Below are 72089 nucleotides of genomic sequence, written 5' to 3'. Positions count from 1 at the left end.
TAGCCCTAGTGTTAGTAGGAATAAGTTTGGCTGCTAACAGAAAAGCTAGCAGTTCAAACCCACAAGCAATTCCATGAGAGTCAGAATCAATTTAGTGGTAATATGTTTGTTTGATGGTTTGGTCTTAGTTTGGCCAACAGAATATATTTTACAGGGGAGTGATATTTATAAAACAAGTTGGTAAATAAATATTAACATTCAACCAAAACGAAATTCACGGCCTTTAAGTCAATTCCAACTCTCAGTCATCCCGTGGAACAGGTAGAAATGCCCTTGTGTGTTTCCAAAACGGTGAACCTTCATGAGCGTAGAAAGCCTTAATTGTCTCCCACAGAGGGGCTGGTGGTTTCAAACTGCAGACTTTGAAATTAGCAACCCAACTCATAACTACGACGCCACCAGAACACCATTAAAATTAATGTAGTCACTATACTGGTATGTTTAAAGTTATATGTATTAGAAGACTGAGCCAGGTTTTCCTACCACTCCAATAGCTGGAAAATCTTTAGCAGAAACTATCATCTATGCATTATTATTTTTTCTTCTCCCCAAACCTCTGTCGTGTAAATATTCAGAAAATATGTTGAGAAAGCTAAAAATGAACAAGAAGTAGTTAGTTTGTCCACTTTCATCCCCATGAGAACGTTTATGTGATTGCAAACCCAATATACTAATTACACGGGGGCAGTACATAGAATATCTTAGTTTGCTACTGGAATATTTAGAATTGAATCTATTTATCACTGTTAAATTTCCAGATTTTCATCAACAACATATTACAGTTGCATTTTGGTGTTAATACTGACTGCTTCCCCCCCCCCAAAAGCATTTATATGTTGTTGCTTTTTAAAAAAAGGTCAGACTCAAACTGACTGCCATAAAGTCAATTCTGACTCACAGCAGCCCCGGCGGAGGAAGTAGACCTCTTCCCACGATTTTGGAGACTCTCACTCTTTCCAAGAGTGGATTATGCACCATTAATGATTATTTGTGTGGATATTCCATAACTTTGAAAGTGTAAGAATGTTTAAATAGTTAAACAATATTAAGTGTTTCAGATGACGATGACAAGTTGGAAAAACATTTTTTAAGGCTGCTCTGGACTATCATCAGTTTTGTTTTAAAGTAAATGTCATGGCATCTCAGGGATACATTTTATGTCTGGTTTGAGTAATCATTGCTTCATTGTATGCCTACCGATTCACAATCAGATTGACACATCGCTATTTGTAGAAAATAGTATTAGAACAAAAAATTAATGTACTAGTGAACTGATGGATAAGCAAATATAAGTAAGATAAAACATGTATATATTTATGTCTAACATGTATATTTTTCTCTTGATTACCAACTTTATTAAATTGGAACATGTAGGTGTGACAGCTTCAGGACCCACCTTATATATTGCACTTTGGGTTCAATTTTTTAAAAAAATTATTGAATGTATAGTCCTGAAAAATGTAAAAAAATGTAACTTTAAAAAATATTTTGTATATTTGAATAGCTCTAAAGAATGCTATTTAATTTTAGCTTAAATGTTAGGTCCTTGATTTAAGCAATACTCTTTTTCAGTTTCACTAGTCAATTAAATAATATGCGAAAGGCAATAAAATCACCCACAACTAAATATACTAAAGTGATGATATATATTTTATGCACATGGGCATGTACACATACAAATATATATGGAAAAGTGAACATATATATGTATGTGTGTGTGTTTGGGTATAAAAAGAAATTCAAATGATCAGTATAAACTTATACAGAAAGAAAAAAAAGAACCTTATATTGCAAAGTTTTTGAAGTCCGACCTTTGTAATAAAACTATTTTCAATTTTTGATTCAGTAAATGAATTAGATGAAATGTATACTATATTATGTAGTATATCTTACTTTAAAAATAATAATCATGAAACACATTTCAATCACTGTACTCCATCACCTTTATGGACTTTATCTCAACTTACATAATTAATCTTGCATAATTAATCTTGCATAATTAATCTTGCCTTGAATGGACTCATAAGTCTTTAGACTTTTTTCTCTCAATGACTACTATTTATGTAAGGATCTCTGTCAATTGTCAATCTTTGATGATTTTTTCAATTCCAGGAAATGCAGAAATCCATGGAATATTGCTTGGAAAGTGCTTGAGACTTTGAGGCTGGAAAAGCATGGGTTGTAACAGTTCTGAGTCATTCATTTACAGGCTGTGACAGTGATTATGTTGACTTCTTTGAGTTTTATTTTCCTCATTTTCAAATTAATATGTAATGTATGTATCATATAGTTGTCATCATAACCATATGATGCCTCATCAAGATAGGCATTTAATACATGCTAGTTGCATGTTTGCTCAGTGCCATCAAATTGGTTCCAACCCATACTGACCGCCTGCACAACAGGATGAAGCACTGTTTGGTCCTGCGCCCCCTCAAAATTGTTCTTATGTCTGAGCCCATTGTGGCAGCTACTGTGTCAGTCACTCGAAGGGAGAAAGAGGGCTTCCTACTTCTCTAAAGATTTCCTGTCTTGCAGACTCACAGGGGCAGTTCTACCCTGACCTGTAACATGGCTGTGAGTTGGCATTGATTTGATGGCCATAGTTAATTGTAGTTGGAAGAAGAAGTAGAATTAAGGAAGGAAAAAGAAAAAGAGAGCGAAGAGAATAAATGAAAAAGAGAAAAGAGTAAGAAGAAAATATGGGCACAAGAAGAGAAAGGAGAAGTCAACTGTGTGACGATGTAGACAGAGGGAAAGCAGAACAGGGGCATGCCTTTGTTGCCCCGGAAGCATGAGCATGGGCAGGCCTGCGCCGTCAGATGAGAAGAAAGAAACAAATCCAGGTTGACAACCAACCAACAAAAAATCTGATGTGGGTGGTGTGCTGTCTACTTGTGTGCCTGTGCGGGCTGGGAGGTGTGTCTATCCAGAAGGTGGTTTGCGGTCACACAGGAAAAGGAATTATGAGAGAGAAAGGGGGAAAGAAACAATAAAATAGTTTTAAAAATTACAAAGCTCAAAGGAAAAATATATAGTAAAAAATAAAACTTTGGGTTGTGATTCCTGTTCCTTTGGCAGTGATTTTGTGTGTGCATATCCACTGCATTGGGAGGGAGGTCGTGGAGGGTTGGGCACCAGAAATGAAAGAAAGAAAAAATATATAGATATAAGAGAAGGTGGTGTTGGATATTGAGCATGTCTGCACGAAGTTGCCCACGTGGTCTGATATCCACCCAGGGTTCCCAGAGGCCAGAGAAGCAAGGGACGTGGCTGGGTGGGTTGGATCAGAGGCACGGAAGGGTCACCTTTTGCAGAAGAGTGAACTTTCACAGAAGGGACTCAAGCCAGTGGTCCAGGGTTAAGGCAGTTAGCAACAGTCAGCAGCCATGCTGACCTACAACTTTAAGAAACTTAGATGTACAGTATTTAGCTTTTAAGGTGTTTTTGCACCTTCCAGGGTGCATGTGACCCCGCTCTCCATGGCACCTTGTCAGTGGTTGTGAGGAGATCATCCTATGTTTGTTACCTCATGGCCTTATCCCCATGTCCCCAATAGTTGTATTAACTGAACTTATTTGTAGATGTATAGATATTATCCTATCAGAAACATCATTGCACTTCTTGAAATATTCTTTCTGATAATGAACATTACACCATTCCTCCTGTTAGCTGACTATATCATCTGATTAATAATGACCAATACCAGTTCATTTTAGGTCATCATTGGCTTAGATAGTGATATATATGTATTGCATTTCATTTTTGATAACTTTTCATTCTCATAAATCCATACTTCATTCATTCCAGGTTCTGATTATTAGTGGAATTTTACAGCTTTACCTCCTTATTTGAATCTTGCCCCATTAGTAAATGAAGCCCCAAAGCTTTATTCATCCACATCATTAAAGTCACATCTACTCTGAGGAGGCAGCTCTTTGTCAGTTTCATTTTTCAGCACCCTGCAACCTGTGCGTGGGGCTTATCTTCCAGGACTATTGAGGACCAATATGTTATTGGTAAGGTTTTCAGTGGCTAATCCCTCGTAGCTGGACAGTATATTTCTTCTTCAGTCTGTTCTTAGTGTGGTGCTCTGCTGAAACCTCTTCAACATGGGTGACCCTGCTGGTATTTGAAATACTGGTGGCATTGCTTCCAGTGTCACAGCAGCATGTAAGCCACCATAGTATGTCAAATAGACAGATGAGTGGTGAATTTTGCCCCCAAAATCCTAAAATATTGCAACTAGAGATGTACTTTTTTTTTTAATCTATTAGCTTGGGACATACTAAGCAATGTCTTCCTATAGTGTGTCCTCAAAACTCATTGTTGAAGGTATAATTATAGTTGCCAAAGTTCTGTGGCAAGAGAGAGAAAAATATGATATTTTTGGTAATAGGAAACTAAATGATTCACTCTATCAATGAATTATGATTAAATTAATAAAGTCAAAGTAAAGGAGGTATCTCAAAAACTGCCATCAAATCAATTCTGACTCATACCAATATTATGTAGGGTTTCTAAGACTAAATCTTTATAGGAATAGACAGCCTAATCTTCCTCCCACAAAGATTCATGGGTTTAAACTTCTGACCTTGAGATCCAAAGTCCAATGGTTAATAAGCTGAGAATTCAAATACATCCATATGTAAGGCATTCAAAAATATATTGTTCCCTATGGGAATATTTGGCTGAAAAACATAAATAGAGATTACAAAATATATGTGAAATAAAGGCTTCTTTAATCTAACATTTGAGGTGCAAGATTATATTTGAATTATATCCCTCTTAGTAGATATATTTTTATATTGTTCCATATTGCACTTTAATAGTAAATGTGTTTTAAAAATATTGCTGTTGATCCAAGGGAAATATTTTTATAGACATAACCCACCCACTGCAATTGAATTGATATTGACGCATATCAACTCTTTTGGAGAGAGTAGAACTGGCTGAAATTTTTCTGAGATTATAAATCTTCATGAGAGCAAGCAGTTTCAACCTTCTCCCACAGAATGACTGGAAGATGTGGATCCTGACCTTTAGTTAGTGTCCCACATTTAACCCACTGTCCATTAGGGCTCTTATAGATCACGGCCATCCTCAATGCCATCGAGTCAGTTCTGACTTAGAGAGATCAGCTAAGAATAATTAACAGGAACATTTGCATGTCTTGCTTGCTCTTTATGTTTTCATTTAAAGCAGTGGCTCTCAACCTTCCTAATGCCATGACCCTTCAGTACAGTTCCTCATGTGGTGGTGACCCCCAACCATACAATTATTTTCGCTGCTACTTCATAACTGTAATTTTGCTACTGTGATGAATCGTCATGTAAATATCTGACATGCAGGATGTATTTTCATTGTTACAAATTGAACATAATTAAAGCATAGTGATTAATCACAAAATAATATGTAATTACATATTGTGAAATATTTATTTCTAATGACATATTAATGAAACTTTGTCTCGAAGTGTGGTGTAGCATGGGAACAGTCTTTAAGCCGGATACTTGTCTGTGGGGGTATCTGCATGTGGACGGACCCACCTGGAGCTGGATAGAGGAGCGGTGTCTCGGTTCCTAAGACCATCAGAAATATGTGTTTTGCAATGGTCTTAGACGGCCCCTGTGAAAGGGTCATTCAACCCCCAAAGTGGTCGTGACTCACAGGTTGAGAACCGCGGCGTTAAAATTATTTTGCTTTCCCCTCTTAACTTTATTTGATTAACTTATTTTACTACAAATATATAAATTAAACATGCCCAGGCTTGCCTTCTAGTATTCTCCTGGTCTAAATAAAACGTGTGAGGGATGATGGAGGGTATCAATATACAACATGCGACACATCCTTAATTCTGAAGTGGAGTGTATGTGGGGAACCTGACTATTCATGTAGGTAATATGAGTTGACTAAGATCTTGCTCTAAATTTCATTATCCATAATTGATGAGGCTCATAGTACCTATATTCTAAGAAAGTGTTGGTAGCAATGTTTATCACACTCCCTTGATGGCTTAATACTGTTTATATTTTATATCTGTTCAACTGGAATTTATAGCATGCTATCTATCTATCTGGACATGTGGTATAAAGACAAATATTGTACAGTTTTTGATCTCAAGTGTAAAGCCAAAACATTGTAGTGGTCAAAACAGTTCTAAACACAAGAAGGTTGAAAATGCAATGGGAAGCTTCATAGCAAAGATAGCATTTGTGAATACCTGTCAAGCCACACACACATTTCTAACATTTGTACAGATATAATATTTGGAAATACATGCAAAAATACATTCCTACAATGTTAAATTGTATACTTAAAAATCTGTTTTAAATTTATATTCCACATTTGAGTACCACTCTCTCTCATGTTGGCTGTTGTTAAAAAACTGCATTGTCGTTGAGTTGATTCCAAGTCATTGCAACTGGATGAGACAGGGTAGAGCTGCTGCTGCTGGTCTCCAGACTGCGTCTCCTGAGCAGCAGCTTGTGGGACTGAACAGCCCACACTTCAGCAAGCGGTCCAGTGCCACCAGGACTTCTTTGGGCAGTCTTGCAGTGTGCTTGTTGTTGGAGGGTGCTTGAAGTAGTTCTGAGGATCAGACACTTTGTCCAGCAGAAGGAAGCATGACTGGATCCTGTCCCACTTTATATATATATATATATATATATATATATATATATATACACACTTTTTATACTAAAGTCCATTGTTGCAGCCAGTGGCTTAATCCATCTTGTTGAAGGTCTTCCTCATTTTCATTGATCTCCTACTTTCTCAGCCATAATATCCTTCTCTGGAGACTGGTCTCTCCCAATGATATGAACAAAGTCCATGAGATGAAGTGTTCACATACTCTAATCTTAGGAGCATATTGGTTGTACTTCTTACAAGTCAGATTTGTTTATTCTTGGTAACCCATGGTATACTGTATATACCCAAGTATAAGCTGACCCGAAATTGAAAATTTTATTTTGAAAATTTTGGGTTGGCTTATACTCGAGTATATATGGTACTTAATATTCTTCACCAACAATATATTTCAAAAGTATCAAATCTTTGATCTTCCTTATTCAATGTTCATCTTTTATATGTATATGAGGTGATTGAAAATACCATGGTTTGGGTTAGGATTACTTCAGTCTTCAAAGTGACTTCGTCGCTTTTTAATGCTTTAAAGAAATATTTTCCTACTGTAAACCATTGGCTGATTTGGGTGTGTGTGTGTTGGGCAGATTTTCGTAACAGAGATTTATATTCTCACAGTTGAAAAGTTAGACATCTGAATTCAGAGTGTAGCTCTAATGAGCAACAAGGGTTCTGTGGGCATGCTCAGGTTGGAAAAGGGTTCTCTACCCAGAGGGTCCTTGAACGGGTAAATTTTACTGTAGTTTACCAGCTGAATTCTTCTTGACCATTCCTTTATTCTTAGGGTTTTTTGTTTGTTTTATGTTTCTCAGTAGAATTTTCCAGAAACCCTATTCTTTGCCTAACATCTGTGAAAACCTTCCCTAAACTTTTTACAATAGTGGTCTCATACAGTATTTGTTCTTTTGTGATTGACTTATTTCACGTAATAAAATGTTCTCCGAGTCCATCCAGGCTATGTTGTGTTTCAAGGGTCATCAGTATCTGTTGACATTGTATTGGATTCCATTGTGTGCATGCATTATGGTTTGTTTATCCATTTGTCCATTTATGGTCATTGAGGTTTTCTTCATCTTTTTGCTTTTGCGATATTTGTGTTGCACTTCCGTGTGCACATACCTCTCCATGTCATGTTTATTTCTCCGAAATATATATCTATTACTGGAATTACTGAATCATAAGGTACTTTGCCCCCAACTTTAAAAAGAAGCGCCATACCTTTTTCCATGGCGGTTGTACCATTTTACAATCCTACCAGCTTTGTATGAGGTTTCTCTGCTCTGCACATCCTTGCCAAAATTTGTTATTTTCTGTTTGTTTGTTTTTTAACTATGCTATTCACGTTGAATGAGATACCATATCATTGTTTGATTTGTATCTCTTTAATAGTAAATGATTGTAACCATTTCTTTGGCTGTTTGTTGGTCACCTAAATGATAGATGTGTGTGTGTGTGTGTGTGTGTGAGATTCAATTTCTTGTTGATTGCTTCCACTGGTATTGATTGTGGACTAAATAAAATAACAACTTCAATCTTTTCTTCATTTATCATGATGTTTCATATTGGTCTACTTGTGAGAATTTGTGTTTTTGTATCTTGAATATGATCCATACTTAAGAGTATAGTCAATGATCTTCATCAGTAAGTGCTTCAAGTATTTTTTGCTATCAGCAAACAGGGATGTATTATTGTTATACTACAGGTTGTGAATGAAGTCTTTTTCCAAACTCGAGGCTGTATTTGTCATATAGTCCGGTTCAGACTCTGATTATCCAAGTACTTGGATCACTCTCGTTATAAATACAACATTTTCTTCTTAGCAGGATATTACCCATAACTATATTGGAATCCACAAAATATTCTTGCATTTTTTAAGAATCAGAGAGATATGTTATAATGCACATAGAGGAAGAGAAAAATTATAAATTCACTGTGATTAAAGCAAACCAAGGTTCAGTACAAGCAATTATGTCTATAGCAGCTTTAATAACATGCATTTTTAAACCTCTTATATATTTTTTCTTCTTCCCAAACAAAGAATGGAATCTTTCATGTTGGTAAAACATTGTCAGTAATTGAGATTGGGTATATAATATTAATTTAAAGTCTTATCCACTGTTCAGAACTTCTTTTCGTGTGTACATTAGGCCGAGCTTACTAGAGAAACAATACCAAAAGTACTCATATATGTAAAAGAAAAATATATATCAAGAACTAATGTTATATGAAGAAAGCAGCCATGCAGAGTCCAGCCCAAGTCCATGGGTCTGATGCAACTGGAGTCCTATTTAAACTCAAGCAGTGCTGGCTAAACAGGAAGGCAACGTGGGGCACTGGAAGGTCACAGGCTGATGGGTTCAGGTTCCCTTGGATCCCAGGTCTGCAAGAACATGGCAGAGTGACAACTCCCAGGGATGGCAAACCACATGGGACACTATCCCAGCCCCAGAGTTAGATGCATACTCCAGCAAGCAGGAAGTAAAGAAGGGGTCGGGGAGAGAGACGTTTTCAGTGTTTCTCATAAAAACGCCACAACTTAAAGGAGATATTATCGGGCTGTGACCTGATTGAAAAGCTGGGCTCCATCCCTACCATCTCACAGGTACCACCAAGTGGATATAAAGTCTAACCACCACAGTGTGTATCCTTGTGATTGCTATTATTGTGAAGGATTTTCTATGTTTTTACAACATTATTCCTCAAATAAAAATCTATATGAAAAAAATAGTCAAAAAAGTATGCAAAATACTTACTCTGTATCCAATACTATCTTTGGATATTCCTTGCTTATAGAACCACATTAAAAACTTTTGTGATGATCACTATTGAAAACCCTTGTGTTTAGTTTAGTCCATTGTTGCCTTATGTTATTTCACCACAAATCTCATTTCTCCTAATAGTTTTGTTCACATTGATGGGAACTATTATTGAGACTGTACAATAGATGAAAGTCCATTTCAAAGATACAGTTTTTCTCAGAGAACTTTTTCCCCTTTGTCATACCATTGCAGCAGCAATCAGGTATATATGGTTATAAATATCCTTTGTTGCTGAGAAAGGAATGCTCACTATAGGGAATATGAGAAGAGAGAATATTTTATTTAAATAGGAAATTACAAGGCAAAAATTAGAATGCAAGTATCTCAAGATATGAACAAATGCCTTAGCATTTTAAACTTTAAAGAAGTTGCATTCACAGGAGAGAGATTCATTTATGGATTATTTTGTCATTCTTTAGTCCTGGTCCAATTATGTCACCTTACTAGAATAAATCAAGTTATTCAAGAAAGTCCCAGGTGTTCCTTTCCTTCAAGGGAAAGCACACAGAAATAATTTCCTACTTCATGTAACTTTGGCTTCTGAGTTCTATTTTCATAACTTTGTAATTGTGCTGTGATTTATTATATAGTTGAAGAACAATTGCTCATGAAATTTGATAATATGTCCATGTGGTATCATTGAACTGAAAATTCCCTGTTCCATTGTCTTTAATGCTTATAATTAAGAAACTTGGTAACCAGCGCAACAAATGCTATCGAATCCTTTTTTTGAATCTATCTAGGCTATTGGCCTTACGAAAGTTAATCATTGAGGGCAGAACAGAATTTATTATGTAATCTAGCTTGTATGGATATATGCATCCTGTAGTAAAATCAGTACAGCATACAACAATAATTGAAAAAATTGTTGAGAGAAAGTTGAAAAAAAATCATTGTTGAGTAGCTAACATTAATCATACTTTGCATTTCTATAGCGGTCTTTAAGCTGGGTTATATAAATGGTTTTTGTTAAATAATTAAAGCAATAAATTAGGCCTTATTACTCCCACTGTGTGAAAGGAAATAACTGGGACAATGATGTGTTAAGTGATTTGCCAAATATTGTGTGGATATCAAGGGACAGAGCTCAGATTAGAAACAGTTTTGTTGTTGTTTTTTGTGTAACCTCTTGTTTGTGCTTTTTCTAAAGTTAGGTTTTCAAGTTGATTTCTAATTTATGCTTTCTTATCTCGGCCTATCTAAAACTTTGACTTAGGAGTGTTTTCTGCTCCTCTCTTATTTTTAACTGACCTTTTTAACTAAATTAATTTATTGACGTATAATGCACAGATACATGGACAGGAATCTCCAAAGTGGCCAAAGAGATTAGGTCTAGACTGCTAGTTGAAAGGCTGGTATTTCCAAGACTCGTCTAGTGACCGGTGCAGTGCTGCTGAGAAGCCACATCCTTGGGAACATTGTCACCGTGTGCTCATCACTCACACTGGATCTCCATGAATCGAGGATGATAACGTAAAACACTAACATACATGTAAAAATAAAACATTCAGATGTTTAACATTCAATTAAATTTTACAAAATAAGCACAGCCATGAATCCCACCAGCCCAACAAAGGATGACCACTTACTCATGTCTTAGAAGCTCCTTGGGGATGCCTTTTCTATTCACTACTCTTCTCTCCTAAAGGTAACTACATCTCTGGCATCTCTAATCAAGGAATAGTTTGCCTGTTTTTGAACTCTCTATAAATGGCTTTATACATGAGATGATCATCTCATTGTGTTCTGGTCCATTTTGTTCAGATTATTTCATTCATGTTGATGAGGGTACTCAGTGCAGGAATATCCATATGTATAAAGACATTTGATTTATGTAAAAAGAAACATGGAAGAGTAGTAGATAATGGATGGAATGTTTAATAAATGGCATTAGGTTAATTGGGTATGCATATGAGAATAATGCATTTTGACTCTTACCTTATTCTGTACCCAAAAGACAGTTGCAGATAGATTGTAAACCTGGATGTGAATGAATAAATAACAAGACTTATCAGAGATAGCTCTTTTAGCCTGGGCCATTCAAGAAGCAGATAGTAGAAGGGATTAGAAGCAAGAAAGTATTAATTAGGAAATACCTTTGAGATAAATTGAAAATGAGCAAGGGAGGCAGAAAGGGCCATCTGTTTGTAATGATGGTCTGACTTCTCCAATGGAGGTAGGGGAAGAAAATATTGGGTGGGAAGGCTTAGACTGCATTATATATTCAGCAAGCTTGAAGTCCTCCAGCCAAACCCACTCACCACAGGAACATTTATTCCTCCCAATAGCAGGCCTGCTTTCCTATCCCTGCCACCCCCAGGCATGGGCTGAGAGCAAACTAAAAAGTGTGGCCTTTTTGAATACAGTGATAGATTTCACAGTGTGCTAGCTGGGCCTGTCAGTTGAAGATTTCTGGTCACTACAATACCATAGTGGGGATAGCATAATTGTGTGTGTGTGTGTGTGTGTGTGTGTGTGTGTGTGTGTGAGGTGGGGGAGGTGTTGATAAAGATTGATTTAAAAGAACAGAAAAGGCACCTCTCAAAGATGTGTCACATTTGATTAAACTATGAATTTCTGTGAATAAAGGAGTACCATTAAGACACTGAGTAAGAAAACTACAGAATGAGAAAAGATATTTTCAATACATGTTCTCCATAAAACACAAATATATAGCAAATGTGAGTATAAAGGTTTTCTATCAATCAATAACAACCTAACTGAAAATGGGCAAATGATTGTATCTGGCATTTTAAGAGAGAATTTCTCATTTTTATCTTTTTGTTTGTTGATTTTAAGTCAGTAGAACAGACTTAGGGGTGGAAAAAATGCAAGGATTTTTGTCCTTTGGGTGTTTGCTATTTATAGGAGAGAAAACATATCAAAATATTTTCATGCCATCTACAAAATATGAGGATTCTCTGGGTTGTACAATGGCTAAATCACTTGGTTGCTAACCAAAAGATTAGAGGTTCAAGACCATGAAAGAAAACTCAGAAGAAAATGTCCAGTGAAAGCCACATGAGGTCCCCAGGAATCTGAATCAACTCGTTAGCAATGGTTTGATAGAATGGGTTCAGTGATCACAGAAAGGCAACACTATTCCTGTGGATATAGGATGTATTTTCATAGGAAGGACACCAAGCAAAGCTTCATGGGGAGTCAGTTGGAGAGCTGGTTCTTGAGTTCAGAGGCCCATTTATATGCCTGAACAATTGCAGAGTTTCTAGAAATGTTCAATAAAAGTCTTGACAAATATCTTGCAACCAGTTACTGTAAGGTCTTTAACATTATCAGCCAAACACTCAATAACTTATGTAAATTGAGGTACTACTCCTGAAGGCCATTATTGAGAACAAACCATTAATATTTGTTTATTACCTGAACATCTATGAATTAAGTTGTGTGTTCTTGCACCTTCTTTCGCTTCCTCTAAGTGATGCTTAGCAGTCTGAGGTTGTGTAAATCTGAGAAATGCACTGATCACCCGGAAGCATTTTCCTCTGATTTATTTCCAGGAAAGCAGCTGCATATTTTCTCAGGCTTTATTTTATGTAGTCTTCCTTTCCTGTTATGTCATACTATTTAGTAATGGAATGGCTGACTTTTTTGTGTGCTTTTCTTCTTTTATGTCCTTGGGTAAATTCCTCTTGGCATACAGAGAGGGGACAGTGGTCAAATCCGATCATCTGCATTACTCTTTTCCTTGCTTTTGGTAAACCATAAAACTCCTTCTAGTTATTTGGGTGGACGATAGTTCCTCAGAAGTTTTTAAAGGACACTTGTGGCCGATATAGAATTATCCCAATCATTGTTGAAAATGTCCTTGGTAGAAATAAAAAATGATAAGGAATATTTAACTTTTCTAAGCTTCTTGTTATGTCCTGATTTGTTTAATCAAGATTAATCAGAGATTATGATAATAAGATCAATCGCCCTCTAAAAGTAATTAATAATCACAGTGTCTGTTACTGATTTGGAAAGGGCTGACTTGTCATGGCTAGAGAGTTTTCAGTTTGTTGTTCTTGTTTTCATCCCACAAATGCTATGATTATTCCTAAGAAATAACTAATAGACATAGCTATACACCATGAGATCTGGAGATTATATATATGTGTATATATATATATATATTTATATATATGTGTATATATATATATACACACCTGATATTTTAGTAAGCATGTTATAAATACACAGCTAAAGACCTCAAAGTAGGACTTGTCTCCCCGCGTTACCCTATGATTTCAATAGCTTAAATATTTGGAGGGATGCTTCATTTTGGAATTGTTTCTAGTTGATGAGTCCAGTAATAAAGTCACTTTTTAATTTTAGGGTATTCACTTAAATTTTGATCAACACTAGTAATGCACTCAACAATTTCTTCATGGACTGTTCAATGTCATTGATTACCATGCATGCTTTGAGTTGTAAAGCCATTTGCCCTCCTCTTTTCTGAGTTGTTCCTTTCTCATTAACATAAACTCACCACCGTCCTATCTAATCTTTGGATTGGCTATTGTCAATTTGATTCCATCTAGACTAATCTTAAAGGAGCCCAAGGCACACATTTTTTTTTATTTGTTAAGCTAAAATATTGTAAGATTTAATAAGACTTTTTTTGGCTTAAGATTTAAAGACTACCTCAAGGCAATGGTTTCAGGGACTGACTCAGCAGCCTCTAGGGCTGTAGGAAGCATAGAGAACAGGAGCATTTGAAATTCTGTTCTGTATCTTCCCCTTTTGATGCCAGGTAATTAGCCACACAATGTGTCTCTTCCTCCTTACCAGGCTTTTCTTTTCCTCTGATTCTCATGGCAAACAGTGATCTATGGTTGGGGTTGCGATGGCCTCTTGTTAGCTTTTAAGATCCCAGGCACTCTGCAAAATATTATAACATAGAATTTAAGCCATATGCTTATTATTATGCCAGTTATTAGAACAACACTTGTCTGTTCATGTGTTGCTGTGATACTGATAATGCCCTTGGTCTTTCAAACATCCAGGGTGGACAGACTTTAGCTGAGTTTACAGACTCAGACTAGGAAGTAAGATCACCAGTGTGTTAGGCTGGATTCTTTATGGAAGCAAACGTATGACCTTGAGGTAAGTAATCCCAAAAGTCATAGGAGCAGGTAAGTCCTGTGTGGTTCAAGTCTATGGGTCAGATGTTAAGGTGTAGACTCTTAGCTGCTGGGGTGAACAGACCTGGATGCAGAAAGACTAAGTTGGAAAAATATTCAGCAGATCAGACCAGTAGTTGGCAGAGTCAGATGAATCCAAGAGTGTCAGGCTCTGGTGGCTCCCAGGGACAGGAGGCAACATGCATGGCCTTCCATTAGCTCAAGAACTGGGGATTGCTGCAAAAGATCCAGGATGCCATCCAGCAACAAGAAGGAAGCCCTCTACAGCTCTCTACTCCAGTATCAAGGAGGCCTCACACCTGAGAAGGTATCATCAAGGCTATGATATAAGTAAATGCTTGACTTAAAACAGATTGTATCACAGAGTCAATGACATTGTGTTAGATCGTATTATGGGAGAGGCCTCAACTGCCAGACCTCTGAGAATCCTGGGCTGCCAAGTTGACCCAACCCTGTCTCAGCCAATGAGCATTTTATAAATAACAGAGTAGCAATATCTGATTGTGTCAGACAATGACCTCTCACTTGAAAAGCATTTAAAATAAATGTGGAGAAGAGTTAGCCCCTCAAGGCGGAGTTCACCAGTTGTTGGATTCAAATAATTAATAACTGGTTTGGTGTCCTAATGACTGTTTAAAGTGTAAAAAAACAATATACCAAAAGATAGTTTATTATTTCTTACAGTTAATACTTAAATGAGAACAAAGCAAAGAGGTACACAAAACTAGATTATGTTATAAGAGTTTTAGAGATATTAATGAAAAATATTATGTGTTTATTGGAATAACAAATGCGAGGGAATGAAAATGCAATGTTTCATCTGAAGGAAAATTAATTTTATGAAATGAATAAATATTACAGTCATCATTTTGTCTAATTTTTTATACCTATGGATGGAATGAGCATTACTATGAGGGCTTAGAATATGCTGCTTTGCAGATGAACATTAAAAAGAGTAAGGAATGTCAGTTTATGGTTTCCACATTGAGTGACTGCCTAACCATTTACCTTAGAGAGATCTCTGATTATAAGTTGCCATTTTAGCAATTAGTTCACCAAATTCAACCACAAATTAGGTATCAGTTCTGCCAAACTGTTGCAAACTGGCTGAATCCCACTACTGGAGTTAACCTTACTGATGAGTACATATTAAAGGATTTGTGACATTAGCTCAGCATAAGAATTAACAATGGTGTGGTCATTACATAATCTTGTGTCAGCTTGAGGGTATTAAGAGTGAAGGGATTGACAGTCTAGCCTGTCAATCAGGTCACAGCCACATGATGCCTCCTTGTGGGCGTGGCCTTTTCAGGAGGATTCTGGTAACTTCCACCCTCTCTCTGCCTTTGTCTTCCATTTGACAAGCCAAGCAGAGACTTGCTGAGACCTGAGTGGAGCCCCTTTCTCTGGTTCATTTTTCTGCTATTGACTCACTCATAGAGCAGCCTGAACCACACTGAGACTTGTGAGAGCCCCAAAGATGCTTCCACTGCCACTGGAGCCACAAGATGTGCACCCACTGGCCCGTGATCTTCCTGCATTTTGTATCATTGCATGTGTTGTGTGGGTCTGAAGAGGAATTTAGGCACTAGTATGGGACTGATGGGCTAATACTGGACTTATGGACTTGATCTGGACTAGGCTAGGATATTTTCTTAATATACATTTGTTCTTTGATATAAAGCACTTTCTTATACATATATGAGTGTCTTTAAATTTGTTTCTCTAGAAAATCTGGTCTAGCACAAGTGGTAAACATTTATTGATTATCAGAATATAATATGTACTAAGTATGACTAGAAAAAGTGGAAGCTGTCAGAAATGAAAGGGAATACGTGAGATTAATATCTTAATAATTAGTGAGTTGAGATTGGTATTAGCCAGTGAATCAGACAATTGTGTGGTCGTATGGTAAGTTGAGTCTGGCATGACAACTAGAGAAGAATGACATTACATGTATCCTCAAAAAGACATTTCCACAACAGTTGTGCTGTTTTATATCCCATCAAGAATGAACAAGTGTTCCAATTTCCCTAAATCCTTTCCAAGATGTTTTACTTTCTATTTTGCTTTATTGTTGGTGTTTTTAATCTTAGATAGATATCCTGGTGGGATTAGACTGATATCTCACTGTGTTTTGATTTGCATCTCTCTAATGAAGCTACTGAAACCAGAGAACACCAGAGAGAGATTTACTTGTGTTTTATTGACTGTGCAAAGGCATTCAATAGTCTGGAGCATAACAAACTATGGATACCTTTGATAGGATTGGGAATAAGCTAGTATGAGATTCAAGAGGCAGTGTGGGAACCGAAAACGAGAATGCTGCATGGTTTAAGAGCAGGAAAGGTGTGTATCAAAGTTGTAGTCTCTTACCATACTTACTCAATATTTTTCCAAGGTATATATTTATATTCCTCAGTTTATTCTGAAAACAATCTTTACTTTCATGTTCAAGTTACAGTGATCCCAAAGCACACAGATATTATCCATATTCTCCTATACATTTATTAAACACAAAAGAAAGAACTGATTAACATATGAATATTTAAGAATTTTCATATAATTGGACTCTCCCAACTTTTTAAAGCATTTCTCCCCTACTCAAAGCCCAGTATCTATTTGATATTTGGGATAAACAAATAGGCATGAAAAAAAATACATGTTTGTCAAAATGACCAAACATGACCATAAGATTAAATGGCATTCAGTGTCCTTTTGATACAATTAAATTTTCTTAGGGAAAGTGATTCAAATAGGAGCAACTAAGCTAGCTTCCTAAGGAAATAAACTAGACAAAAATTAAGAACTATGAAACATGCAAAATGTTATTTCCATAAATCTTTACCTATTCTTTTAACATAAAAGTGTACACTAATTTGTACATGGATCCAGAGACAGTTGTGGGAACATGACAAGGGAATACTACATAGTCTACCATCAGGAAGGTGTGTAATAAGGTTGTATCATCTCACTATACTTATACAATATGTATGCAGAGCAAGTAATCAGAGAAGCTGGCTTTTATGAAGAAGGATGTGGCATCTGGATTGGAGGAAGGCTGATAAACAACTGGCAAAATGTACATGACACGACCTTCCTTGCTGAAAGTGAGGAAGTCTTGAAACCCGTGCTGATGAAGACCAAGGCTTACAGGGTTTAGTATGGATTGGAACTCAATGTAAAGAAGATCCAAATCCTCACAACTGGAGGCAGTTGGTAACATCATGAGAACTGGAGGAAAGGTTGAACTCGTGAAAGATTTAATCTTGCTTGGATCCACAGTCGATGCTCATGGAAGCAGCAATCGAGATATCAAAGGATGTGTTGTGTTGGGTAAATCTGCTGTGCAGGATCTCTCTAGAATGCCACAAAGCAAGGCTGGTACTTTGAGGACTAAGGTGAGGCGTGCCTGACACAAGTCATGGCATTTTCAATGTCTGCATATGCAGGTGAAAGTTGGACACTGAATAAGCAAGGCCGATAAAGAGTTGATGTGTTTGAATTTCCATGCTGGGAAGAATTTTGAAAATACCACGGACTGTCACAAAGAGAAATAAATCGGTCATAGGAGAAGTATGGCTAGAGTGCTCTTTAGAGGCAAGGATGGTGAGGCTTCATTGTCCACACGCTGTGCATGTTGTCGGGAAGCCCCAGTCCCTGGAGAACATCGTGCTTAGTAAAGTAGAAAGGCAGTGAAAAAGAGAAAGACCTTCGACAAGGTGAACTGACACCGCGACTGTAACAAGGACCTCAGACACAACCGTCGGGGTGATGGCATAGGGCCTGGCAGCATTTCCTTCTGTTGGACATAAGGTCGCTAGGAATCAGGGTGGGTTTGATGGCACCTAGCTACAACAACAATAACAACAACAACAACAACAGCTTTACTGTTGCTGCCTTCAACTCTGCTCTGACCTCTCTTGGAGCCTGCCATCTGTTTACTTCTGTATAATCCCTGCTGCCTGAAACGGTTAACATTCCCTTTGTATTCTGTGGGATTAAGTTTGATATTAATGTGAGAATTTGAATGTACATATTCCAAGAAATAATGTCAATAAAAAAAATGATAGAGGCTTGAATGCATGCCTCAAACTCTGGTTTATTAGCAATTAAATACAATAGAGGTCTTTTTCTGCATTCTATTCCAATCTTACATTCCTGATACATATTTAAAATATGAAATATGATTTCATATTAATGGAAGTTTATCCATTTCCATTTGTTAATTCAGTTAATTTAGTCAGCAGTTTCTACTTCCTCAGTACTTTGGCAATGCTTTTTGACGAAAACTGCAATTTTCACTTAATATAATTAACTTATTCTGTGTTAATAAATGTATTTTTCATTTTGAAATGATTTGCAGATACTATATGATTGGCCATCTATAAACTATAAATTTTTGTATTCACTAAGCTCAAAACGCACTCATAGTGAGTCTAGACTCAAAACTCTGTGGGTTTTGAGACTTTTATTCTTGACAGGAGCAGAGAGCCTCATCTCTCTCCCTTGTTGTATTGATTAGATATAGAAAATGACGTCACTGATATATAAAGGCTTTGTTCAACATCCCAATAGTTGTTAAAACTTGGTAGGTCAGTTTTGAATCTCAAATTTAAAATATATTGATTCCTATTTAAATATAATTAAAAATATCCTGCATCTGCAATGATTGATGAAAAATGTCATATAACATTTTAAAAGTTAATTCTTAGTATTTCTGAAATTACAAGGAATTCAGTTGAGATTTAGTATTTCCCTTTGAATAGTTCTGCTTCAGAACAAAATTTATAATGAATTTTCTTAATAAGCAAAACAAAATAATTATTACCTTATTATTAAAACTCTGAAAAGATATTCATTTTTGGAGCAAGTAAGATGCTGTGTTAAATAAAATCTGTTGAGCACACAACCTTATTATATATATAATTAGCTTATCTTTTAAAAAGGCACAAACAAGAAAGAAAACAACACATTCTTTTTGAGCCTGTATTTTCTTTCAAGATTATTAATAGGAAAGCAATATTTAGAACTGTCAGGAAAATCAATACAGAAACACTTATATGCAGAGTAAAATTGTTATACCATTATTGATGATTATTTGATAGGGGAAAATGTAGCTACTGCATGTAAAGAGGTCTCACTCTCAAGTATGCTTAAGTTAAAATATTCCATTTCATTAAGAGTTTTGGCCCCTAATTGTTCATTTGTTTGCGGTTGGAACATAACCATAATTTTCTGAGGAAATCTTGGCCTTACAGTTAATATGTGATATCTATTCAGCATGGTTTTTGATTAAAAGTCTTTAATGTCAACCTCAGAGTTCACTTATTTTATTTTTCATCAATAACATGGAATATTATGTTCTCTCCTTGGAAGATAACTCATAACTGCTCAATGTTTAATTAGGTTAGTTTTTATAATTATATTAAATGAGAATTATCTCATGTGAAGGATATTCAATTTACTAATGATCATAGAGCATTAAAAAATAAAACCCCAAACTAAAAATTTCACAACCTAAAAATTAATCTTATTCATTGCCATCCTAAGGGACAAAGTAGAATTGCCCCTTCGAGTTTCAGAAACATCTTTTTCCTGCATAACACACTATGCCACTGTGGTTTCCATACATTTCCAGGGCTCGTTTAAGCATTTTTCTTTTCTGATATACCTGATAGATGGAGAATTTTTAAACATAGCCCTTTGCTAAAGTGATTGAAAACTTTGAGGGGAACAGGCTAGAGAGCTGGCAGCCTGTCTAGTTCCTGTCACGGGGTCTGTTGCTGCTTCTTGGTGTTATTTGCGCTTCCATCCCAACTCAAAGTTAACTAATTAAGACAGTACTTAGGAAAGTCTAGGCTATGGCACAAAACTGGAGCAAGCTTCCATTTCTTAATCTTGGAAAACATTTTAAGAGTTATAGTGAGGATTAAAGGAAACTAATTTATATGAAGCCCCTAGTGCAATGCCTTTGGTGTAGATTACAACTCACTGTAAAGAACATCAACATTCTCGCCGCTGAACCCATAGGTCGCATCATGATAAATGGAGAATAGGTTGAAGTTGTCAAAGATTTCATCTTGCTTAGATACACAACCAAGGCTCATGGAAGCAACTCATGGATAACTGGATCAAACTACACATGGTGATTCTGGCGCATAAGACCTCTTTCAAGTGTTGCAAAGCAAGGGTGTTCCTTTGAAGAAGGTGAGCCTGACCCAAGCCATGGTCTTTTTCGTTTGCTGCATCTGCATGTGAAAGTTGGACAGTGAATAAGGAAGCCTGGAGAAGAATGGAGGCATTTGAATGATGGCTCTGGTGAAGAATACTGAAAGTATCGTGAACTGTCAGAAGAGCCAACCAACCTGTCTAGGATGAAGTACAGCCAGATGCTCCTTCGAAGCAAAAATGGTGAGATTTCATCTCACATCCTATGGACATGTGATCAGGAAGACTCAGTACCCGGAGAAGGACATCACGCTTGGTCAAGTAGAGGGACAGAGAAACAGAGGAAGACCTTCGACGAGACAGGTGGACCCAGTGGCTGTAACAATGGGCTCACATGTAAGGATAATAGTGAGGGTGGCACAGAACCAGGAAGTGTTTTGTTCTGTTGCCATCAGGTCCCTGTGAGTAGGAACTGATTGAAGCACAGTGCTCGATAGGTAGTAAGCACTCCAATATACTAGCAATTATTATTTTATACCTACATTATTCTAAACTTTAGTTCAAATCAAGCTGTATCTATTTAGAAAGATTATTACAGAACTCTTCGTTCTTCTTATCACGGTGAGAAGTGAAGAGCATAGGCAGTATGAAATGTGCTTGCATAATTAGTATTAAAATGATTAATATTATCATCAAAATCAATTGCTCCGATTAAGTAGGAGAAACTTTGAACAACTGCAACATTTCCTTCCTAATTAACCAGAAAGCTTGAAATCTAATTTAACCTGTACTTGCTGACTCATGCTTGTACTAACTTCGTCATTTGGATTGACGCGGTTGTGACCGGATAGAAATTCGTAGCCCAACAAAGAGATAAGTGAGGCACGATAACTGGACAGGAGTCGAGCGAAGCTTTCCAGTGCACAGGACTCTTAAGAATAGTCAATGGAAAGTGAAGTATGTCGAGATGACCTTCAGGATAACAAATTCTAAAAATATCCAAATTTGATGGTAAGTGTGCATAAATGCCTTTCATGCAAAATACAGCCTGATGGTATAATCATTGGGTTATATGTGAATTATTGGTTGTGGTACCTGTTTAGGGCCACAACAGATGACCAGGCATGGCATATTCAAATAAAAACACGAAATAAGTGACGTGTTAAAGTTGTGAGGGAATATAAACAGCTCTGAATTTAGTCTGTATTGACACATATTCTGGACTTGGATTATGTATTTTACATAGATGACATATATCTGAGAAGGAACAGATTTTTGCTCTAACCATCTAGTGCTGGCTGCAACTGCTTTTCTATAGTATATTTTAATATTAGAATAAAAGCCTAATAATTATACACTATTAGTTGTTATGTAAATGAGAAATGCATGAAAACTATATCCCATGGCTGGTTAAAAGAAGTAATGTAAGTTCACTGTGTGAATGCTGAAAATTAAATGTCTACTCAAACACTGTAGTGATTCATTCCTGTTTGTTAATGTTATCTCAACTCTTACAAAAGTGAGTGAAGTAAAAATTATAGTAAAAATTGTGGATGGGGTAAGTTTAAATCTTTATTATGGGCATGTATGTTTGGGAGACAATATTTTTCCAGTGTGAAAATAATAGTAATAGAGACTTTCATTTGCCATATAAACTATATCTTTTGGCCACTTTCTATTTGGTCAATCTGTTTGTAACAAGCAAGAACTATACCATTGTAAATATTAGTTAAAAAATAATAGTTGTATTTAAATGGAAAATTAATGAAAACCCTAAATTTAAAATGATTAACAAACTTACATGACTTTTTTATACCATTAACATATATCTTTATAAAAATATTAATTGTCTTCTATTACATTTCCAATAACCATTTAACATACGCTACAGAAGATAGCCAGATTGTGGTTAACTGAGTCGTTTCATTATATGACACTATATAAATCATGGCTGATGTAAAATTTTTAAGAGGGATTTGAGAAGCATTTAGCCTCCTATCAATAAGCAATTAATGCTTTTTAATGACTTCTTTCAAATACTAACATCAACTGATGGTTCCATAAATGTGTTCTTCTTTATTGTGCCCTTTTCCGGTAAGTACTGCATGTCTTTTCAAACGTTTATGCCTATGTGTGTTTTACAGGTGATTCATTCATGTGTCACTGTGGGCAGTTTAATGGCTTGAGCATTTAGTTTCTGATATTTTGGTTGGACGATAATTCTGTTGCGTGCTCTTATCTCTGGCAGGTGCTGTGCTTCTGTGCTTACTGCTTTGTCTCATAATTTAAGGGGAATATTGATTTACTATCTCACTGGGTTGAATGCGTAAGGCATTATACATGCCAAGTGATGCAAATTTTTCAGCTTTCCTGAAGTTACTTGATAGATCACTGGAACCAACCAAGTCCCCCAGGTCTTCATTCTGTCTTTCAAAGTTTAAGAGAGAGGAATTTATAGCATACCAAGCAACGTGTGCCATAATGGAACACCGGGTGCTGAACCACAAGGCTAGCTCGCTATTTTTCATTTTCTAAATATCAGCACCATTCTTCATTTCAAGGTAGACTCTAAACTCAGTCGTGTGGAAATTGTGTCTATGTCTTGAACATTTATTCAGCACTTCCTAGCAGAGTGGGAGAGAAAGAGAAAATGAGACCTGGTGGATCCTCACATAGTGGGCACAGCATTTTTCTAGAATTACTAAGAGACTTATGTAAAAAAATTATGCCCACAGTAGGAAGAAACAAAACACCATTAAAGTATCCTGTAGTTATGAGAGGAAAATCTTGAATTTCAATTTAGACAAAAGTCATTAGGCACAGAGTCAGACCTGCGTTCTGGGTCTAGGTCTATATCTGGTTATGGGTGGACTTTAGGGAAAAGATTCTGCCTCGTTGGGCCTCGGTTTCGTTCTCTCTTCTCCCAGCTCCAACTCCTGCAAGATGATTTCTATGGCTTCTTCTGACTCTGATAGTCTATATTTTTGAGTTAAATTCTACTGGCTTAGATGAAAAGGTGTAAAAATATTTTTTTTATGTCACAGAACTAAATGTTTTAAATTTTTAAAAACTAAACATTTTAATAAAGTGTACATACAGAAAAGCACACAAATCAAAAATATTCAGCTGGGTGAATTTTTTTAGGGTGAAAATTACACCCATACATCTTCCAGTCCTCAGGAAATACGAAATCATCATCAATGCTCCAGACATCTACCCTCTGCCTCATCGATATATATCAACTGACTACTAACATTGTATAGTTTTCTGTCTTTGATTGACTTTTGCAAAAATGGGAACACACAGTATATACTTTTTTGTTATGTGTCTGACATTTCCCTTGAAAATTATATGGGTTACATCTCTCCATATTTCTACTGTGGCAGGAGTCCATTCCATTTGAATAGAGCTGTCCCTCCTGTGCCCGTACAAGCTAAACACAAGAAACAACAGCAAAATCTATTTGTTTGCAACCATTTTATATTTGTCCTACTTGCTCAACCACTCAATCTTCTGTATATATTTCTATAGTTATACTTGAAATTGTCATTAATTCTGTAAAACTGAAGTGTACAATTTGTCGTCACTTTTTCTGGTATCATTAAATTCTGAATTGCAACTTCAATATCTATAAACTCTTATGGATTTCCAAGGTTGAATTAAGCACTCTAATGGGAAGCCGCTCTGCTGCCACAGGAAAAATAATTCTATAGATATGTGAGGATTTAATAAAGAAACAAGGACAGAGCTCATTTTCATAATACAAAATGTAACATGAAACTGCATAGGGAATGAAACCAGTTATTGAAAACACAAGTACAAGTATGTGTTGGCATTTGCAATCATATTCATTTTGTGTTAGACAGTTTTCAATCTTAAAAAGATGTAACTTATGCATATAGTCATTTTTAATGTTTCCTTATGTTTCTTTTATTTGAGAAACGAGTTTTAATAGCTTTAATTAATATGAAGGAAACATGAAAATAACAGTATTCATGTTCATTAATATGTTTGCAATCTCTGCTGTAATATCAAGTGTTATTACTTTTATTACTTCTTAGAATCTTATCATATTCTAGATTCTATTAATTGCACATTATTTCATGTAATCTTAACCATGAGATTATTACCCACTTCAAGGAGTAAATGAAGGTCAGAGATATAAGTGATTTGCTCAGAACTATATTTCAAGGAATCAGTGGCGCAGGTTTGCAAATCTGCAAGTCCCAAGCTCCTTCATGCACAATCTGAACCCTCGCACACACATGTGAACGTGTGTTTAGAAGTAAATGCCAAACAGTAACACACTCATTTGTATTTGGATGCAGTTAGAATAGAAAGCAAAATATCAAGCAAATATCAGATTAAAAGACTGAAAAATAGAATTGGGTAATTAGCATTCTCATTAAATTTTATCTCTGCTGCAATCGTAGATTACTGCCATTTCCATAGCTAAGAGAATGAACCAAAATTATTTCCCACTATTATCTGCAACAAAAGTGAATTGTAGGTATGAAGCACTATCAGATACTTTGATTCATTACTTCTGAAACCACTTTGTCTTTGCTAATTTAAAAATAGTTATTTTCCAACATAAAATTTGTTATAACTTTTAGGAAAGTCAGTTTCTTCCTAGATAATTGTTTTTGAACAATGGCTTAAAATTCATGGCTTCCATTAAAGTATTCTATTTGGATAGAGTAATTTGTTTCTTTAAATATACTAACACAGAAACAGATAATGAATTCAGCCATCTATTGGAATCATTAATGTGGATTAGTAGATAAAAATTTGATTTATCTGCCATTGAATAGTCAGAGCTACTGGTGTCTGTCATAGCTGCTCAACTCTGAAGAATGTCAGAATGAAGAAAATTAAATACAGCTTGTTCTGAAACTTTTGATTCTTTTAGATACATTGTTTGAGTTGTGCTGAGAATGAAAAAGACAACAGGTTTTGTTTTTTGTTTTTTAAAACACAACAATTTTAAACAGTTATCTTCCCTTACTCTTTCTCTGGAATATATTAGTGTCTTTTCCTAGATTTTGCTTTTTCATCTACCTCCTCATGGCTCTCATATTTAATATTTCAAAAGAACCATATCACACTCTTTAACCTAATTTTGTTGTTTGCCTTAAAGATCATCTTGACTTTCCTTCTACAGTGAACTGACCCTTCTGATATCTGCTAATAATAGGCACTCACCCAGTTAATGCTTGTATAACCTCAAAGATATAACTGCTACAAAGCTCTCTGATTTACCTTTAGCAAGAATTTGCCCCTCTCCATACTTACTTGTTGGAGTCATGGTAAATTCATTTTTGCAAAATGAAATTTCTAATTCGATTCTCTGTAGCCAGCATTATCCTAGGCATTAGAAAGACCATGACCAACACAGACCCTGCCTTCCTAGGGTTTATGAGAGACCACAGAAGAAGTGTGTTGGGGACAGAGACAGGAGCGATTTCCCTCTCTAATACATTTCTCCATAGTTGTAGCGTTTCAGAATTCAGGTAGCATGGTCACAGGATGCATTTTAAGGCCAATGAGAAGTTGTTCATTAGCAATATGAAAGGTAAACTATGAAAAAAGAGACAGGGTAGTTAAAAAGTCAATTTACCTCATCTGCTAATCCCCCAATTTCATCTGTTAATGTTGGAAGTTTTATTTATCCCTGAGCCAAAGAAAATATGAGACACTTTCCCAGAAATAAAATATCCACTGAATCATGAGAGATACCAAACTTACTGTCCAGATAACAGGTGGAACCTCCAAGACTATATGTATGGCTCTTACTTCAAGTCAGGGGATGGAATTCACTCACGTGTTAGAGTAATCAACCATGAAAGGTAAAATGGGGAGCATGCACTCACGGACAAGGTCCGTGGGCTATGGGGAAGTAAGGAGTGGAAATCGCAAGCACAAGGAGAAACTATGATGAGTGATGCTACACAGGGGTTGCAACAAAATGGATCTTGATTGTTGAATGTAAAATGAGTGATCTTCTCTGTAAGCTCTCATGTAAAAAGGGAAAAAAAGAATATTGCAAAATACATTTCATGCCACTTCTTCCTACTGCATTTTCTTGGGAAGGAAGACCCCCAAGTAGAGTTGATTGTGATTACTGGCATAGACAGAGTTGAAGCAACCTGGGCCTGCAGACCTCAATGACCGTTTACCAGCCCTACAAAGGTGAGCCACCCTTTCCACAAATGCAAAAAGGAGAACCTAGCATTTCGGACCACATGTGGTCTCTGTGAGTGTCGAATGGGATACCTCCCATGGGGAGCTTAGGGAAGTGCTTGCTACTTACCTCATTAAGTGTTAGCATCTGTGGTACATACTGCTGAAGATAATGGTCACACCCTTTGTCTGAGCCATCTGATATGTACTAATGTACTAATGTACATATCATACATAATGTACTAATGTACACATCATACATAATGTACATGTACATACTAATGTTCACATACACTCTCATCAGACATCTCAATTGATTCACTTCAGCCAGCTGACAACTATGATTCCGTGTTCTTTGGCCTTGTGTGACTGCTGCCACAGGACAACATATATTCCAATGTTTGCTTTTCCTTCTCTCCCACTTTGGGACAAAGACTAAGTGTTTACTATTTTCCCTAAAGTTTTGGAATACTGTATATACTCGAGTATAAGCTGACCTGAATATCAGCCGAGGCACCTAATTTTGCCACAAAAACTGCATAAAAAAGATGCTGAGAAACTGGGCTTCTACACGAGTATATACTGCGTATTTATTTTAAAACAAGACAAAAGACAAATTTAAACTGAAACCCATTAATCAACATTTCCTAAGTATTTATTGCGGACCCTGTAGAGACAACACTTTATTTTAAAGTTTTGAAAATAGAACGGTGAAGAAATCATATAAAATGTGATTTTATATAAATGGGTATAATGTTGTTATTGCTGTTAGGTGCCATCAAGTTGGTGCTGACTCACAGTGACACTGTGTGCTCCAGAATGAAACACTGCCTGGTCCTGTGCCAGCCTCACGATTACCATATATATTCGTGGATAAGCCAAGGTTTTCAGCACATTTTAATGCAGTGTTTTTGTGGCAAAATGAGGTGCCTCGGCTGATATCGAGTTTGGGCCCATCCCTGCAGTGGCCATGTTAATCCATCTTGTCAAAGGTCTTCCTTTTTTCACTGCCCTCTATTTTTTTCCCTCCAGGATAAAAACATGTATTTATTTTTCCTATTGCCACCAACAGATGGCACTGGCAGTCATTCTTAGTCATTTAGGGCATGAGTCTTTTGATAATATTTTTTTATTTTTGTTTTTAAATCGTTGTATTAGGGGCTCATACAACTCTTATCACAATCCATACATATGTCAATTGTGTCAAACACATTTGTACATTCGTTGCCCTCATCATTCTCAAAACATTTGCTCTCCACTTAAGCCCTTGACATCAGCTCATTTTCCCCCTCCCTCCCTGTTCCCCCCTCCCTCATGAACTCTTGATACTTTCTACATTATTATTTTGTCATATCTTACACTGTCCAATGTCTCCCTTCACCCACTTTTCTGTTGTCCGTCCCCCAGGGAGGGGTTATATGTAGATCCTTGTAATCAGTTCTCCCTTTCTACACCACCTGCCCTGCACCCTCCTGGTATTGCCACTCAGCGCTTGTCCTGAAGGGATCATCTGTCCTGGATTCCTTGTGTTTCCAGTTCCTATCTGTACCAGTGTACATCCTCTGGTCTAGCCAGATTTGTAAGGTAGAATTGGGATCATGATAGTTGGGGGAGGGGGGGGGTTTAGGTGGAAGCATTTAGGAACTAGAGGAAAGTTGTATGTTCATTGTTGCTACACTGCACCCTGACTGGCTTGTCTCCTCCCCGCCACCCTTCTGTAAGGGGATGTCTAATTGCCTACAGATGGATCTTGGGTCCCCACTCTGCACCCCCCTCATTCACAATGATTTTTTTTTGTTCTTTGTTGGCTGATAACTGATCCCTTAGACACCTCATGATCACACAGGCTGGTGTGCTTCTTCCATGTGGGCTTTGCTGCTTCTGAGCTGGATGGCCACTTGTTTACCTTCAAGCCTTTAAGACCCCAGACGTTATATCTTTTAATAGCCGTACTGCCCACTACTTTATGAAGCATGATGTCCTTCTCCAGGGACTGATCTCTCCTGACATGTATGGCTGCATCCATGTTAGTGAAAGCAAATGGAGCAGGAAAGGAGCACAGGAGGTGTAAGGAATGCAATTTTATATAAGGTAGCGAAGAGAGGTCTGAGGTCATTTAAACTAAAATAACCAGGTGGTTATTTAGGGGAAATGCATTCCAGGTAGTGAGAGGCAATGGCAAGGGTTCTGTGGTGAAAAAAGGAAGTATAAGAGAATTTGTGAGGAGTTCATCTTGGCCCAAATGGAAGAGTGAGGAAGACCATGGGAAGGAATGAGGTCGTGGAGGTCATGGAGGTCAGCTCAGTATAAGGACTGCTTTCCCTTCAGAACTACAGGGAGATCCACTGTGGTGTTGGGAGCAGAGGAATGGTGTGCATTCTTACAGGTTCACGATGATTGCTCTGTTCATTAGAGGCCCCTTACAGGGTGGTACATCTAGGAAAATGGATTATTTAAAAATAGAAAATAAAAGGAGATGTGTAATTATCCAATATAATACTTAAGCTAACAGCATATTCTCTGCTGGAGGCATTTCAACAACAATCAGCATTCACCTCTTACAGACTTGCTCGATGCAAGACATGCTGCAAGGTGCTGAGGGTGAACAGGTAAATACAAGTATGCTTCCTTCAAGAAGTTCAAAATTTAACTATAACGCTGCCCAGTTTCATGCTAGAATAACTAATTATGGAATAAAAAGACACTTAATTTCAATTTTGAGAATATGAAATAATTTCATACATGTAAATAGATCTGATTTGGATCATGAAGGAATAATGTAACATTGACAGGTTAAAAAGAAAGGTGAAGATATAGGTATTTTAGAGTAAGGCACAAAATGCTTTGTTCTTGTACATATGAAAAACCTGAAAAATATCTGAAATTGAGCTTCTTCCCGGTTTCAAGAGAAAATATGAAATTGGAAATCTTAATTTCCAGAGAAAATAGCTGACTTTTACCAAATACCTTCCCAGTTCTGTGTGGCATACTCTCCCGTCTTTCTACAGACTTTCGGTTATTAAATAGCTTTCACATATATTGTAATTTTCTTTGTTGTAGAAACAGACACAACACAATAAATACTAATTCATTATTTCTACATGATAATTTGTTTTCACACTCCTGAAATATTTGTTGAATAATCAGTAACATATCTACCTCTTTTCTGGACAGAGAGCAGGTGAAGGAAGTGGCAAATAATTGAGATTAAAAATATATAAATGATTTTATATCATTTATCTTTGACTGTAAGTTTAGAATTTGAATTGAGTGGAACTCTGAATTTAAAATTAAAATGAAAAAAATCCTGATTTTAAAAAAAAGAGGGCTTTTTTTAAACCAATAATTTTCCTTTCTTTTCTTATTCATTTCTGAATTCAAAATTTTTCTTCATCCCCATATTTTAACTGAAAATGTATTCTCTCATCTCAGAATTTACTCAGTGTTCTTTGTGAATAAAATAATGTATAATATTTCTAAGGTCTTTTTTTGATGTTATACTTTATTTATAATAATTTATTTTAGGCCAGTTTTAAGCTTACAGAAAAAATTCACAGAAAATATAGGTAGTTCCAATGTATTCTCTAACTTGCCCTGCCCAATAATGTACTTTGACCTATTATTCCTAATCATCTGGCGTTATTGTGATGATAATTGAATAACCAATATGAGGGGTTTCTAAAAGGTCAGGAAGAGTGCACACTATAGAAAAACTATACATGAATTTCAAAAGTGAATGGAAACAACTTTGCATTAGTTATTGAATGTAAAATGCGTACTTTTCTCTGTAAACCTTCACCGAAAGGACAATAACTTTTTTTTAAAAGCAAAACAAACAAAAAGAACCTCGCATTAAGTTGTTATAGCTTATATGAACAGGACCTAGTTTGAGGTAGTTGGAAAGATGAGACATTCATTTGAAATGGGTCCCTAATACCGCAACATGAATTCTGCTAAAATTGAAGCAAGAATAAACATCCGTCTTATAGTGAAGTTTAGGTGGACGAGTGGTGAAATCATTGATGCTTACAAAAAAGTTTATGGAAATAATGCCCCAAAGATATCAGCAGTTTACAAATGAGTAACTCATCTTAGAAATGCAACAATGTTGAAAATGAAGCCTGCAGTGGCAGTTAATCCACATCAATTTGTCAGAGAACAATTAATCGTGTTCCTGCCTAATTGAGGAGATCAAAGATTAACAGCAGAAACAATCATCAACACCCTAAATATACTCAATTCTGACTGAAAAATTAAAGTTGAGCAAACTTTATGTTCAGTGAGTGTCAAAAGTGTTGCGTTAAGATCAGCTGCTGACAAGAGCAGAGATCTCAATGGAGATTTTAAATGAGTAGAATCAAGGTTCTGAAACATTTCCTGGAATAACTAATTGTAGGAGATGAAACAGAAAGAAACATGACTGTAACCGTATGATTCTGAAGACAAAACACCAATATAGGCAGGACTACTAGAGGAGAAAGTGGCTTAGTCAATGCCCAAGTGGAAGCATCAAGAATGCAGATCACAACATTTGGGGGATGCTGCTCAAAGCATTTTGTTTATTGACTTTTTGGAGGGCCAAAGAATGATAACATCTCCTTATTGTGAGAATCTTTTGAGGAAGCTAGACAAAGCTCTGGCAAGAAAACATCTTGGAAAGCTTCCCTAGATAATCTTTCTCCACCTTGAGAGTGTTCCTACTCATTCTTTTTAAACGTATATTCCTTTTTTTTATCAATGCAAACATTTTATTCATCTTCTTTCTTTTCCAGAAAATGGTATTGTTATCATCAATGTTTGTTTCCTGAGTATTGGTTAAGGAGCCCTGGTGCTACAACCTAAAGATTGGTGACCCAAACCCATCAGCCACTTGGCAGGAGAAAGAGGCTACAGTCTGCCCTTGTCAAGATCCACACACTCTATGGGGAACGTCTGCTTCCTCCTGTAGGGCCATTCATACTTTGAATCATCCCTACGGCAGTGGGCGTGGGTTTTGGCAGTTTGGGTGCATTGATTCCCCTGGACAAGAATATGCTTCTTAATTTAGTTGTAGAGGCAATATAGGAGGGTACTCAAGAAGGCTTGCCACAAAAGCACAGAAACGAAATTATATCCAAATGTGAGCCTATTTTTGTATGGACCTGTCTTCCACCCAAGTCTATGTACTTCTTTTTTTAATTTTTTAAACATTTTATTAGGGGCTCATACAATTCTTATCACAATCCATACACACATCAATTGTGTAAAGCGCATTTGTACTTCATTCTCAAAACATTTTCTCTCTACTTAAACCCCCGACATTAGGTCCTCATTTTCCCCCTTCGTCCCCGCTCCTCTTTCCCTCATGCGCCCTTGATAGTTTATAAATTGGTATTTTGTCATATCTTGCCCTGTCCGACGTCTCCCCTCACCCACTTTCTGTTGTCAGTCCCCCAGGGAGGAGGTCACATATAGTCTCTTGTAAACGTTCCCTCCTTCCTACCCACTCTCCCTCCACCCTTCCTGTTTCGCCACTCACACCACTGGTCCTGTGGGGCTCATCCGCCCTGGATTCCCTGTATTTTCAGTTCCTATCTGTACCAGTGTACATCCTCTGGTCTAGCCAGACTTGCAAGTTCGAATTCGAGTCATGGTAGTGGGAGCGGGGAGGAAACATTTAGGAACTAGAGGAAAGGTGTATTTCTCATCGTTGTTACATCGCACCCTGACTGGCTCATCTCCTCCCCGAGACCCCTCTCACGGGGATCTTCAGAGGCCTACTAATCGGCTTTGGATCTCCACTCAGCACTCCCCCCTGAACGCGCCCGATCTCGTCTATATACTTCTAAGGCAGTCTTTCCATCTCTCTAACTCTGAAGAATTAAGTGGTTTTTTGGCTGACCGTGGTAAAATAGTAGATTTGACACCCCGCAGGACTTAAATCGTGTTCCTTTTGAACGTTCTCTGAGATCGGGGAACAAAAAGAAGTCTGCAGAAAGTCTGCAGGGGTGAGATCAGGCCTGCAGGATAAATGGTAAGATTAGCTGACAGAATTCTCATCGAACGGTCCTTGCTAACCCCCTCAAGGATGAGTAGGTGCATTGTTTAAGTAAAAAACAATTTCTGGGGGCAACTTTGCTGGCCTTTTTCTCAGGAATGCGATTTTCAATTTCATTAAACCATCTTTATAACATTCTCATTGTCCTTCAAGGAAATCTATCAAGATTATTCCTTCGTGATTAAAAAAATAATGTCATAATAATCTTCTGAGTTGACCTCTTTGCCTTGAATTGGAATTTACTCCATTGTGTTCCCTCAGAAGCCACTGTTTTGAATGGATTTTGAAGGCACCCGAAGGAGATTAAGACAGAGTCTTGTGGAAACAGCTGACCTGAGTCATTAACAGACCACAGATATACAGTTTTCTAGGATTAAATCCATGTACCTATGAACTAGAGTGCCCGCTGTCATACTTTTTTACTCACTGTCCTGCCTTTTAAATATTTGTCTGAATGCTGTTGGTTTGCAAGGTGTGGTTTTATGTATGGCTTCCCCCTTCCAAGTTTTAATGCTTTCCGCTTAGGAAAAAAAAAATTAATGCTGTAAATCTGTATCACCTTTCTTCAGCTGGCATTCTTGAGTGTCTAAAATGAACCTCAAGGCATGGTCTGCTTGCGTAGTGACTTTTGGAAAGGTGTAGTGTGTGTCTTAGTTTACCCGTTTTGGAGGGGAGCGGGAAGTAAGGAAGCCGAGATAATTTCTGGTTATGAGAAAAACTCTGTAGCTGACATTTGCACTTCAGAGCTGTTGCCCACATGGGTTCATGTAGTTCACCTTCATTCGAATTGCCATCCTCGACTTATCCTCTGAAACAACTGGTGAAGGAGAAAATGTTAATTAGGACGCTTTTCAAGATTAATTTTTTTCATTTTCAAAGTGAAGTGTTCGCCACTTTCCATGTTAAATCAGGTTCCTCGCTTGACAACATAGGCTCTGCTGCAGTAATTGTGTGCTTGCAGCAAATACTTGATGGTGGAAAAGACAAGTGCAAAAAGCAATTTTTGCAACAGCCAACCAGAACAGCCTGTTCTGTTCCCAATAAATGAGTGGATTTAACCTTGCAGCTGTAGCAGTGTTATTATGCAAATATTCTCTGAGTAGTTTGAAAGCCAACTGATTCTCTATAGAGAAAGTTGTTTCGTTCTTCCTGAGAATTGGAAGTGACTGGATAATTGACACATTGTATAATCATGTTAAGTGAAGGGAAAGATTTTTTTTCAGTAAGTCTACTGAGCTTCATATTGTGTTCCAATGTTTTCAGCAATTTGCTGAGGCTTTTGCTTAGAACAATGCTATTTAGCCCAGTCAATTCTAGACCACAAACAACCTTCTAGGAAAGGGAGGAATGGAAAACTGTCTATGACCCTTTATTTTGTGTGTAATACTTGTGTTAATTCAGGCCAAAAATTGGAAACCCTTTAATTATTCAAGTATAGTGGTGTGGCCATGTTGAATGACTAGAAGCAATACATTTCCATTCTGATTCATGATGGGCTAGGGAATTATGAACTAATTATTTGATCAAGTTGATAACCACTTTGGTTTTTCAAGCTGATTTTAGCTTTACACCACTTATAAAATACGACTGAAGGTTCATTCTTGGTAATTGACCACTTTTGAAGATCACTCAAAGTGCTCTTCACTGGGTTGAAATTCCATGATTCATGAAAACTTGGATGATTTAAACACATTTAACACGAGGAGGGAAGCGTGGAAATACTAGTGGTTTTATTGTAATCAGACTTTTGGTTCATCTATGGTAAAATGATGATCTTGAGAATTAGTTCAGTCAATCTCTGTGGACAATTTACATATATTATTATTTTATTTTGTCATCACCAGTATTCACTTTTACATAAGCTTTCTATTATTAACTCATATAAAATCAGATGTGTTTAAAATGTACCCCAATGGGTATTGTAAATGACTACATATGTACTCAGATATTTGGTATTATTATAATAGCTGCAGCTATATAGTTGAAAGAGCACTAGATTTGGGTTTTGAAATCTTAGATCTTAATACTTTGATTTTTATCAACCTCTTCAAGATTTTCTCTTCATCTATGAATACCAATATCTTAGAATAGATGTAAATAAGAAAGCACAGAGAAGAGGTTTATTAACTTTAATCACATGATTGGTGTATTCGTGGTCTTTAATGCTATTCTTCTATTTTTAGGACCTTTACCTTTTAGTGAAAGTTTTTATAAATGTACATTTCACCCCAGAGTAATCTTTCTCATAGTTGCATTTTAAACAATATGTCAAAATTATTCATTGGACATATTAACATATTTTGGAAAAATCAATATAAATATTTATAGGGATCTGTAATGTATGAAGCTAAGGATGAATCAAATTTAATAAGTATAACCTTCTCAGTACTTTTTGAAAATATCAGATTTACATAATAAAGTTGAGCAAAGCTCTTGATTTGTGACAGTCAACATTGATTACACACACTCTTTATCTAGCAAGATACTCATTCATTTATGCATCAATGCCCATGTATTGGTAATCTCCTGAATACTTCTGTACCCACGAGGCAATTTGTATCTGTCTAAATGCTTTTCCTCTATCCCAGCTTTCTTCTCTAATCTGCTACTGATCTTTGTCGACACATCATTTCCTTCATTGTAGCCCTCATGGCTCAATATACATGTTTGTTTCCTGGGACAATGTCCTTTTGCATGATTTGGGGCTTTAAAATTATCATGCCTAAGTCCCTTTAGTAGGTCCCCCGCACTTCATATTATATTACTAAAGTCACTGATATAATTGATGTCCCAACCAATCCTATTACCATTGAGTCCATGCCAGCTCATATAGTGACCCTTTATTGAGTTTGCAAAGCTGTGAGTCTTCATGGAAGCAGGTAGCCTGAGCTTTCTCCCAAAAGGGGCTGTTGGGTGGGTGTAAAAGGACAACCGTGTAGTTAGTAGCCAGCACTGAGGCTAGATAGCACCATCAGGCAATTGTTCTATATTCCATCATGTGCATACAACTATGAATCCATCACACTCTATCATTGTTGATATAGTTGCCTTCTTGCAGCGCTTAGTTGGTTTGTTCCCATTGTGTACTTCTAATATTGGAAGTCTTTCTGTGGACATTGTTATGTATGCCTCTATGGGCAGGGCTTCTGACACATTAGCTTTTGTGAAAACCCCTGGGAAAACGTGGTATGACTCTGATTTTCCTAGGACCCAGCCCTACTGATTTTGAATCATCTGCCTTAGTAAAATGGGATAAGAAGGCTATAGGTATTGCCTTTCCCTGTAATGGACAGTCAAAAATGTTGCTGGTTTGCTAGGTCATCCCTAGTGGTGCAGTGGTTACAAGTTAGGCTGCTAAACAGAAGGTCAGCAGTTTGAAGCCACCAGCCAGTTCCGAGGGACAAAGACAGGGTTTTTTCCCATAAAGAGTCACGGGGCAGTTCCACCCTGTCCTATAGGGCTACTATGAGTCAGAATTGACTCAAAGGCAGTGAGCTTGAATTGGTTTTTTTTTTTAACATCATGCTGTCTTCAGCTCTACATGTAGGATGCCATTTGTTTCCCCTGAAATGGTTATGCAACTTTAGATTCCACATCAACAGTATTCCAGCTGATCCATATCACACCAATATTTGCTAAAATCAGACGGTCGTTTTTGCCAGTCATTTTGTTTTTATTTGCATTTCTCTGATCACTGAGAAGGTTGAGCACCTGGCCCTGTGGTTTTTTGCCGTCCATGTTTTCTCTTCTATAACGTGTTTTGCCATTGAGTCTGGGGTGGCTGACTGTTAAATTACTAAGTGCATGCAAGTTTAGAATTGGTCTATTTTCTTCCTAAGTTGTACAGTTTGCCATTCATTATGTATTGACCCTTGTCTGTGAGTGACTATCTTTTTCATAGACTTTCAACAGACAGTATTTTCTTTAGCATTTTTCACAGGCGTACTTTTTCCCTCTTGCAAAGTCAGTTATCATTTTTACTGCCATTTATGGAAACGGATCTACATGTTATATCTGGCCTTTTGTAAAAAAAATACCTTCCAATTGTTGCTCTGCAGTTTTAATGTGATCTGTCATGATAGGGATTTCTTTTTCATTTATACTGCTCTGAACCTCATAGAGTTTTGGATTGATATGTTTCACCGGTGCTAAAAAAAAATTCATTCCTTAACTCTTCCATCACAACTTGTTTCTGATTCAACCCCACTTCTCTATCACTCCAATAGAACTGTATTTGATTTTATTTATTTTTCAGTATTTTTACTTTTCTTTCATATTTCCCATCTCCAAGTCTTTCTTTGCGGCACTGTGTATGATTTCTGCTACCTCTTCTCTTGTTCCTTGATTTTCTCCTCAACCTGCCTAAAAGGCTAGTATCACTCAAGGACTAGCGTTTCACTCTCAATTTTAGCATTTCCAATCAGTCCTTTTATTGATATGCTGATTCATAATAGATTATTTCTTACTCGTGTTTTAAATCTCCACTTATATGCCTACAAACATTAAATCTACTTTATATTTAATGTAGAATAATTCCAATTTTACATTACATTCATGACTTACATGTGTGACTCATCTATTTAATGGCAGCGCTTTAGCCATTAAACAAGCACCTTAGACCGTGGGGTGAAAAAACAAGACAGGAGGCAGGAGACCTGACCAAAGACCTGGTCTGAATGAATCCCTTCGATTTCTGTTATTTGACCGTACACCTTCTCTCATATAAAGAAGATCTATAAAAGAGGACATGGACAATAGACTAGTAAATACATTTCCAACTAATATAATGGCAGGGCTTGGTAAATGCTAAGAAAAATAAATCAAGTGAGGTGAAGTTACCTAGACTTGGGAGGGCGGATCAGAATGTATAGTGACATGAGAAAGGGCGCCGGGCTGCGTCCCAGCAGACATCTTTCAGCAGACATCGGAAGGAAGTGCTTTCGCAGGCAGGTGATTGTCCCGAGCACAGGGAAGACGAAGCACATGTGCCACGGAGAAGTGAGGAAAGTGGACGGTCAGAGAGCAGGCTGAAGAGTGAGTTATTAGAACTCTTGAAAAAGCATTTGGGGAGCGTACGTTTTGAAAAGCTATTAAAGTAATAAATGCACAAGCATATGTTCAACAATTCACTTCAGGGACTTGCTGCCATAGGGAAAAGCTATCAATACGTTAATCTGTATTTTATATGGGTAAGGATGTTTGCGGTAGCTGTGGTTTCAGCAGCAAAAGACTTAAAACAGCTGTCTGTCCAAGGAAGTGAGTGGCATCAACACACTAATCCATGGAATATGATTGCAGCCAGGAAAACATGAGTGATAGCCAGACGAAACGGCTGGCACAAGACCTCTTTAAGGTGGTGAAGAGCCAGGATGTCCCTTGGAGGCCGAAGGTGTGCCTCAGCCAAGCCATGGTACTTTCGACGGCCTCATTTGCACTTGAAAGTTGGACATGACATCCCGAAGACGGAGGAAGAATTGATGTGTTTGAACGACAGTGCTGGTGAAGACTAGGGGCGGTGCCAGGGACTGCCACGCCCATCTGTTTTGAAAGAAGTACAGCCACAAGGCTTCTTAGAAGCAAGGACTGCGATCCTTGGTCTCACATATTTGAGACAAGTCCCTGGAAAAGGACATCATCCTTGGTAAAACAGAAGGGGGGCACAAAAGAGGAAGACCCTGGACCAGACGGATGGATGCAATGGCTGCCCATCAAAGGCTGCAACAGAACAAGAATGTGAGGAGGGCGAAGGCCCAAGCAGTGTTTCCTTCTATAGTGCACCAGGGCCCTGTGTGTGGGAATGTCCTTCAGCACCTTCAACGCCATTCTGGTCACCACACATAGATACACAAACTAAATCATATTCAATGCATAGAATAAGGGATTGGATTGGATTTGTAGGTCTCTCGATTGCATGTCGTAAACACTAAACATCTATTAAAACTAGGTGAAAGAAAAAGGTAAATGTCTGATAACAAGATATTTGATAAGTGAAGAGTTAGTGTAGTCAATGGTTATAACTATATATTTAAGGTGATTAGGATGAATATATATATATATATATATTTATGACTATGTACAGCATATCACGTTACACTAAATACTTTGTTATGTTACATAATTATGACAAACACTGGTGGCTTAGTGGGCTACACATTGTGCTGCTAACTCTAAGGTTAGCAGTTCAAAACCACCAGTCAGCCTGCTGGAGAAAGATGAGGCTATGAATCCCACAAAGAGTTAGCCTCTCAGAAACCCACAGGGGCAGTTCTGCTCTGTTCTATAGGATCAATCTCAAAGAGTAGCAATCAACTTGATGACAGGGACTTTGAAACAGATATTAAAAATACTTCGACATCCATAGACTTTCATGTTACTATCATGGACACTTAAGAAATAAAATTAAAAGTAAGCCTCTTATTTTAGATAATAAAAAGTTACAAAACACTTAAATTTTTCACATGAATAACTGGACCTCAAAGTTCACTTGAAAATAGTGCTAGAAAACAGACACTTATTTGAATACCTGCTGGGGGAGGATCAACTAGCTTAAAGAGTTTATTTCTTCATCAGTATTTTCCGCAAGATTGAAGCGGATAAAGATATTTTTATAGAATGCGTCATAGCCTGGGTGGGCCTTTGGGATTATCTACATAATCCAGAGCAAGGTTCGTTCAGAACAGTGGCATCTGAACAGATTTGGTGGGCCACTTACATCCAAGGCAGAGAAATCAGTTTAGAAGAGTATTGCTTCCCCAAAGGTGTAACCTGGGTACATTTTCTTGAAGGTCCTACTTGATGGTCATGGGTGAAGTGAGTATAATTATAACAATCTTTTTTTTTTTTTGGTTTTGTTTCTTTTACTTACCTTCAAAGCTTAACATACACACACTCTTAATAAGTGAAAACCATTTCTCTGGGGAAAAAAGACCCATCCTCTGAGGGAACTTTTTCCCTCAGCCTCGTTATGTTTAGGAACTTCACACCAGGCTGCTGTCATGGAAGGGAAAGGACATTGGTCTTAAATGCGTGGAGCAATGATGTTGATTAGCCTCAATTCAGACTTGTCACAATAGCTGTTGTTTAGTTCATTTTTATTATAGACAGCTTGACAAATTTATATCTGTGACCACTTAGAATATATTGTTAAACCAGTCAAGCTGTCAAAACTGAAATATTGCTATTTCTTGTCTTGCATGAGGTCCTATATATTGTTAGTGCATCCAAATTATATTATATTACTGGTATATGCCTGGAATTTTATTTGGAGTAAAAACATACTCAGAGTCTTCTGGTTGTCGAAAATATGTAGGTGAGATCTGCATCCAGCATCATCATTCTCACTCATCGACAAATACATGTCTGCAGGGGTCTTGGTCTCCAGTAGAGGGCCCCAGGCTGATCATTTGGCGTCATGGATCTCACTGTGTGGTAGCTCCTTACCATAGGATCATTCTTGATGCATACTAGAAATTTCAGAGGTAACCAGTTAATTCCTACCGAGGAATAACACGAAAATCATGATAGAATACAATTTGGGATACTTTTGGGGGATAGTTCTAAAAGAGTTCAATAAAATTTGCTTTTACTTTTCCTCCATGTGATGTAAATGCACCTTTGATGCCATCACCTGTATTATATATTTTGACATAAAGTTAGTTTGGGGGTTTAAAATCAGCTAAACATTTTCCTTTCTAAGCCAGGCTCCGAAATCCCACATAAATGAATGTAAGCCTAGTGGTCTCTGGTAGTTATCACGTGTGGTTCTTCACCCCGTGCTGGCTTGCTTCATTCCTCGGGTATGCCCCAGAGGCTCCATTCACAGTGAAGATGGCAGCTTTAAAAATATTTGCAATTTTTTTATTGCTGTTTGCTGATTTGTTTAGATTGTGTCTGAAAACAAAGATCCTAGGAGGAGCTCTTGATTTTGATAATAGTAGCAGAGTTAAAAATTTTATTTTACTAACATTCTATGAAGAAATATGCCCTATTACAACTTATTGAATGTCTCTCCTTTTATTTTTAATTTGGAAGTTCAAGTTCAACTATCAATCCCTGCTAGTCCATATTGTGTTCAGAATCTCTACCCTGAAAGCCTAAAATGCTCAGAGTGCCGTCCTACATAGAAAATGACATGATATCACATGATTCATGCCCATGAGAACAAAAGAAAAGATATGAGGAACCATGAAACGAGATTATTGGGTTATTGAAGAGTGTTTTTAAAATGCTATAGCTAGGTGCCATGATTACAGTTCACCCCGAACTCACTGCCATGAGTGGATTCTGACTCATAGTGAGCCCACAGGAGAGAGTAGATTTGCCCCAGTGAGTTTCAGAGATGTTCTCTCTGTACTTGAGTAGAATGCCTCATCCTTCTCTGGAAGAGCTACTGCTAGGTTCTAACTATTGAACCTGTGGTTAGTAGCCCACCGCATCACCACTAAGCCGCAGGGGTTCTTTACACTCAGTGATGAAAAAATACAGTTCGAGAATAACTGGGTCTCATAGATCATACATTCTAATGGCGTAGTCTAATTGGTGTATATATATATACATATACATATGTATATATATATATATATATATGCCAGCATATATATACATATATACACATACACCCTGGGGATTAGTAGTTGCACATTGGGCTGCTCACTGCAAGTTCAGCAGTACAACACCACCCACTGCTCAGAGGGAGAAAGAGGCTTTTCTACTTTATAAAGAGTGACAGCCCTGGAAATCCACAGGGCCAGTTCTCGCCTGTCTTATAGTGTGCTATGGGTCAGAATCACCTACTGGCAGGGAGATTATTTTTTGTTTGTTTATGAGTGTGTTAGAGAATAAATATTACAATATCATGGTAGTGTTGGCAGGAATTGGGTGACTGAGGGAATGCTGAGTTAAAGGGAGCTGAGAGACTGAGGTGAAGGACAGAGAGATCATACAGGTAAGCAGGGACAGACTATCTTGCAAAAAATTAAAATTGTGATTCCAACAGAACTAATTGTTCAATCTCTATTCCCAGACATTAACTTGAATGGATTTTGGAAACTCTCGTGGAGGTCTGGGATCTGATTTCCTAATGAAATTCAACATATTTCTACTTCACAGGGTTTAATGGGGTAGAGATAAAATGATACAGTGGATGTTTAATGTATGTGTGTCAAATGAAATAGTATGTGTGCCCCAGTACTTGGGACAAAATCCTCAAATTCCATTTTTCCCCTTTGTCAGCAAACACACAAGATCCATACGCATGTGCATGTGTACACATACAAGATCTTGCAGGAGTAAGGCAAGTATCAAGAAGCTTTGGGGGAAAAAAATCCACTCTTTTAATTAATTCATTTTTTTTCACACTTTTTGCAGGCCCTTGTATATGAAAGTTTTAAAACAAACTTTTAAAATAATGCTGCTACTTAAAACAAGTAGATAACATTTGTTGAGGTGAAAATCTATATGTTATTTAATTCATCCTCTTCTCTCCTTTGGAAACTTAACAAAAATTTCAGCTAGGCAGGTAGAGATAAACTCAACCCGCAATTTTAATATCACAATTTAAACGAGCCCCTCATCATGCAATCAACATGTCTATTGTACTTTGGGTATAGTAGAAGACTAAGTTAATTTATCTCCATTTTAAATGAATGACATTAATTTCTAACTGTTGACCACCACTAATTTTCATGCTCCATAAAGCAGTGCTAGATGATTAACCAACTTGCATTTGAATAAGCTCTCTCCTCTTACCGAGTATGAGAATCACATGCTCGCTGGGAGCAAGAGTTAACAAAGACAGTGGGGTTTCAGAATGCTTTCCATCTACGTGCAATGTTTCCTTGGTTCCTTTTTAAAACAGTTCTTCCCTATTGTTCCCTTGATGATTGGATGTATCCCATGTATAAGATGTTTTCATTCTCAAATTGTAGGCACTTGTTATCTGGATAATTGGCTATACTCCTGTATGAGGGTGTGCATCATTTAATTCTTTCAGCATCTGCTTAACAGTTTTGTTCTGGGTCACAAATAGAAACACCATCTATAATCTCAGGCTAGCAAAATGCTGGGTGTGGAATGAAGTTTCCCTATTGATTTGCTGAGATGAACCTTTCCTGTCAAAGGGGAAGAGCAGTTAATAGGAAAATAAATACCTCTGGTGATACTTCAGTGTATTTCACTAGGAGGCTCATGATATTTACAAGTCATAATTATAACACAGGTTTTCTTTATAATGTGCCAGCATGAGAATCCATCTTCTCTTTTAAATCCTGTATTTTAGTAATTTTCAAAACTAATAAAAAATATAAAATGTCAACTATTTTATCATTCAGATTAGTATACCTACATGGCATTAGACTTAGAAAGAAGGCTACATTTCTACTTAAATGAAAACTTTAACATAAATGGTATATTTGCAAGAGGTAAGAGTCCAAAATTGAACACATTATGCCGCTTTATATTTTTTTCTACTCTTAGTATGCTTTATTGATGATCTACAAGAAAAAAACATTGGGACAAATCAGGAAGGAAAAACTAAAAGTAGTGATTGTTTATCGATGGACAAATAGAGAGCTTCTTAGGTCGGTGTATATATGTTGGGGACACTTCTTTTGAACGTTTCTTTAGCCATTTGGGATTTCTTAAACTTTGTCCTGGTCATATGACAGAAATGGAAGTAATTAAAATAAGGTACTACTACAAACAAAATGCTGCTACAACTTGACAGATTTTAGTCTTGCTTTAACGCTATTGTTATTCGGTGCCTTACAATCAGTTCTGAGTCATAGCAACCTGCTGTCCAATGGAATGAAATACTGCTGGTCCTGTACACCTTCATGACTGGTATGTCTAAATCCACGATCGCAATTGCTGTGTCAGCTTTAACACTAGAAGCTAATCTTGATTACACTGCCTGTGATCCAATGTGAAAATGCAAAAAACGCATTTTGTTTTCAGAACTATGGACTTTACAATATTTGTTCTGTTGAAAAGCAGCTTGTTTTTGTTATTGTTAAAGATTTCCATTGGGCATTTTTATGTTAAAACTCTTGTTTTTCCCATTTTAATTTAATTTTTACCAGGTTTCAATGCACTGTATTTATGGAATTCACACACTTCCAGTTTTGTTATTGTCTCATATATAGGAGGCTTGCTATTTTATTTATTATTTTTACATGCTAAACTCACACGTGTACCTACTTTGTTGTCTATTTCCTTTGTACATATCGGAATCGAATTTTTCTCATAATAAGATCTTGACCTTGAAGCTGTTATTATAAAACATGTGTTATTACACATCATGGCCCCAAACAACAACAACAGCAGTTATACAACCCTGGCATCTGTGTGCGGTCTATGAATCTTCTGCACGGATGCCTCCACATAGCTTATTAGCAGTGTACAATCTGAGGCTTTACCCGACCAGGATGTACAAATGACTGTTAGGAAGGCTGTACGTTAAGAAACGGTGACATAATTAGTCATACAGTCCGTGTAGTATGGATATAAGTCCTTTCTTAATGGCTCCACATATTGGTCTTCTGTAAGGGAATGTTGAATGTAATATTTGGAAGCCAAGAAAATTCCATTTAAGAAAACCCAAATGCTAAGGGGAATGTGTAGCAAAGTTAGAATTAGAAGAAGGCTATTCATTATTGATGCTACTTCCATCAAGTAATCAATATTTCGTGGTCATAAACCAGTACTGTACTTTTTCATGCATAACGTATTAGTATGGATCCTTAATCTTGTAAAAAAAAAAAAAAGAAATCTCCAGCCTCACCTTCACCTTCAAAGGATTCATTTAGATAACTGCATCGAAATGGGGTTGCTTTGTCGTCCTTGTAAAGTATTTAAAATATGGTATTACCCTTGAGAACCGAAGGAGGGCAGTTCTGCTCTGGGATGGGATGCTAGGGGCTGCCACAGTTCGGAGTTGACACAATGACAGCTCTTCTTGTTTTGAGTAGTTTCCCAGAAAAGTGAGGAGCTCCTTTAGCACACACCCGGAGGAGAGAGAGCTCACCTTTCTCCAGATGGAAACCTGAGAGGCAGCAGTGGGCTTTGAAGACAGGCAGGCCGAAAGCAAGGACAAATGCATAGCTCCTGGGTTTCCTACTGGCTCTGTGTGTTGCAGAGTGGAACCGCTCCATTGATTTTCTTGGTTTGAGGGAGGGAGGGACCCATAGTGGCATAGTCATTAGCATTGGGCTGCTACCCAAGTTAGCAGTTCAAAACAACAAACTAGCTCTATGGGAGAAAGCCTCGACTTTCTACTCCCAGAAAGACTTGCTGTCAGAAAGCCACAGAGGCAGTTTCACCCTGTCCTATAGGATCTCTGAGTTAGACTCGGCTTGATGGCAGTCAGTTTGTTTGGGGGAAAATCTCCAGGCCTTTCTTCTGCAGTACTACTGACTGGGTTAGAACAATCTAGGTTGCATCATTTCGGGACCATGGAGTCAGCAGGCATATCTGAGTTTTATTTCTGTCTTAGTCACTGAATAGTATTGAATAAAATAATTCCTTTAATAAAAAAAGTTAAATGTAAAGTTATGAGATGAAAGAACTTTAAGCTATTGTATTTAAAATTTACTTAAAATGAATGGTAAATATCTAGATGTAACTTTATTGAATTATTTAAACAGATGAATTCATTATTTATCACGGTTCTCTAGATAATGGTAGTAAGATAATAAACAACAATTTCTCATTGATAATTAAAGTATGAAGATTATATGATGTAATGTATGTCCCTTTTCAGAATATGATATTAAATCAATTATTTGATTTTTTTCCTTACATACTTATTAAGTTTTTTCACTTTGAAATCCATTAAAAATTTAAAAGGCGGTTATGAGAACCATTAATTCACATTTACCTGTACACATGCACTATTAGTGTGGACTAAATGAAGTACATCATTAATTGGGGGCTGTCTCTTTCCTTTGCCTAGGAAGTTGCAAGTAGGTTTCTTCCTACCAGCTGATGTGTGCTTAGGGAGCAGACAGTCGTTTTCACGTTAGCCTATGCAAAATATAAGGAGGAAGGCTAATCTGCTGAAAAATCCCCCCAGAAAAATCCCTCTTTTTTAATGGAATGCTATTTTAATGGAAATGCCATTTCTGTGAAATGCAAGTGACAAAGACTTGAAAGATGACTGCGAGGCCCTTCTTTAATTCGCGTGTTCCTAGTTTGCTCATAAAGGGAGCGAGTAGGAACCCTTCCCTCCTACCATTGAAATGTGGAGTCCACTTTTTAAGTAGAATTTTTAATATAAATTTTCTGGTTTAGTTAAACTCATTTCTTAAAATAACAAGCCTAGGCCCTACTTGATTTGTTTCCAAAGGGGAGTGTGTGTGTGTGTGTGTGTGTGTGTGTGTGTGTGTGTGTGTGTGTGTGTCTATGTCTATCTGGGTTGTCAATCCCAAGGAGAAGAGCTATGGGATTCATGAGTTTCTCATCACTGACCATTTTCATTGAAATTGACATGCCTGTGTGACTTGCTTCCCTTTTAAGACTATTTTGAATTTAGGTACTAGTTACATTTTAAAGGGTTTCATAATCCTTCCGAAAATAGCAACTGCTATTACCACCAAGATTTAGAAATTTTTAGTTTATTCCATCCTGTATCCTAGTGTTTTAAATATTAATGTGAATCTGTAACAACCTCATGAGAACAAAAATATTATGCCCATTTCATAGATGATGAAACTTTATTTCAACTTGAGAAATTTAAGAATTTTAAATGGGCAAGTTTAAAATGTAAATCCATATGAGCCTAAAGCCAATATTAGTATGTTTAGCTATTTGGCTATAATGTTCTGTGAAAACAAAAACTTTCTTAACCCTGTGCCACAATCTGCAGACAGAGTAACATGTACTGTACACATATTATAGTTTTTCTTGAGTAGGGCCATTTGGGTTTCAGTAATTCCTCTTGGTTACATTACCCTTGATCAAGCCCTACCAGGCCTCCTACATACCCTCCTTGCCATCAGTTTTGGATTACTTGTTGTTCTCTTGTCCATTGGTTTGCTAATACCCACTTCCTTTCCCCCACCTCCCAGTCTCCTGTGTTCCTCTGGAACCATCAGTCCTGCTGTTTTCTCCTCCAGATTGTTTATCCCGCCTATCTTATCTAGATAGACTTGCAGAGATAATAATATGCACACAAAAAACAAGACAGAGAAAAACAAAGCCACAAAAGAAAACAACAACAAACCAATGACAAAAAAATAGAAAGCCTGTAAATAGTTCAAGGTCTGTTTGTTGACCTTTAGGAGTGTTTTCTGGTAGAATCTGATGGGGTGCCACACCGTTGGACTCAAAGTCTATTTTTGGTATTCCCTGGAAACTTTGTTGCTCTGTTCCCCTTGCTGTTCTGTTGCACACCCTTAGTGTTTCGCCACTGTGTCTCCTGTGTTGTCCCCTGTAGCACTATGGGTCAGTGAAGGACATCCTGTCTCATAGTGGGGCTGGTCCTATGGTTCTCTCTGTGCATTGGCTGCTCTGAGCAGGAAGATCATCCTCAGGGCTTGATGTGCTCCACTCTCTCTTCCTCCCCTTTCATGCTCCTGGGTGCTCTGATCACACATGTCCCTCTCCCTGAGCTTTAGTTTCAGTGATGATCTCTGGAGTGAATTCTTCTGTGGGGAGGGGTGCTCTGTTCACATAGTTGGGATTGGGGCCAGCCCCTCAGACCTCTCTTTTGGTTCCCTGCGTCATGCCGGTATGTTGCATTCAGGTCTAGGAGCACTGGGTTGAAGTCTGGTCCCTCTAAATTATTGCAGGAAATGAAGAGTGAGCACCTCCTTAAATATTGAGCATAGATGGTACCCTGCTACCTCCTGAATGGCCACGATCTTACTCCTGAATGGCCATGATCTCACCAGCCAGGCCCGTGCACAGCGAGGGCAGAGAGGAGGGTAGGAGTCTATGAAGATCTTTCTTATACATATGAGTGTCTCGGGATTTGTTTCTCTAGTCAACCCAGACTAGCACATTGTGTAATGTGTGAATTATATGAAAAAAAGCAAGCAAGCCTCCAGTAAGTGACAGAATATCATTTAAATATTTCAACAAGTTCAGAAAGCCCTGGAAATACTCATTCAACTCTGCAAAGAAATTTTGAAGATAGAGACTCAGTCAACTGACTGCAAAAGGATACTCATTCCAAAGAACAGGGTCAACAAAATGGGTAAATTATTAAACAATAGTATTAATAGTACATGCATGTAAAATTTTACATAGGATTGCTGTGAGTCAGCAACAACTTCAGGACACCCAAGAACAATAGTGCACGTGAAAGTTGGACAATGAGTAACGAAGGACAAAGAAGAATGTATAAGGAATTATATAAACACTTAAAAACAATCAGAAATTGGGGTACAATTAATGACACAAGAAAGGGAATTGTGGTTATACTTTGATCAGAGACTGACAGGGTTGGAGGAACACTGATTTTCACTTATCTGTCTACTTATTTTTATTAAAATTATTTATGTTGCATTTTCAGAAAGGCATGTGTCGAGAAGAAAGAAGTACTGACAAAAATATCAATCATACAAAAGAGAGAAATGGGACATTGTAAAAGAGAATAAGTAATGAAACAAAGAAATGTTACGGAGTCGTGCCCAACAAGAACCACTGACCACAAACCTGTAAAAGCTAAGAGTAAGTTTATTAGAGAAAAGACAAAGGTTAGAGAAGAGCAAATTTAACAGGTGAAAGAGAAAGACAGAAACAGACAAGTTCGAACTCGGACTACAGCCTGACCACGCAGGGTCCAAGACTGCAGTGCCAGGCAAAACTTTCTCCTTCTCTTTATACACTTCAAACCAGCAAAGCGAGGGCAGTAGAGCATGGGGTGGTGAAGGACGTTTGCACAAGATAACAAGATGTGGGCAGTCTGCAAGGTCACAGTTGTTTACTTTTACGACTTATTTTTCTAAAAACATTCTCTTCTTAGAGCCGGGTCGGCCTATAATCTTTTTCGGCCACAGATGTTCCTCTGGTGACAGTTTAACCACTTATGTGCACAATTATCTTGCCCAGTCATTCTGACCTGCAAAACTCAGTGGAAAGAGAACTAAAATGGCTGTAAGGGAAAATGGAGTTAGATAGGGATAAAAGAAATTTAAGTCTAACAACATATACTGTAACAAGAAAGTTTAAATATCAATTTAGCACAGCACACTACTAGTAACAACTAACACTGAGATGGTTTGCAAGGGATTCTGTCAGTGAGATTTGTGGAAAACAGCTCAGTGGGGTGGTGGTGTTGCTTCTGATGACGCTGGTTTTCTCCCTGAGACAGACTGCAACCGTAACCACTTTCCTATCCCTCCCTTTAGTGTGAGCTGCGGTACACCATGTCCGTCCGTACAGCTTTCTGCTTTAAGGAGCTTCTGACTTTGCATGGCTTCACTGTGTAGTGTTTGCGTTTTCAGTCTCCCTCCCCTCGTCAGGAATCATTTCATTGACAAATGAGTAACTCAAACCAACTAAAACAAAATGAAAATGGAGATTACATTATGCAGAACCCAGGAAATTAATGGACTGACAGCAGTGCGTTGGGTTGGATTGCGTTTGCTAGAAACATCACTGAGCTTCTTAGGAGGTGGAAAGCTATAGTTTGTAAGAATACATCTATTCTCTTTGTTTCTTTCTTTGCCTATTTCTCCCATTAACCTCTGCAAACTGACAAGGCTCTGTGTCTGTTAATAACTTGAGATCACGCGTGACTTTCTGTTGTTCAATCGCCAATTCCAACATTTCTTTATGTCTTCTTCCTTATAAGTCATTGATTCGAAATCATCAACCTATCTCTACATTGGAGGTAGAGAAATTATAATTGGATACATTTGTGTTCTTTGTTTGCTATGGCTGACAGGACAAATCTGTGTTAAGTCGAGCTGCTCCTTGAGGGCTGTGAGCGGTACTGATTTTCTAAGCATAGGAAAGGCATATTTGTATATCTGATATGATGTAATATCTGGTAAACTCCCATGAGGAAGATATGATACCTTATTAATTTCTTTTCCACAACACTGTGCACAGTTGTAAGATGAATATTGAATACCTTCCATCACTTGAATTGAAATTTGACTTCTGTCTCCAGGGAGCTTGTTGTCACAAATAAGGAGAAGATTCCAAACCCTATTTTTAAGTGATGTATTTTTTTAAAGTTTATTTTACAGTAATAGTTTAACTTATTTTAAAAGTGGATTTCTTTAAGCAATCTTTGAACACATGTTTTATGCCTTAAGATGTTTTCTGTTGTTGTTCTCAGGAGTCTATGTACAATGGACCCAAACATTGCACTATGCTGTGCCATCCTTACAATTGTCCTATGCTCAAGCCCATTGTTGCTCTCTGTGTGTCTATCTGTGTAGTTGAGAGCCTTCTTTTTACCACCCTCTACTTTACCAAGCATGTTGTCCTTCTCCAGAGACAGGTTTCTCCTAAAAATGTCCAAAGTAGTTACGACAGAGTCTCACCGTCATTGCCTCTAAGGCAGTGGTTCGCAACCTTCCTAAAGCCACAACCCTTTCATACAGTTCCTCATGTTGTGGTGACCCCCAACCATAAAATGATTTTCATTGCTACTTCATCAATGTGTTGTTGAACATCTTTTTGTTACTGTTATGAGTCAGACGACCCCCGTGAAAGGGTTGTTCGACCCCCAAAGGAGCCGTGACCCACAGGTTGAGAACTGCCGCTCTAAGGAGTCATGTACTTGTCCTTCTTCCAGGATGCATTTGTTTGTTCTTTTGGCAAGCCGTTGTACTTTCAACATGCTTCACCAGACTGTAGCTCAAATGCATCAGTTCTTCTCTGGTCTTGATCTTCCTTTTTCAATGTCCAGCTTTCCCATGCATATGAGGCAATGCAAAATACCATGGTTTGTGTCAAGTGCACATCAGCCCTTAAAATAACCTCCTTACTTTTCAGCAGTTTAAAGAGGTCTGTACAGCAGATTTGCCCAGTGCAATGCCTTATTTGATCTCTTGACTGCTACTTCTATGAACACTGATTGTTGGTCCAAGAAACACAAAATCCTTGACAACTTTAACCTTTTCTCTATTACACATGATATTTTATTAGCTATTGGTCCAGTTGTGAAGACTTTAGTCTTATTTACATTAAGTTGTATTCCTTATTGAAGTCTGTAATCCTTGATCTTCACGTGCCTTTGGGCTGTAGCTTCCTGGAATGGGGTACCTCAGAGCATTAATTCGGCAAGTTGGACTTGCTGTCCCCTGGAAGTGGAGCTCAGTGCCTTTGGACTCAAGCTTACTGGAGTGGAGTGCTTCTCAGCACTTACTCCCATAGCTCAGTTTGTTAATAAGCCTTTCTCTAATCTTGATGGTGAGTTCTTCTTCATAGAATCCAGCTTCTCTGATTATTTTTACTGCCAACAAATTGAGTAAGTATGTGACGCACATCCTTCTCAATTTTAAACCATGTAGATGTATAGATATTATCCTGTCGTTAAAAAAGTTGTACTTCAGGATATGTCATGAAATATTCCTTTTGATGATGAATATGTTGGCATTCCTCTTTAAATTGTCATTGCTGGAATAGTACCTACCATTTAATAATTCAATTTAAAGCGGCCAACTGCCCATCTAGTTCAGCTCTCTAATTCCCAGGATATTAATCTTTAACAGTTCATTACCTTTTTGAGAATTTCAAATTTCAGAAGTTTTACATTTCACATTCCAGTTATTCGTGGATGTTTACTGTGGCTTCTATTGAAGTCATGACAGGTGAACCCATGAAGGCCTTGAAAGCTTTCTGTCATCCACATGACTATGGCCAACTGTACTCTGGGGAGACAGCTCTTCATCGGTTATATTTTGAGTGCTTCCTAACCTGTGAGACCATCCTCCAGTACTACCTCAAACAGTCTTTTACTACTACTCATAAGGTTTTCTTCTATTTGCCAATTTTTTTTTGCAAGTCAATCACCAGGTCCTTATTAATGTATCTTAGAAAGACGCTTCACTCAAACTCCTCTATTTTCAGTGACTCTACTGGTATTTGAAGCACTGGTGGTATACCTGCCATCATCCCAACAGTACACAAGGTACCACAGTACCACACACTGACAGATGTGGTGGTGACGTTTAGAGTGTAGGAAATCAATTTTTTTAAATGGGAACTTTTTTGTCTCCTGTACTTTACGACAATATAGACACCCTACTTGGAACTACTGATGAAAACGAGCTAGCAAACATTTCTGGTGACAAAAGATGTTGAAGAGTCCAGATTCTTCCATTCTCATCTTGCTTAGGAACCATTAATTGTTATTGGTGTAACTTGTGACTCTCTTTTTGTTATTGTGCCTTTACTTGTCTTTCCTTCCACAAAATCACATGACAGTGATTGCCTGACAAAAACACCAAAGTGTCTGGCATTTTTATAATTGGTAATGCTGCAAGTATAGTTTTACTATATGGAAACTTAAGAAAATAATATATTTGCTGTAATTTGAAAAGTATATTATAAAGATGTTGGCGGGTGGCGATTCTAAGACTACATTGTTGGGGTAGTAACATTTACAAGGAAATCACTTTGTCTAAACCTGAGGTCTCTTCATTGAATTACACATATTAGAACTGAAAATCAACTTGTACTCACTGTGGGCACTGTGATTACCTACTAAACATCTGTTCTGAACTTGTAAAAGCATTTCAGTTTTGCTTGGAGTGGAAATGTGATGAACTCCAAATAAAGAATATAAGAAGAGAAACTTCCTTCCCTATTCATAGAATTAGAAATATGTGAGTGTGTTTTGAAGTGTCAAGGCCCTATGAGACGCCATTGGCATTCAGGGCTCATTGACTGCCGAGGCAAAATGTCCTTAAATATATAGAACTGACGTGCATAGCAATGAAATGTACAGCAATCCTAACATTCCCATAGGATCCCCAATGAACAATACAGCCTGCCAACCACTTTGTAACTAGTGTATAAATGACACCCAGTTCTTCAAAATGTAAAATTTAGGGATACATTCCTTTCTCTTCTTCGCCAAGTGTGATGCCCCTTTCTAAGGACTGGACTCTCCTGATAACATGTCCAAAGGATGTGAGACTGTCTCACCATCCTTGACTCTAAGGAGTCCTGTGGCTGTACATCTTCTAAAGCAGATTGGTTTGTTCGGGTAGTCCATCATACTTTCCATATTCTTCACAAGTGTCATCATTTCAGTGCATCGTTTCTGATAGTCTTTTTTTGGATTCATTGTCCAGCTTTCACATGCTTATGAGGTCATTGAAAACATCATGGTCCATTGCATTGGGTATCTTAGTTCTCCTGGTGACAGCTGTGCTCTTTAACACTGTCCCGAGGTCTCGTGCTCCACAGTTACCCAAAGCAGTACATCATTTGAGTTCGTGACTGCTTCTTTCATGAGAAATGATTGTGGAGCCGAGTAAAATGAAATCCTTCACAATTTCAAATGTTTCTCCATATCATGAAGTTTATAGCTGTACTGTAAATAAAACAAAAGCTAAATTAATTAAAATTAAAATTGATCAAATGAAAGTTATATTTATTTCATATCAGGTAGAATTTAATTAATTTGAAAAATTGTAAATATTGAATTCAGTAGAAGAAAGGTATCATCTTGGGTAAGGTTCTTAATTTAATCTGTTTCTTTGAGAGTTTGAGCCTCAAACGACTTTGCTTACAATCATGCCTAAAGTAAACTCATAGGTTTTCTTTGTTTGTTTGTGTTTAATTTACAATATTTAAATTTTACCCCCATTTCCAAATATAATTTTCTTGGGTTTAAAATTTTAGGTTATCAATACTTTTCTCTAAGAATCTTAGAGATACCATTCTATTGTCTTCTGGCTTCCATAATTGCAACTGATTAAGTCTGCTGTTTAACTATAGATCAGCTGTCTTCTCTTTGATGGGTTTAAAATAACCCCATTATCTGGAATTCTGTGGTTACTTTGGTGATTACCTGCTTACTCAGTTCATGGTACAAACCCACTTGATGTTCCATGAGAGAATAATATCTCAATTTGTTTCCAAAAATATTATAGCCTTAGAAACCTAGTGCATGAATCTCTTCTGTCCCATTCAGTAGCTATGATTGGAATTGTGTCAAAGGAAGTCTGTTTAAGTCTGGTTTTATTTCCTATTGTTTACCTAGACTTTAAAAAATGTTTTATATTTTTTATAGTTTAGTGTGCTTCTTGTATATAAAAGTATTTTCATCAGTGTGAAAGGCTTAATCATTCTCTAAATATTGCTTTCCTTCCTTCTTTTCTGTGAATCAACAGAGGTGAGTTTTAGGCATTTTCATTTGACCATGCAGATATTTGAAGTTCATTAAGATCTCTATAATCTTTACAATTTTTGATGCACAATGAATAATTTCTTTAGCTTTATGGCCCTTTGTTTTATTCTCTATTTTATTCTAAATTTGTGTTTAGACATCCATTTCTAGGGTAAAGACGTGTATTTTAGTGTGTACATAATTTTGGTTCAGTTCTGACTGGACATTTTTATATGATTATTTCTATTTTATAATGATAACATAACTTAAAGTAAATATGGCATACATTTCTTTATTTTACTGTCTCTAACTCTAAATTCCAATAATATGATTTCTCTGCTGCTATAAATTCTTTGGTGTTCTTTCAACCAATCTTACTCCAGGTTTTTTCCTCCCCAAAGTTTGTGAGCATTCTTTTTTTTTAATTTTTAAAAATTAATTAATATTTTTAGCATTAGTTATGTGATTATATGTTATTAATCTTTACCTATGAAAAATTTAGGCCATAATTCAGGATTCTTTTCTTTGGGAAAGAGTATGTTTGCTTCTTTGGAGAATAATGAGAAATTATGACCTTGGATAAACTTAATCCCCTTTGGAAATTCAGTATTATTCTCTCCCTGGACACAGGTCTTTTTGGCTGCGTCACGCTTAATTCTTCCTTTTCAGAGTGTTTACTGATTTTTTCTATGTAAAAACTGTTCTCACTTTTAAGAGCATAAACTTAACATATTATATTTGGTGCAAGATATAATTGTTGTGCTATGAGATACTCCAAGGTTATCTAGTTGACTAAATAAATGAGAGAAGAATTCCCCAAGTTTGCATAATTTTAAGACAAACTTATAAACAAACATCAAAATATACAATTGTTTTAAGAAAACAATAAATTATTTTATTTTATTTAGAATAATAAGATTATTATTAATAAATAAACTTATTTTAGCACTGTTTTGAAAGCCACTTCAGATGCATTTAACTTTATATTCCCTTACCATCTCTAGTCATGGTAACCTTATATTCAGTCTACTTAGAGAAACTGATCATCAAAATAGGCTTAACAAATATAAGTATTGTTTTAGAAAATTGCTTTCCTTGGACAGCCTTAGGAAAGCAACCTCTTGACCAAAAACCAACTTTGTTTGTCACAATAAACTTGTGACGTAATATTTCAGTTTTTCCTTTATTTAAAGATACTTACTGGCGGTCTTCCTGTTGCCAAGGATGTTCTCAGCTTCGGGGTTTCAATGGACAGCTAAGCAAAGCCTGGAGCCACAGGGTGCCTATGCTCTATAATGGAAGATAGAGAATAACCAGAGGGTGGGGTGGGGCAGACAGAAGAGAGACAAATTTGAAGGTCAGTTCAAGGAAGAAAATAAAACAGGCTATTACAATACAAAGCGACTTAAAGAATAGGACTATTTAAATTGGGTAATGTGAGGTGGTTTTCTGGAGAAGGTAGCCTCTTGAGATGACGGCCCGAGGAAGAGCACTCTTCAACACTGTTTTAGCCAGTCCAATGGCCCTTCGGGAAAGGGGTTTAACATGTTGGGGAAGCATTAAGAATGTCAGTATGATTTCAGCATGGTGATACATAGTTTAAAATGTTACCATATAAAGGGACAGACAGAAGAGGAATCTTAAAAGCTATGGTAAATTGTTTTGTTGTTGTTGTTGTTGTTGTTGTTGTTGTTGTTAGGTGCCAGTGAGCATGTTCTGATTGATAGCAACCTATGTACTACAGAGCAAAACACTGCCCGGCCCAGTGCCAACCCAGCAGTTGTTCTTATATTGTAGCCCATTGTTTCAGCCACTGTTTCGATCCATCTTGTCGAAGGCCTTCCTGTATTCACTGTTCCTTTATCTTACCAAGGAGGCTGGTCTTCTCCCGGGACTGATCTCTTCTGAAGTAAGAATATTTTAGATAGTCTAAATTATTTGGGTATACATTCATGTGCTGGTATGTGTTGTTTTCAGAATAAATATTTATATTTATGTAAGAATTAATGAATTTTAATGATTGCTTTTAAAATACAGAATAATGATAGCAATTATATCAATAGGACTATAATATTTAAAGTGTTTTTTTAATGAAACATATCATCACTATTTTAAAATGTATTGCATTATGAGTGCATTCTGTGTACATACATATAGCTATTTGGATGTGTGTGATATAGATCATGAACTTATTAACAATGCACACTCACATCACACAAACTTAAAGACAACAACAAAAAGCAGTTACTTTGGAGGCAATTCTGAACTGACCCTGTGTATTACTACAGGGGTTTCAAGGCTGCAATTTTTTGGAGGCGTAAAGCCCGGCTTTCCTTTGGACTTCCACCTTTCAAGTTAACATCCAATACTCAATTCTCTGTTCCGCTCAGGAGCTCTGTACTTACGGACAGTCACCACCAGTTGTTCTTCAGAAGCCAGAAAAGGGACACCTGAAATTATATTTTCTAATTGATTTTCATGATCAAGCTACATTTTTTTTTCATCGAATTCATTAGCCTTTGACTTTGAACCGCTTTAATGAGAGGAAGCTAGCAGACGAGACAGTCCCCAGGTTTAAAGTAGATAATTTGAACATTTGATATACGTGTGCACTTACCAATCCAGCACTGGACTCTCAAAAATAATCAGGCCCATTTTCCACAAAAGTATCTTCATGATTATTTTTAATGACTCCAATCTCCCCTTACCAAGCCTAAAACATCACTTGTCAGTTTACTTTCACAATTTATTGATTCTGTCACTATAAATTAGGATTTTATGTCCTGCTTTTTATATTTGGTAATGTTACTTTTAGATTCATATATATTTTAGCAAATACCAGTTGTTTTGATTTTCATTGCTCTTTGTGTACACCTCTATTTGCTTATCCACTCATCTGTTGATGGGCATTTGGAATAGCTTCAGTTTGGGGAAGTCATAAAAAAAATAAAGAGTTTTTGTTAAGATGATTCTAATTCAGGATAACCCCATATGTCAGAGTAGTAATGCTATGTTTCTCTGAGTATTCAATCCATGACCTTTCAGGAATAGAATGCCTGGCTTTATTTCAAAGTACCTCTGCATAGACTTTAATTTCTACCCTTTTGGTTCACAGCTTAATACACTAAGCATTTGCACCACCCAGGAACACCTGAACATTTGTGCACAGCCTTTGCATGATACATGTATTACTTTACTGCAGGTAAATGCCTAGAAATGGAATGATGTATCACAGCATTTCAAGAAATTGCTGAACTCTTTCTCCACTATTTTCTAGTTGTACTCTTTTTTATTCCTCTTAGTAGCCTTTAATAATTCCACTTCCTCCATATCCTTGCCAACACTTGGTATGGTCAGTCTTTTTAATTTTAGCCAATCTAAAATATTGTGTAGTACTATTTCATTGCAATTTTAATTTTCCTATTGGAAAATTATGTTCATTTGCAGCATGTCATGTGTTTATTTGATCTCCTTATAGCTCCTTTGATGAAGTCTGTCTTCAAATATTTTCATTGTTTAATTGTTGAAAATTGTTATTTCAATCATATGCATAGATTAAAACCAGGTAAGATGCATGTCACGACTGTATCCTCTCAACATATTTGTTGATTCTGTATGCTGAGTACATAATCATAGAAGCTAGATTATATGAAGAACATTCCATCGGGATTTGAGAAAGGCAGATTAACAAAATGTGATCTGCAGATGACAAAACTTAAGACACTAATAAAGACCAAAGACTACAATCCTAAGTGTGGGTTATACCTTAACATAAAGAAAACAATATTTTTTACAATTAGACCAATAAGCATAGTGATAAATTGAGAAAATATAACATTAGGACCTTTCTGAAGTAAATCATCAGGTCTCTAAACCGAGGCACCTCTGAGTAGATTGAAACTGCCAACAATTTGGTTAGTTGAGTGCCAAATCATTTGAAACACATGGGGAAGACACTTCTCAGTAAGAGAGATTTAAAATAAAAGCAAAAAAACCCACCTGTAAATAAAGATGGCTTCGTGGAGGAAGTGGGGCTTAGCTTCCAGGGATTGATATGATTTCAATAAGAAAACAATATGAAGTACTGAGATTATTGGGGTTATGAGCCACAACTTGCTTGCTTTATATTTTGAAGATTAATGGTTATATTGAACCAATTGAACTGAGTAGTTTCTTGGGGCTCAAGGGAGTTCAGAATTATTCTGACCCCATGTTGTGATTGTAGATGATCAATGGTTTCATTTCAGATGATGCATGCCTTTCAGAGATTTCCTAATGAGCTTTATAGTTAGAACTATATAGAGCGTTATTGTTCTTAGCTACCATTTAATTTGCTGTACTATGGTATTGTAAGTGTTGCTGGGACACAGGAAGCGATATCACTGGTGTTTCAAATACCAGCACAGTTAGTTGCCAGTAGTGACCAGGTTGCAGCAGAGATTCCATACCAATACAGACTAGCAAGAAAAACCCAACGATTGACTTCCAAAAATTATCCAAGAAAGCTAACTCGATTGATCATGACAGAACATTGTCTAACCCCCTTGTTTTGGACACCTCATCAATTAAGGTGATTGTTGCAGGTGGGCATCCTGATGGGTAAAATGATGGCTGGGCATCCTGATGGTGTCCCTTTATGGAGGGACAACAGAGCTGTGTGAGACAGACCCTCCGTGAGATGCCTTGGCACAATATCCACAACAGACTTGACCTTCCTGATGACGATGAGGATGATGCAGATCTGGACAACATTTTGTTTTGTCTGGTATGTCACCAGGGGTTACAGTTGACTTCAAGAGGAACACCTAACGTTAGAGGTCTTCTTAGAAAAGTACGTGTCCATAAAGGTATGGCCCAGCAACTTTTTAGTAGCTTCATAGGATTTTTAGTTGCATAAGATTATTCTCTAGACTTGTAACCTCAATGATGGTGCTGTGCTCATCACAAACAGTACTTAGAGGGCTAAGAATACTACTGTTTCTTTCTTTTTTATATAAATAGAGACATCTTAAAGTACTCTCAAATTTGCTCTTGGAATTATACTTTTTTATTTATTTTCTCCTGTAACAGCTGAGAGAACATACTGAAATTCTGAGGAAGTATGATTTGTCTCCTGCTAGTGTAGGGAAATTTTCTAATTCTGTGCACGTATCATAAAGGATTGAAGATAAGGACTTTGAATTGGAAACTCAGTGAAGAATAATTTGTTTTATTTATCGATCAGCTCAGAAAGTCAGAGGGCATAGGATATGAGACTCTGATAATATTATGGAGGCTTGGGGTTGAAGGTTGTTTACTCACTAATATGTAGCTTTTGTGGTATGAAAATGTATGTCAGTGTGCCCCACTTACAGGATGCTAGAAGAAAAATTCAGAAATTAATAATTGACTACTATAGATTTCCTATTTCCACAATTTCAAATTTAAAAGGGATCTTTTTTAAAAATTCATTTTATTAGGAGCTCATACAACTCTTATCACAATCTGTACATACATCAATTGTTTAAAGCGCATTTGTACATTCATTGCCCTCATCATTCTCAAAAGATTTCCTCTCCACTTAAGCCCCCGGCATTAGGTCCTCATTTTCCTATCCCTCCCCACTCCCCTCTCCCTCATGAGCCCTTGATAATTTACAAATTATTATTTTGTCATATCTTGCCCTGTCCGATTCTCCCTTCACGCAATTTTCTGTTGTCCATCCCCCAGAGAGGAGGTCACATATAGTTCCTTGTAATTGGTTCCCTCTTTCCAACCCACTCTCCCTCTACCCTCCCAGTATCACCACTCACACCACTGGTCCTGTAGGGATCATCCACCCTGGATTCCCTGGATTTCCAGTTCCTATCTGTACCAGTGTACATCCTCTGGTCTAGCCAGACTTGCAAGGTAGAATTCGTGTCATGATAGTGGGAGCAAGGAGGAAACATTTAGGAACTAGAGGAAAGTTGTATTTTTCATCATTGCTACATCGCACCCTGACTGGCTCGTCTCCTCCCTGAGACCCCTCTGCAAGGGGTTCTCCAGTGGCCTACTAATGGGCTTTGGGTCTCCACTCTGCACTCCCCACAACATTCACTATGGTAAGATTTTTTGCTCTGATGATGCCTTATACCTGATCCCTTCGACACCTTGTGATTGCAAAGGATGGTGTGTTTCTTCTATGTAGGCTTTGTTGCTTCTGAGCTTGATGGCCGCTTGATTACCTTCAAGCCTTTAAGACCTCAGTCACTATACTTTTTGTTAGCCGGGCACCATCAGCTTTCTTCGCCACATTTGCTTATGCACCCATTTGTCTTCAGTGATTCCTTCGACACCTCGTGATCACACAGGCTGATATGTTGTTCCATGTGGGCTTTGTTGCTTCTGAGCTAGATGGCGGCTTGTTTACCTTCAAGCTTTTAAGACCCCAGACGCTATATCTTTTGATAGCCGGGCACCATCAGCTTTCTTCACCACATTTACTTATTCACCCGCTTTGTCTTCAGCGGTTGTGTCGGGAAGGTGAGCATCATAGAATGCCAATTTAATAGAAGAGAGGATTACACTATTATACACTATATCAATTTGATCAAAGACTTATAATTGAATGAAGAATATTAACATAACTCAAAAGAAGAATGTTTATAAGAAGTGACATACTCTTGAAATTTAATTACTGGTAGTATTGGCAATTGATTGATTTTTATTTACGAATTCAGAGAAATATACTTTATTACATTAAAACTTCCATACGATATAATAATGGATTAACACACCCACATATACATGCTGTGGGATAAAACAAGGTTAAATTTCAAAATACAGTTGAAAATCATCTTTACTTGCCTTATGAATTATCTATGTGATATCAGACTCTTTAATTTTTTAATAGTTATCATTTGTAAACAAAACTTTTTTGATATATCTGAGTCAACATTTGTAATTGTTACTGAGGTCTGATATGTTTTGTGACACATCCTCTACAAATGAATTCATTTAAAATTTCCAATTCTCTGTTTATTAAGTTGTGTCTGAGTTGGATAAACTGAGAGGTAGAAATGGAGAGGAGTGGGTAAGGAAAAAAGGCCATTATTATACTTCTGGCAAGAGAAGTTAATTTCTCAAGGTCATATATATAGCTATGATAAAAATAGTTCTAGGAGCAAGATCTCATGATTCCTAATTTGGAGTCCTTTCTATTATAATATTCTTCTTTTCGATTCCTATTGGGCTTTCTACTCCCATACACAGTTACAGTCTCAGAAACTCACAGGAGCAGTTCTGCCCTGCATTATAGGGTTGCCAGGAGCCGGCACTGACTCCATGGTAGTGAGTTCATGTGATTAAAGAGCCCGAGTGCCACAGGGGGTTACACAATTGCCTGATAACTTGCATGCTTTTGGTCCTTACAATAGAAAGATGATGATGTTTGTTCCAGTGAACATTTACAGCCTGGGAAAGCCTATGTAATATCATTATGTGTTGGAATCAAGTCAATGGTAGTTGGTTTACTTCTACAATTCCATCTACTTGTTTAACAAATTCAATTTGAAATTTAGCCAATGAAAGTGCTTGTTATCTGAAAATAATTTGTACTAGGAAAAAAATTAAAGTAAATACATACATATACGATAGCAATAAAAATATTGTTATAAAACCTTCTTATTTTTAGTGAATTTATTTTTGACATGGGTTCCTAAACAAGACAGTAGTGAAAGAATAGTCTTATCAAGAAATGGTGCTACAATAACTGAAGAGTTGCATACAAATGACAAGAGTTGCACCATTATATTACATCATATTGAAAATACGGAAAAGAAAAACAGAAAATTCCCTCAAGAGTAAAAAAATAATAATCCTTATGTGTAAGAACTTACCAATGAAACTATTAGGAAAAAAGAAAGGTAAATACAAGCGGGTAGCCCCCCCAAAACAGAAAAACGCACCGCTTGGTGGAGCTTTCATAGTGTGCAATTTTCCCTAGCTCGTCTAGCATCAAGGAACGTCCCTTCCCTAGGGACGTTGCCTGGGAAGGCTCTCTGTGGTCACACTCAATTTTGTTGTAAAAGCAGTTTTGCTGGAACCTCATTTTTTGTGATGACTGATTGAGGAGAACCGCATGCGGCTGTGACACTTTGTTTCCTGCTTGGAGAACAAAGCCACCGAAACGGAACTGTGTGATGTTGAACACGGCTTTCAAGGGCAGCCTTGTGGGAAAGACCCAAGTATAGGCGTGGTCTTCTCGTTTCAAAAAAGGTGAAATGTTGGTCGATGACAAACTTCATTCTGGACGTCCGTCGACTCCTAGTGCATTTGGAGTTTGTTGCACCAGGTCAAACTGTTCATCAAGCTTTCTATTCAAATTTTCTGAAAAGGTAGTGCAACAGTGTGCAAAAAGGCCTGATTTGTGGCGGATGGGGGACTGGTTTTGCCACCATGACAATGCACCTGCTCATTCAACCATCTCAGTGTTCCAGTTTGGGGCCCAAATAGTATCCGTCCCTTCCCCAGATACTTGACTCACCTGACTTCCCTCCCTGTGACTTCTTTTTGTCTCTGCAAATGCAGAGGGACATAAAAAGAAAGCAATTTGATGACATAGAAGAGGTGACCCAAAAAAAAAAATAAAAAGAGAGAGAGGTGTGCTGTCAGCCATCCAAAGAGATGTTTGAAAAATGTTTCCAAGAATGGAATCACAGATTTGACAAACGTATTCAATGTAATGTAAAGTACTTTGAAGGCAAAAAGGTTGTTTGGTAAAACAATTTATATGCAAAGGTTTGAAAAAAATCCCTTTCTTGGGGGCACAGTACCCCCTCCTATTTGTGACCTTCAATTTGACTATTTTAGATATGACATCAAAAGCATAACTAACAAATCAATAGATATAATACATTTCATCCATTTTTAAAAAAAAGTTATACAAGTTACATCACCAAGGAAATAAGGAGACAAGTATTTGAATTGAGAAGAAAATCTTTGCAAATATGTAGATATATAAAACTCTGAAAGCTCCACAATAGAAAGAAGTCCAATTTTTAAAATGAAGAGATGATCTAAATGGACATTTCTCCAAAATAAATAAATAAATATGCGTAAGTACCCAGTAGATACATTAAAACATATTCAATGAAGTTACAGGCAAAGAAATGCAAAGCAGAACTAGAATTAGAGACCTCCTAACACCCACAATATTGGCTTGTTTTTTAAGTGTCAAATAGTATTAGATTTGTTCAGGATTTTGAAATAATGGAATTTTTTATAGTGAAGATAAGCCCTATAAAATGGCTCAATCAGTTTGGTAAGAAGTCTGACAGTTTCTCAAAAGGTTAAAATGAATTATCAAAATATCTAACAATTTCACTTTTAGGTGTCTGCCCAAGAAAAAGAAGACGTGTCTCAAGTTATACACAGATGTTCACAAAAGTGTCGTTTGCAATTACCAAAAGATGATAACAGATCGAATGTGTACCAACTGAGGAGTAAATGATACGGTTGATGCGTACAGTAGAATACCTTTCAGTAATAAAAGGGAAAAAAGTGCCGCACAAACCAAAATCCAAACCCACTTCCATCAAGCCAATTTCGCACAGATGAACCTTAAACATACTGTGTTAATTCACAGAAGATGACGTATTGTCTGGGACATGCCTAAAATAGGTAAATCTATAGAGCCAGTCTATAGTCTAGTGCTTTCCAGGGACTGGGTGAGACAGGTGTTGGTACATGATGCCGAAAGGAGGAGTCCTTGGAAGGAAATGGAAGGTGACAGCTAACGAGTTTTGTTTGTTGGTATAGACAAGTGATGAAAATGTTTAAAATTGAAGTGGTGGTTGTGTAACTGTAAAATGCATCCAGACAAATAATTTAGGATTGTATACTTTAAATTGGTTAATTGTAAGGTATGTGTTCCTATCTCAACACAGCTAATGCAAACTTAATATTTTTATTTCAAATTTTTGTTTTGGAAATGTTTTTGAAAGTAAACATTTACACTGTGAAAATATATTATATTTCAATAAATATAGGTTATTAACACACCTGCTATATGAAGCATTAAAAATATGGAGTAAGCGTTAGGACTTATTTTTTATTAGGTCCAGGGGCCTAATTCCTTTAATAAGTTTCATTGAATAATATTGCAGTCATTTTTGCAGAAATGCCTGAGAACTAAATCACAGTTTCCTAAGACCTGTCAATCCTGCCATATTTTTTAATGTTTCTCTTAAAATGATAGACAAGGAATTACTAAAGACATTTAACAATGTGTGATCAGTTGTAGATGGCCATTACTTGAGATTATTCCCTGGATGCACTGTGATGTTATCTTCTTTTAGTATCAGCAGTTTAATTCTACCAGTAACTTTGAAAATCCTCTGAACCATTTTTTATCATCAGTTACATTAGCTTTATAAAATTTCTCAACGTTTGAAAGATTTTCAATTTGTAATTTATTTACATATATCTACATTGTGTATACTATTTCAAAGTAGAAGGCTGATCAGGGATGGGCAACATAAATGCTAATGTGACTTGAGGAAGATGAACACAGAATTTAAATGGAGACGAATGTTTAAGAGTAGACTAATGCTCACGCGTATGTGGAAGTTGGACACTGAATAAAGAAGACCAAAGAAGAACAGCTGCATTGAATGATGGTGCTGGTGAAGAGAGTTGAAAGGACCATGGACGCCAGAAGCACCAACAAATCCGTCTTAGAGGAAGTACAGCCAGAATGCTCTTTAGAAGCAAGAGGGTGAGACTGTCTCACATAACTTGGACATGTTAACAGGGGAGCCCACACCCTAGAATAGGACATCATACGGCAGCCAGAAAAAAAAAGAAAAAAAGGAAGATCCTCTGTTAGTTTGGGTAGACTAGAGAAACAAATCCAGGGAGACTCATATACACTCATGTGTGTATAAGAAAGAGCTTTATATCAAAGAGCAATTGTATATTAAGAAAACACCTAAGCCCAGTCCAGATCATGTCCATAAGCCCAATTTTAGCCCATATGCCCAATACTAGTCCATGAACTCTTCCACAGACTCATGCAGCACATTCAATGATGCCAACGGCAAGATCACAAGCCAGTGGGCGAAAAGTCAGTGGAAGCATCTCAGTCTGGCATGGGTCTCCGCATGGCTCCTCTAGCTCCAAGGCTCTGTCTCTGTCAGTGTGTCTCCAGGCACATCTCGCAGAGAGAGTGTGTGTCTCGCTTCCAGGGAGGAAGACGAGTTCCCAGAATCCTCAGGAGAAGGCCATCCCTATACAGAGCCCTCATTGGCTATGACCTGATTGACAGGCTAGACTCCACCCCTACACAAATTGACAAGAGATTATATAACTGCCACACTCCTCAACTAGATGGATTGATAACGGTGTCTGCACCAATGGGCTCACGCCTGAGAATATTGTGAGGATGCTTCAGAACTAGGCTGTGTTTTGTTCTGTCAGGGTCACTCAACTGCACCTAAAAACAACACTGTTATAACTGAGCAATTATTTAGTGAATGTTTATAAATGTTGAGGATATTTACTCATTTTTACCCTTATGTATCTCTAAGGGAAACTTCATAGCAAAGATCTCTCTTTTTTTTTTTTTCCTCTCCAAGCTTCCAAACTTCGTCCAACCTATGTTTGCCTTGACTCTAATTCCCTCATCCTCTCTCTGGACATTACAACTTTCTCCCCATTCCAAGAACACCCCCCCCCCCACACACACACACAGAGCAGTTACTCTTTATAATGTGGAACAATGTAGCTTCTCTTGGGTTCTGCATCTTTATACTGGCATTCATTGTATTTAAGTGAACAGAGACTCACATTGTAAAAATACATCTCTTCCCTTTACCTTCAATACAAATGTATCTATTTTTCTTTTTCAGGAACTTTCGCAAACAATAAAACCCCTTCCCACTGGGAAACTCCCCTCAATGAAATAAAAAATTGCCCAAGCTTCTACCAGCCACATGGTTTATTGCTTACAAATGTTTGTTTATTTCAGATAGAAGTGTATATATTCTGGATCCACTGAAAGAATACTGTGTCACCTATTCCAATTTTTCAATCAAACTTTTCTGCAAGATGAGTCTGATTTCCACCTGTAAATCTAGTCTCATGAGAAATTTTACTATTCCTAATTACCTCTCACCCTAACTTTGGCAACAATCCCTTAGTGGCCATTATGTGTATAGCACATAAATGAATGCCATTTCTTCAATGGTGACACTGGAGTTTATAGGCTTTCTGAATCAAACGCTGCAAAGACAAATGTGTTAGTACATTTATTTTCCAAACATATCTGCGCTGCTCCAAGGGAAAAGGGTTTGACTTAGCACCTGGAGGATTCTTTTTTAAAAAAATAACCTTTTCAGCTTTGCTTGAATTAATAGCGTTTTATACAGTTTTGTTGTATTTCGAACTATGAATTTAGAGGATACAGAATTTGAACTTTAAAGGTGACATCTTAGAAATACTGCAGTAGAAAAATAACTACCAAGGTTGATTTTTCACTGTAATCATTTTGCCATAGAAACATTTTATTTTTTAAAAGGAGGATACTTTTGAATCAAATGTTATGCTATATATTTTTTATTATAGTAGAAACATCCCTTAATCTTAATTTCTCAGTCCAGCGTGATCCAAATTATCTTAAATCCTCCAAATAAAATACAGACATTAACAGTACATACATACAAATATGAATACTTAATATATTGATTCATTTCTTTAAACCCACTCTAATTTAATACAAATTGACTGGTATTTTGGAAAACACATGAAGAACATGGAATAATAGGAGTGTGGAAAATCAAGTAGGTCAGTCATATTCATAGCTGATAGTCAATTTGGCTCTAAACTTTCTGACAGCCATATTGAGAAAGAGACCAAGTCTCATTCATCACATTTATTGTTATAAAAAAGAATAAAGGCTATCTCCATTCTTAATTCTTAATTTTAAAAAGAATTTTCATGGAGAAATTTATGGAAGGAATGCCAAATTATATGGTAAGTTTTTGAAAGCGAGAATTGCTTTCATTAAAGACGGACTAACTTTGAAAGAAGTCAAGAAGATGATTCTGAATTCCCTCCTTTTTCATCCACGGGGGAACTGGCTACATTCACTCCAGCTTTGGATCCGCAGACTGTACGACATCTATCAGAAGGAAAGTGCTAGCAGGTTCATGTCCGCTGCACAGTCTTCTTCAAGCCACAATGATGATTAAGATGGGCCAATCAATAGGAAACATGAATGAATGAAGTAACCATGGAAACTACATTTAGAAAATGCCACCTAAGTGAGTGTATACGAAACTTGATACAAAAATGTTCTTTCCTCTCTCCTCTCCTGAATACAGATAAAAAGAGTTGTTCTGAAAAGAACCTGTTTCTCCATCAACTGGGTACCAACAATAGAAGTATGCCTTTCATCTGCATTTATTTCTTATTCTAACACAACCATCAGTAAAGCATTGGGAAGGAGCCAAAATAATACAATGTAAATATGTCTTCTGGAACCAGTGGTTCCATCCTGAATTATACATAGTGTTTCATGAAACTGCGCTTTTCATGTTATTGAGCGTGGATGATAGACAGATTTAATATGTTACACTGTCAGCCAGATTGAGACTTGGAAACCTATGCTCTAATGAAATTTGAGAATGCTTACGTATTCTTAAATATTAGGCCTCTCTACCCTAGCACAGAGCTAAGTTTTTAAGAATGTATATGAGAACACACCAGTATTTTCTTAAGGAAAATTCTGGGCTTGCTCTATCAACAAACCTATTCTGACATTTTTTATCTAGTATTAAATCATGTATAGCTCACAAATCCATACAATAATTCTAACAATGCATGCATATGACATCTGATTTTATGTGACCTATGAATCTCTTAAAGACAAATTGGTTGCAAGCTGCAAGTGTAGTAATCTAGAAGCATTGACTTAAAGCACATACATTATATATATAAAGCACATACATTATATATAATCCAGTGAAACAATGAAGAAGAGCTTCCTAAAATTATCTGGACTTTGAATAGGTTTATCTTCAATCATTCTTCCTGAAAGCTCATCAGATAGCTGGGTTAATGGACTTACAAGAGCAATTTCCAGCTTTTGAACTATCACCAGTGTAAAGTCTAATTTATTTATTTACTTATTTTATAGACTACAGTTGAGTTAGGTTAGGGGGGAGACTTTTAATAGCAGTCATCTGGCTAGATCTCATTGAAAGTATTATCAGGACTTTATGGAACAAAAGATGGTGGACCAGGATATACCCTTGTATATCCCATTATACATGATCAAATAATCCATTAAGAGACAATCTCATCAATTTAGTTGCTCAGAGTAGTTTTAAGGCTGTCTGAGAATCAACACTTATGGATATGAACTGCTGTATGTTTCTCAATGGAGCAATAGAGCAGATGGTGGGTTCCAACTACTAATCTTTAGATTAGCAGCCTAGTGGTAACAACTGCGGTACCAGGGCCCATTAAGTAACTGGTCAGTGAAAAAGAGGAAGGCCCTTAGCATGGATTGACACAGTAGCTGTAACAATACCAACTATTGTGAAGTGGCATAGGCCAGAGTAATGTTTTGTTCTGTTCTATATAAGATTACTGTTAGCAGATACCAACCTGAGGGTGCCTAACAACATCAACAACACGTACAGATGAGCTAGCAATGAATTTATATCCAGAGGAAGGGTATGAAAAAAAATCAAAACTGTGAAAAAGTCTTCTGTATGTATCTTGCGTGCGGTGAAATGTAACAGGCTATAATGTGATAGAATAAGCCCATCAGTGAGAATGAAAAAGGAGGGAATTTAGAATCATCTTCTTGATGTATTTCAATGTTAGTCCATCTTTAATGAAAGCAATTGTCACTTTAAAAATTACCATATTATTTAGCATTCCTTCTATAAATTTCTCCATGAAAATTCTTTTAGAATTAAGAATGGAGATAGCCTTTATTCCTTTTTATAACAATAAATGTGATGAATGAGACTAGGTCTCTTTCTCAATATGGCTGTCAGAAAGTTTAGAGCCAAATTGACTATCAGCTATGAATACGCCTGATCTGCTTGATTTTCCACACTCCTATTATCCCTTACAGTTAGCTGCCCATCGTGCAAGTAGTATGCCACCAGGGATCCCTGTGGTGCCAGCTGGTGGCCTCAAACCACCAAATGTTTGGTTGGCAATGTTATACTTAACTGTTGTATCACTAGTGTCCTTGTCACCTCTCTACAATGGGACCTGTTGAAGATATTTCTTCTAGTTTTCAATTCTAATAGGATCTGGTGTTCCTAAGTAACTGGTTGGTTTTATTTTCTGGAGAATATAATTGAGATAATTAATTATTTATGTTTTATTTGATTGCTAATACTCTCGGTGTCTAATGTTTGGATCTCCTCTTGCAAATACATCTTATTAAGAATATCTCTCCCTAGCATTTGCCCTTTTCTGCCTTATTCTGCTTCTGCCCTATTTTCCCTTTTATTTCTTATCTCATCATATAGATATCCTGAACTAGTAACTAATCTTCCTCTATGTGAAAAAGACATTCTTTCTGATGGAGGGAGAACCTCTTGGGAGATTCCTGGCAGAGAAGGGAGCAAGGATGATGTACCCAATAGGCAGGCAGATGAGCTGAGCCTGATGGTGATAGTTGCCTGTGGCAGACTATTCTCAGATCCACTATTCAGTACATTTCTGTCGTTGTCCTCCATCACCCAAAAGGTACTAGTCTCGTGCCTTTTAATACTGGGGACCTTACAGATTTCTGAATGTCATGACATATCAAGACTGGCCTTTAAATTGATGCATTCTATATCATTTTAAGAGGAGCACTTACATAACACAACATATAATTTGTGTTATATTTCTTGAAACAAATAATAAAACAAGTTTGCTATTATTAAGTGCTACCAAGTCTGATCCAATTCACAGCAACACTATATACCACAGAATGAAACACTACCTGGACCTGCACCATCCTCACAAGTGTTGTTACGTGTGAGCCCATTGTTATAGCCATTGTGTCCATCCATCCGATTGAGAGTCTTCCTCTTTTAAGTAGATTTAACTTTTACTGAGGACCATGCCCTTTTTCAGACACTGGTCTATCTGGACAAGAAATTCATGATGAAGTCTTACCATCCTCCTTTCTAAGGAGCATTATGACTGTATGTATTCCCAGACAGAACGTAAGAATTAAATGATAACATAGAGATATACGTTATTCATAGTATTGTAGCAATAGCAATAAGCTATTAGAATGATTCTCCACTTCTGAAAGGAAATGACTGTTTAAGGCCCATCTGATAAGTAAAACAGATGTCTGGCCTTGGTCCTTCTAATCAGAATCTCTATGTGTGTAGCTTGGATATATATATATTTATGTTGATATTTTTTAAAATCTCTTGGGGTGACATTGTTTGATGTGTTGCTTCTTTGAGAAGAACTAAATTAATAATCTATTATTAAGATAGAAAATACAAAGACTACAAATGTTATTGAAAACCTACATCTAGAAGATAGTCCATGTCTGTATTGAAGGATAAATTTTGGTAATATATATATGTGTATATATATATATACACACACACACACACACACACATATATATATATATACAGATATATGACATATAAATGTTTCTCAAGGCAAAAATAAAGAAAATACATGTGATATTTTAGATAATTTTGCTTTTTCTCCCCTGAAAGACCTTGTTTTATATGAAAATTGCGGTGAAAAATGGTAGATTTGGTTTTGTCATGTGGGATTAGAACATGACCCTTTCTTCTCTGTGGTCTGAAATGCTCGACTGCTTGATACAGAGATCATCTTCAGAGTTTTTGTTTAACTTCCTGAATGCTAATTGAAGAATTCAGTGGTCAAAGGGGGAGGAAGAATGAACAGACTTAAGAGCAACAGCATCCCCTGACTTGCTAGTGACTGTTTTTCATGTGTGCCAAATCCCAGAGAGACTCATTATAAAGCTGAGATTGAAGGAAGTAATTAATTCAGGAAGGTTGATACTGGCTTTGATGCACCAGAGACTTCCAGTTCATCTGCTGAAGTGTGAAAATAATGCTGTGGACTGCCAGATAGAGGGAGGGAAAAATGACATCCAGTCTTTTTTTAAAACATATCTAACAATATAAACATTAAAAAAATACCTTCCATTTGTGAGAAAACCTATTTTAATTATAAGTAGTCTATGAAAACATCAACCATTTAATCATTCAATTTAGTAGGCCAAATGTGTGCTTTTCAGACCCCTGATAAAAAGTGACTGAGTCCCCCCCCCCCCACGCACACACTCCTAAAGTATATTCTCAATGTAGTAATTACATTTTAAGGATCTATATTTCATGTCTCATTAGCAGCTGCCCCTTCCAACTGATTCCAGATGCTTATGACTTTCTTGTGAAGTATTAAGTTTTTAATAAGAAAGCATGCTTTACACCATAGCTTTGAACGTTTTGAGAGTAAAGTGTTTTGTTTTCTCCTCGGTTCTTTGATTTACCTAAAATTCAGACACATAGCTGTGTGTAGTTACAACACTTCTTCAGCAAAAGACATGTCATTTAAAAAGCTGCCACGATGCATTCTACTTTGGTGTTTATTTGACTTTCCCATTATCCATCTGTAGTTGAGAACACATATTGTTTAAGTTATTTATAACTTATATCATTAACTCTGACTCAGAGCGCTCTGCCATTACATTCTTTAAAGCTATTTAGAATCTGATTAACTGGGGAAAAAAGAGAGGATGGCCCTGTTTTTTGGAT

The sequence above is a fragment of the Echinops telfairi genome, unplaced genomic scaffold (genome assembly GCF_000313985.2).
Source record: "Echinops telfairi isolate 266 unplaced genomic scaffold, ASM31398v2 ScPeMD7_4225;HRSCAF=4972, whole genome shotgun sequence".
Classification (NCBI taxonomy): domain Eukaryota; kingdom Metazoa; phylum Chordata; class Mammalia; order Afrosoricida; family Tenrecidae; genus Echinops; species Echinops telfairi.
Note: the sequence above shows the minus strand (reverse complement) of the source record.